This window comes from Xiphias gladius, chromosome 9 (genome assembly GCF_016859285.1).
Source record: "Xiphias gladius isolate SHS-SW01 ecotype Sanya breed wild chromosome 9, ASM1685928v1, whole genome shotgun sequence".
Classification (NCBI taxonomy): Eukaryota; Metazoa; Chordata; class Actinopteri; order Istiophoriformes; family Xiphiidae; genus Xiphias; species Xiphias gladius.
In genome coordinates this window covers 8,910,494-8,971,866 of record NC_053408.1, presented here as the reverse complement: position 1 = coordinate 8,971,866, position 61,373 = coordinate 8,910,494, and the positions used below count along the sequence as shown (strand labels likewise).

General features: G+C 40.3%; 4 protein-coding genes across 4 annotated transcripts; 1 reads left to right on the top strand and 3 right to left on the bottom strand.

Annotated features, from left to right (window-relative positions):
* Positions 1-2,290: 2,290 nt before the first annotated feature.
* Positions 2,291-20,139, bottom strand: sec31b (SEC31 homolog B, COPII coat complex component). Its single transcript, XM_040135135.1, has 26 exons — positions 20,009-20,139; positions 18,612-18,862; positions 17,529-17,724; positions 17,316-17,411; positions 16,798-16,938; positions 15,619-15,761; positions 15,423-15,522; positions 15,154-15,315; positions 11,887-12,039; positions 11,560-11,790; positions 11,384-11,458; positions 11,177-11,269; positions 10,959-11,076; positions 10,631-10,809; positions 10,379-10,505; positions 10,058-10,203; positions 9,564-9,737; positions 9,304-9,456; positions 8,953-9,145; positions 6,618-7,016; positions 6,387-6,425; positions 5,651-5,709; positions 4,233-4,358; positions 4,017-4,136; positions 3,823-3,894; positions 2,291-3,009 (listed from the first exon to the last, which is right to left on the bottom strand). The coding sequence occupies exons 2-26, from the start codon at positions 18,812-18,814 to the stop codon at positions 2,830-2,832; spliced, it is 3,678 nt and encodes a 1,225-aa protein (XP_039991069.1). The 5' UTR covers positions 18,815-18,862; positions 20,009-20,139; the 3' UTR covers positions 2,291-2,829.
* Positions 20,140-20,310: 171 nt separating this feature from the next.
* Positions 20,311-23,595, bottom strand: ndufb8 (NADH:ubiquinone oxidoreductase subunit B8). The gene is made up of 5 exons (XM_040134461.1): positions 23,435-23,595; positions 23,070-23,196; positions 22,768-22,867; positions 21,317-21,472; positions 20,311-20,463 (listed from the first exon to the last, which is right to left on the bottom strand). The coding sequence occupies exons 1-5, from the start codon at positions 23,568-23,570 to the stop codon at positions 20,371-20,373; spliced, it is 612 nt and encodes a 203-aa protein (XP_039990395.1). The 5' UTR covers positions 23,571-23,595; the 3' UTR covers positions 20,311-20,370.
* A 1,235-nt stretch (positions 23,596-24,830) lies between these two features.
* gpx9 (glutathione peroxidase 9) lies at positions 24,831-26,711 on the bottom strand. Its single transcript, XM_040135929.1, has 5 exons — positions 26,580-26,711; positions 26,372-26,465; positions 25,238-25,368; positions 24,997-25,127; positions 24,831-24,888 (listed from the first exon to the last, which is right to left on the bottom strand). Exons 1-5 carry the CDS (start codon positions 26,709-26,711, stop codon positions 24,831-24,833), a joined length of 546 nt encoding a protein of 181 aa, XP_039991863.1.
* Positions 26,712-28,193: 1,482 nt separating this feature from the next.
* On the top strand, positions 28,194-31,028 carry fbxl15 (F-box and leucine-rich repeat protein 15). The gene is made up of 5 exons (XM_040134474.1): positions 28,194-28,351; positions 28,683-28,842; positions 29,574-30,076; positions 30,184-30,402; positions 30,597-31,028. Exons 1-4 carry the CDS (start codon positions 28,326-28,328, stop codon positions 30,371-30,373), a joined length of 879 nt encoding a protein of 292 aa, XP_039990408.1. The 5' UTR covers positions 28,194-28,325; the 3' UTR covers positions 30,374-30,402; positions 30,597-31,028.
* The last annotated feature ends 30,345 nt before the right edge of the window (positions 31,029-61,373 follow it).

The following is a 61,373-nucleotide window of genomic DNA, read 5'->3' as shown; positions in this document are numbered from 1 at the left end:
AGAGCGAAAGTGCAGCATGACTCAGGACGCCGCCGTGGTGTGATGCGTGGCGAAGTTACATTATACCACCATCACCCCAGGCTGACATGACCGGGGTTACTGCAGTTCAAAGGCCCCCGAAAACATTCACGCCACGCAGCTCACAGCGTCTGACTCCGGCCGGCCAATCGGCGGCCTGCTCCTGACTTATGATCCTCCTCGACCAATGGGGGGAGGGCTGGCGAACCACCTGTGCCAGCTTGCAAAAATTTACTGACATCTCACAGCGTCGGGATGTGGCGGTGAATGAAACCAGTGAGTTATGAAACGCCCCCCCCCCCGTCTAAGTCTCCAGTCTATGACGGTTAAAAAAGGGGGGGAAAAAAAAAAAAAAAAGAAAATGTCTAAACGCAGACTTCGGTGCGTTCACGTGATTTCGGTGAGAGTCGGAAAAACGGAGCGGCAGTGTCGGTCGTCCCACCGCTGGCGGGGAGATGAACGGAGAGCCACCTGCCGGTCGACGTGGAAACCGCGTATCGGAAGTGCCTGACGAACAACAAGGGGAACGAGGCCGTGACGTGAAGATAACTGAAAAGCGCGTTCAAAATGTTGCTGAAGTAACCGAGGAAAGATCTGCCAGAAATAAAAGCATTGACTGCCCCCTTTTCAGAGTACTACGGTATATGTTATTCTACTGGATTATACCTTTGGATGCAATCGTGTGTAAGCACCATTTTAAAGTCACTTCATGATTTTTAACTTCTTTATCCAGTCTAATCCGCAATGCTTCGTTTTGTAATTGTTCATCGCATGTTTTGTATGTAAAACGTGCAGCTTTAAAACAGCCACAGCTTTGACATTAAGAGTATACATATTGCTCGTGACACGTGCTTTACATACTCCAGGCGTGAACATGTTAATTTATCAAGATGATGGCCGTTTGAAACTTATCAGTAAAGCTTTGTAGTCCCCGCAGTACACGAAGAAATGCAGAGGAGAACTGAATGGGACATCTGGGCTCCAGTTTCTAATGAGGCACCCTTTATAAAGCTGCGACCCAGGGCTTGCAAATGAATCATTTGCCGATGCTTTATGGAGCTAAAGGCTATTAATTAGAACAAAAATTAAGAGTCCAAACTGTGAAAAAGCAGTTTGACTGGTGTTCAGCCGTATTAGCTAGATTGCCACTTCATCAGGAGTAACCCCTTCGAGTTATGAGTAAAGGATGATCTTCTCACTTCTGAGTCACTGATTTTGCACTCACATTCATAAAATCCATTAATAAAGTGCTCTTTTTCTAATAAGCCAACACCAAAGGTTAGTGATGATGGCAATCCCAAAGTTGTCCCTAACAGTTACTAATAAATCCTCTATAAACCATTAACAAATCCATTAGTTTCAACTTATTAAAACTTTTCTGAACGGTGTCTTATTAGAGGATGGTACCAAAATGTGATCACTTGACAAGCTCATTAAAACGTCTGAAGAAATTAATCGAAGCTCAAACCCGTTGAAGAGGAATTTTATTTGAAAAAGATACCGAAATGAGTAAAATAAGCAACATGGATTGTATAAATATCTGTGCAACCAAAATGAGCACACTGAGGCACTTTACTGCCTTCTGCTGCCATGATACACCAACCATACTATCCAGCTTTATGTCCAGCTACAAACCTCAGAATATCATGTTTTGTGTGTTTTTTTTTTTTTTTTTCATTTGACAGTTCATTTAGGTTGTATGATCTAATCTAAAATAAGTATGATTTAAAAAAAACAACAAACCATTATTCAGTTACAAAAAGATAAGATGAAACCTGGGTAGAAAGATGAGTAAGAGCATCTTTAACAGAGGGAGCGGCGAGAATGTTCATTTGTTTTCAGTTCCAACATAAATGAATGTAATTTTTGTTTAGCAGTCAGTGAAGGAGTTAACATGGTAAACATGCACGCTGATGCAAGTCTCAGGGTGAAAGGAAGAAAAGTCATTTACATTCAGTCATTCACACAAGCTATCAGGATACAGCAGTGCTATTAGGGCTAAGTTAACACAAGATGAGAGAAAAGACAGCAACTTGACAATCACTGTATGACATCCTTCCCTAGCGCTTTGGCCCAACACCCCTAATGGCACAATGAACTGGACACAATCTGTTACAGCAAGTGAAGAGAACGATGAGTACTTATGTTACATTCAAAAACAAAAACAAAAAAAAATGCTTTTGATGCTTGTTGTACAATGGTAGTCACTCAGTAAAAAGAACATGAGTACCAGTCTGTTTCTCTCTCATACAAAAGTACACTGACAGATGGATAATAGATGCAACTCAAATTTTATTCTCCCGATTCTCTCCCCTACCACGGACGTAGGAGTTGCTAGCCCCAGATGTTTTGTTTCTGCAGTTGGAGCACTGCATGCATTCAATCAAAGATGTTTTGATTGAATTGAAGATACTGCTGAAGTGAGAGGAAAAATATGCACTGGTGTAGAGTTTGATGACGACTGTGAAAATGCACCCACTTGTACAAACACCGCCTCCGTTCAAACGTTGCAACACTTGCTTCGTATATTACATCAACCGTTGAATTTACACAGAATCACAACTTTCAGAATACATTCATCTTATTGTAAAATTACCACAGCAACATTGACAAATCTCTACAAAAATCCACCTCACTGCCCAAATCAGCCGAGTTCCCCGGGAAGGAACATGTATGGAGTGATGACGATCACAATCTGCAATATTATCGGTAATTATTCTCATTATCAAAGCACATCATTAGGTCAAAAAGAAATAAATACATATATAACAATATGATAACACTGAAGTCTGGTTGGTGGCGTTCCCGGGGTTAGACGCTCAGCTTGTTGGCGATGGTCATGACCACTTTGAGGATGGGCATGAAGGCGGAGATCTCGCTGAAGTTGCTGCTGCTGACCACCTGTGTGTGGACCTCCAGGCCGCGCTGGTAGTTCTGGCTCGCCACACAGCGGCTGATCTCGTGGAGCCCGTTCAGGATGCTGTGAGAGAGCTACGAGATTGGCGGGGACATAATATTATATGTTTATAAGGGGCACCTGGTGTTTAAATGCCTACCGCAGGTTCCCTAGAAACTGGTTGGCAGAGGTGAGTATAGTAGACCTTTTGAAACGGCAGACATTTGGCTTGTCATAGCAGGAGAAGCGCAGGTGTGATTAATTACATTAATAAGGGCAGCCTTCTGCTTAGGTGAGGCAGTTCCAGGACCCACATGTTCTGCACACTCGCCCGAGCGGCTCCCTGAGACACTAAATGGAACGGGGCCATCTTTAGTGTGATTAGTTACAACTGTGCTTTTCCAGCTATGACAAGTCAAAATGTCCGCTGGTATTTATCAATCTAACCTCAGCGTGATGTCTGACCTACAGTGCAGATTCTTTTTTTGTTCGTTTTGCTCGTCTTTACTTTTCCCAACTTGTAAACCTTATGCTTCCCCTTATGCTTAAGACTTTTCTGAAATATAATCATTTCTTCTGACATTAGCAGAGCTTCTCTTTACTTCACAAAAGCTTTAAATCCTCACTGCATGTGGGCACTGAGCAGAGGAGACTCTCTCAGGGGTCCTACTCAACACCAGAATTTCAACTAAATCAAAGGGGGCAAATCAACGGAGACTCAATCAGAAAAAAACAGAAGACTTTTCACTTTCTAATCTAGGAGAGTAGGAGTACTTTCACATCAACACTCAGCCTACTGCCGTTTTAACTTCAGGACATGGCTGAAAAACAGCTTTTCTTCAGTTTTTGTTTAGATAATTTATTTTTGCAGCACAATGACAACCTTGTTCGCATGAATAATTCCTTACCGACTGGTCCCTCAGCTTGTCATACAGGTATCCCAAACGTTTGGCTGCATCATCAAGTTTCCTTTTTGTTTGCTGAAATGGAAATATTTTTGGTCTTTTAATATTTCATCAAACCTTTTCCTTAAAATCAATACCAGCTTTATTACAAACACAGAAAAATCTGAATGATGCCACAGACAGGCCGTGGGACTTACAGGGTCCCCTGCTGCTAGCTGGCAGCGCTGCACCAGGCTGTCAAAGGTGGATTTGAGGACCATGTGTTCAGCGGGGATTTCTTTCTGCTCCACCCTCTCTGCTGGCAACTGCTGGAGAAGCTGAGCAAAACAAGGAAACAAATACAAGGTGCTGACGTGTTTGGCGTGTGTGTTATTCTTGAGAATTCAGATAACGGCCCCTTGTCACACACCAACCTGCACGCTGGGCTCCTGCGGGGCTCCAGGTGGGACTTGGGCATGGTCGTGAGGCTGAGGAGCCTCCACCGGGAATCCCATCACAGGGGCTGTGATGGGGGCTGGTGGAGTGTAGTTATCAGGGACCTGCGACAACAGTAACACATAACCAGTCAGTGAGAGGGAGGTTTAAAACACTGAGACTGTGTTTCCAGCAGTTTAGATTTGACATGTTATTAAAGCTACATTAGCTGACTTTTTGGAACACTTGGCCAGAGGACCTCCACAACTTTCTGACTGGATGTTCAACTTTAGTTAACTCAGTTAGGTAGTTACTTTAGTAGTAACATTTCATCGGTCTGTCATTTAGTGCAGAGCAGGTAGTTCACAGCGGGTTTTTTAGAGTTTGTTCGTTGAAAACATCTGCATTCTGCTGCTGGAAAGAAGGTTAATGAGAGAATGATATTTCTCTATTTTTCCCTACACAAAACCCCTTTTAAATTATATGTATTAATTTGATACATTATTGAAAATCATTTATTAGTGGAGCTTTAAGAATGAATGATGACTTGAATTATTGAACTCAGCTCCTGATGGGTTAAATTATTTAACTTTTCCCAGTATTACTACACAGCACTCTTACATTTATCTTACAGCAACGATTGTAATCCAGGGATACTTGTAAAGATAATCTGGCAATTACCAGGGCGTAAATGGAAAGACTGGAATAACTAAGACGCCAAGGGATAAGTGGAAACTCTTGCTGATTTTGTCTTTTTATATTTATTGTCACAATAAGCAGTAACAAGAAAACTTGTCAGCAAACAAGCAGAGAAGTCGACATAAACAATTAAAACTAATATATAAGTGGTTGAAATGTCCGGATTTTGTCACTCAAAATGGTAACTAATCTACTGAAAAAAGGGACCAAGACTAAATGTCGACAGTTGCGGGACCACTGTGTTTTGTGTGAATTTCCATGTTCCAGGAATCCCCCACAGACAGGGGGTTTACTCTGCAGTGAAAAACTGTGAAAAAGTTCCTTAAAGCTACAGTATCCAAGAGCCCGAGTCCCCCTAAGTATGTCAAACAAAAAAGTTTGAGAACCGCTATCTCGGAGGACATTTAAGCATGTCATTAAATGCGTCAATGTTTAAGTTCCTACAGAAGTATGTAACGGAAATGTACACATAACTATTTGCTCTAACTCCTTACTTCAGTTCTTCTCAGGGGGAGGAGATCCCTGGACATTTTGCATTTGCATCGAAGCTGGTTTAGTAAAGTTGTGGACTGGAAAACTAAATGATGGAAAGTTTGCTCACACGTTTGCAAGCATATTATTCTAATTTTTAAACATACTTTAAAAGGAAATATTGCAGGGACTGAAAAAAATTGCAAGACCTAAAACCCTATTTTAATAGCGATAAATGCAGGAATACCTTCTTCTTCCTGGGTCCACCCCGTACTGCTGGTGGGTCATTCCAGCCCTCTTGAGGTCCTAAATCAGAAGACAAGTGAGAATCAGAAAGAAACGAAAAGCATTTTCTCCTGTGGTCACACTCAAGCAGTCAAAGATCGTCTACATGAGACAATCTCTTTGAGCCTAGGTTAGTCTAGATGGCAAAAAGCTTAAAGTGAGAACGTGACATTAGTCTGTAGACTCCAGCAGTTTATGTAAAAAACAAAACAGCAAATACTGCAAAATGTTCATGCAGCATTCTCCTAATCTGTCAACAGCAACAGCTCAAACATATGTAATAACTGGAAATGTTGTAAAATGTTTCAATTAAGTCTTAATTTGCACTATGAACGTATGACTGTGTATGTTATCTTTAAGCGACTGACACTGTATGATCCAATATAAAACCTACAGTCTCTTTATTCAGGCCTAGAAACTTTTTGTTTTGTTTATCATGTTTGGTTCTCTTAAGTCACTAAGTTTCCCTGAAACATACGGAAGCACAAGCAAGCACTACCAAACACACGCTGAGTGACCAGAAAAATATTGAAGCCTGTGCAATGAAATGCAATCCAACACAAAGGTGCAACTTAATGCAGGAATATTGTATTGCATTGTACTATACTTTAAAGGTGTTTGTATTTTTTTTTTTTATATTGTCGCTCAGTGTATGTTTCAATGCACTCTGATTCCATATCCAAACCTAACCCTGTCACCTTGATGGTCACACTGGGAATTCAGCCAGGGAAAATATCCTGCAAGTCAAATAAGGAATGACAGCTGAACAGAAGTTAATCACCATAAGTAACAGAATCCTGTTAATATCTGTAACACTGTGTAGGTCTGTTGCCATCTAGAAATATTTGGCCAAACACGTGTGAAAAAGCAAATGGAATGAACGTAACTGTGTTCTCTTGACTATAAAAGGTGAACAACAGGGTGTGTACCTGTAGGAGGAGGAGCAACGGCAGGGGTTGGGAAGGGCTTTACAGCAGGAGCTCCGGGGCCTCCCTGTGGATACCCTGATCCGAGAGGAGCATAGGGACCAGATGCCATGGGGGGTGCAGGCCCCTGGTTGTGGAGTCCCCCTGGGTACATGGGAACTGGGGCTCCAGGCTGAGAGCTGGGTGGCATGAGGCCTGAGGGTAAAGAGGTAGATGGCATGAAGCCTGATGGTGGCACCCCAGGGCTGGGCATCGGGGGCAGACCTCCAGGGGTTGATGATGAAGGTGGTAGTGGAGGTCCTGATAAGTTTGCAGCTGGCATAGAAGGACCTGGAGGGGGGAAGGCTGAGGATCCACCCATAGTCATAGGCTGAGGCTGGAATGGCTGATGAGGCAGGAAACCTGGGAAAGCACACGTATAAGTGTCATTACATCAAATAAAATCTGCCTGCAATCATTTTAAGTATGGTACAAATAGTCAAACCTGGAGCCGGAGCAGGATGTTGCGGGTATGAAGGCCTCATGGCAGGGCGGGTCGCACTGGGCGGCAGTACATGAGAAGAGGGTGGCAGACCAGGCCCAGTGTTGGTTGGAGCAGCTTGTGGGGTAAAAGCTGATGGCATGGGAGGCTGCGGTTGTGCAGCCGCCTGGGGAGGGGCAGAGGGCTGGTACTGGCTCTAAGGTTGCAAAAAAAAAAAAAAAAAAAAAAAAAAAATCAATATCACCCTAATGGTCATGACGTTTAAAGAAAAGTTCAACCATCCATAATTAAATATAGTAGGAAAGAATCTTGCAAAATACATGAATGATTTAATGGTTTGGATTGCTCATAACTTTATACCATTATTTGTGCTTTTGGTGCAGGAGTCTGAGCAGCAGGAGCGGTCTTGGCTGTTGACACGCTGACTCTATTGAAGGAGTTTGGAGCCTGCTGTCCAACGGCAGCCTCTCCCTGAGCATGGAACAGCCTGTCTCTCAGCATCATGATCCCAGGCTGGGGATACAAAATGGTGCAAATACACAAAGGTGCTTATTACAATCCAAGTAAATCAAAATTATGAATTTGGGGTTTTGAAATCAGGTTGCTGCTATGCCTCTCACTTGGTCTGAGTTCTCGGGCAGGTAGGTCATGGCAGTGGACAGACTGCCCTCTGCAGCAAGTATTCCAGCGTAGCAGGTTAGCTTCTCGGCCAGGATGGGGCTCTGGACTGCCACCTCGCTGTTGCGGAGGCGTTCGATTGACTTACGCAGCATCATTACTTTCTCAACCAGATCCTGTAAAATACACGGCACATGACACTGTCACTGTTGCGTTCCTCATTTCTCTCACCTTTGGGCTACAATGGGATGTTGCATGTGCACCCCATAAAAATTCTCTTGCAGGTTCTTCCCAAGCTGCTACACCAGTTTTGGACATGTCAGGACATTTCTTTATGATGGAAAAAGCAGCCATTCTTTATTCATTTTACGGGGGCGGAATCCTTCTGTCTGACATGTACTTTAAGATGTCTTTGTAAAGTAAAAGGACATAAATAAGATAACAACATTTTATTTTTTTTTTTTATATTGTCGCTCAGTGTATGTTTCAATGCACTCTGATTCCATATCCAAACCTAACCCTGTCACCTTGATGGTCACACTGGGAATTCAGCCAGGGAAAATATCCTGCAAGTCAAATAAGGAATGACAGCTGAACAGAAGTTAATCACCATAAGTAACAGAATCCTGTTAATATCTGTAACACTGTGTAGGTCTGTTGCCATCTAGAAATATTTGGCCAAACACGTGTGAAAAAGCAAATGGAATGAACGTAACTGTGTTCTCTTGACTATAAAAGGTGAACAACAGGGTGTGTACCTGTAGGAGGAGGAGCAACGGCAGGGGTTGGGAAGGGCTTTACAGCAGGAGCTCCGGGGCCTCCCTGTGGATACCCTGATCCGAGAGGAGCATAGGGACCAGATGCCATGGGGGGTGCAGGCCCCTGGTTGTGGAGTCCCCCTTGGTACATGGGAACTGGGGCTCCAGGCTGAGAGCTGGGTGGCATGAGGCCTGAGGGTAAAGAGGTAGATGGCATGAAGCCTGATGGTGGCACCCCAGGGCTGGGCATCGGGGGCAGACCTCCAGGGGTTGATGATGAAGGTGGTAGTGGAGGTCCTGATAAGTTTGCAGCTGGCATAGAAGGACCTGGAGGGGGGAAGGCTGAGGATCCGCCCATAGTCATAGGCTGAGGCTGGAATGGCTGATGAGGCAGGAAACCTGGGAAAGCACACATATAAGTGTCATTACATCAAATAAAATCAGGCTGCAATCATTTTAAGTATGGTACAAATAGTCAAACCTGGAGCCGGAGCAGGATGTTGCGGGTATGAAGGCCTCATGGCAGGGCGGGTCGCACTGGGCGGCAGTACATGAGAAGAGGGTGGCAGACCAGGCCCAGTGTTGGTTGGAGCAGCTTGTGGGGTAAAAGCTGATGGCATGGGAGGCTGCGGTTGTGCAGCCGCCTGGGGAGGGGCAGAGGGCTGGTACTGGCTCTAAGGTTGCAAAAAAAAAAAAAAAAAAAAAATCAATATCACCCTAATGGTCATGACGTTTAAAGAAAAGTTCAACCATCCATAATTAAATATAGTAGGAAAGAATCTTGCAAAATACATGAATGATTTAATGGTTTGGATTGCTCATAACTTTATACCATAATTTGTGCTTTTGGTGCAGGAGTCTGAGCAGCAGGAGCGGTCTTGGCTGTTGACACGCTGACTCTATTGAAGGAGTTTGGAGCCTGCTGTCCAACGGCAGCCTCTCCCTGAGCATGGAACAGCCTGTCTCTCAGCATCATGATCCCAGGCTGGGGATACAAAATGGTGCAAATACACAAAGGTGCTTATTACAATCCAAGTAAATCAAAATTATGAATTTGGGGTTTTGAAATCAGGTTGCTGCTATGCCTCTCACTTGGTCTGAGTTCTCGGGCAGGTAGGTCATGGCAGTGGACAGACTGCCCTCTGCAGCAAGTATTCCAGCGTAGCAGGTTAGCTTCTCGGCCAGGATGGGGCTCTGGACTGCCACCTCGCTGTTGCGGAGGCGTTCGATTGACTTACGCAGCATCATTACTTTCTCAACCAGATCCTGTAAAAATACACGGCACATGACACTGTCACTGTTGCGTTCCTCATTTCTCTCACCTTTGGGCTACAATGGGATGTTGCATGTGCACCCCATAAAAATTCTCTTGCAGATTCTTCCCAAGCTGCTACACCAGTTTTGGACATGTCAGGACATTTCTTTATGATGGAAAAAGCAGCCATTCTTTATTCATTTTACGGGGGCGGAATCCTTCTGTCTGACATGTACTTTAAGATGTCTTTGTAAAGTAAAAGGACATAAATAAGATAACAACATTTTTTTTTTTTCCTAGGGTAATATAATAAAGATTAAAAAGATTATACCTCTAGACCAAGAGGGGAGGAGCAGTCTCTATGCAAGGCCCAGCACTCAACCAGCTTCTCGACGTTGCCAGAGCAGATGTAACACAGACAGGCCTGTAGGCATCGCTTCTCTGTCCCCTCACACTCCAACCGACCTCCCAGCGTATCTACCAAGAATTACAGAATGAACCTATGTTAAAGAAAGCGGGGTGGCTGACATGAGAGCAGACAGAGTAAGTGCGGAGAGAAATGTTATTCAGCAAGTAAAACAAGTACTGCTGAAACAGTGCAGTTCTCCCTGAAGTGAGACAAGTCGCAGCATGATGAGTGTGAACAAATTACCGCAAAGACGGGCAAAGTCTTCAGGGTGAGCATAGGTCAGAAGAGCAGCGAGAGCCTCCTTCCAGTTGTCCAATTCACAGCTTTGCACTATGTCTCTCCAGTTCTGCGTCACCACTGATGATATAAGCTAGAGTCAAGGACATACTAAATTAACTTAACATACAGATACGTTTTTTTCTTGTAATTGTACCAACTGAACCACAATCAATGAAACAAATGTAACAACATCAACTTTAACATTAACGCTCTCACCATTGAAATGCTGTTCTTTTGCATGCTTAGGTATTTCTGCTGAGTTTTCTTGAGCAGCTCCTCTCCCCCGCTGATAGACAGGAGGATGGCCTCAGCGTACCGACCATCATTCAGACACAGATCCACAGCTCCCTCAAAGTTACCAACCAACAGCGCCTGGCTTATCAGCCCGTCAGTATCTTCAAAAGAACAACAAGGTAGTTAGCCATCCACCCAGTTAGGCTTGCAATCGTGCAAGCATAACAACCACAAGGTGTCAGATGTCTTCACAGAGCTACTGCTTGTGATAATAACATAACAAACAGTATTTGCAGGTGAGGGATTTTACCACATGATACAGGGATCTGGAAGTTGGAGTTTTCCTTTGGAGTGTGACTGAAGAAGTCTGCTGGTGAAACAGAACCCGATGTTCTTGCATCACCTAGTGCAGTTGCTTCATCAGTTCTCTGGAAATACAAAAAAGAGTATTTCACAGTAATCAGGCGCTGCAAATAACAATGGTCAAAAAGACTTGAAAATAAACTGTGTGTGCGCAGATTTGCTGACCTCGGTGGAAAGCCGCTGCATCTTTTCTGCCAGATCTCTGGCATCTACTCCATGTCCGTTGGGTTGAAAATTCTTCCCCAGGCATTTTGAAATCTGAATACACATGACATTTTTACAGCTAAGACACAGGATGATGATGAGTAAGGTAAATGCTTATATATGATAGATATTAGCTGATGTCTGCAGTTTCATTCATAGGCAGAATACCTTTCTCTCCAGTTCATCTTTGCTGAAACCCAAAAGTCTGAGGAATTTAATGCGGGCTTCATCCTCAAAATTGACCTGTAAACAGAAAAAAGTGAATTAATTTAGAATACAGTAGCACAACACTGACTGACAGACTTAATGTTATGTCTCAATATCAAGAGTACTTAAGGGCCCACCAGAAGGAACTTCCATATGTCCTGCTCAGCGTCTGACTTGGCGTTCTGAATCTTGGCCTGGCAGTAGTTGTTAAAAGAACCTGTCTGCAGTGCCGCCTGCAGTTCCCTGGAGCGCTGGAGGAACTCTGTCTCCGTGGTAACCTGGCTCACAAACACTTGCCTGGGGACGGGCTGGGGGCTCTGCACTGGAGGCAGCTTGGGATTCTCAAAGGTTATAAGCTTTCCACCAAACTGAGAAATAAAAAACAAACAACAAGTGAGTCATAAAGGAGAGGATTTTGCCTTTTCCATTAACACACTTATAGAATACTCTAATGCTGCACTTACAGCAAAAGAAGCCCCCACTGGCCTGCGCACCCACTTAGGTGGCTTCTTCAGAGGGGGAACTATGGTGTCCTGCACTGTAGGCTGAGGAACTTGCAGGGGAGGCAGCACCTGTCCTGTACCAAAGGGATCCATTGAATCAAATGACGAGGATATCTGTTAAATAAAGTGTAAAATGTTAAAAACTAGCAAAACTCTTTAGTTTAACAGCTGAAATAATTAGTTAATTAGTAACTCAACAGAAAATGAACCAACAACTATTGCGATAAGCCATTAAGCAATGTCAAAAATTGATTTTTTTTGTTTTAGCTTCTCAAACGTGAATATCTGTCTTGGTTTCGGGTTTTGGATTTTCGGTCAGATAAAACAAGACATTTAAGTATGTCAGCTTTGGCTTTGTGAAACTGACATTTGTAACATTTTAGAGACCACATGATTATTCACTTAACTGAGAGAATAATCAGCTGATTAGTAAATAATGAAATGCAGCCCTACCTCAGACGAGTACCTCTAAAATTCTAGGCAGTCATGTTCCAATTTAATGTTACTAGAAAATGCGCTTAGTAGAGCGCAGACCTCCACCAAGGCCGATGTCAAACAACATACACCAGACTTCAGACGGAAAATTTCAGATTCATAGTAAATGATCCGGATCTGCTCCAAAAGTCAATGAACTGATTCTTCCCTGGCCCATGTCTCATGGGCAGACTTTGCAAATCAGTTCAGTAGTTTTTGCGTAATCCTGCTGAAAACCAAACAAACCAACATGGGTGATGACATAACTTCCTTGGTGGAGGTAACAAATCTTTGACACTGAGTCCTGAAGCTGAACTGAAAACACTGAAGGAAGAAGAAGCTGTACACAGTGTAGTTCACCTCACTAGAACCTGAATGCTCTGTTTTTAGCTCACTTCTGTGGTATGTTTCCATCATGTCTGAACATCCATCTGACCCATCAGACCTACAGTATTTCAGAGATGTCACCATACTCTCAAATCTATTCAATTCAAGTCAATTTTTTAATATAGCACCAAATCATAACAGAGGTTGTCTCAGGGCACTTTTCATGTAGATTTTGTGCTATTAACTTGGGGACTTCAATGACAGAACTGATAGATGGTTATAGCTATAAATACAACAAGTAGTAGGAATGTCCTAATCAAGATTTTTTTGGCCCTCGACTCCAGTCTGAATCCTTAAATACTGAACGTTTGCCGAGCCCAATGGGATACTTATATTTACCTAAATGACAGTGCACAGTCATGCTACAACCTGAAAATGAGATAAGACAGAACTAAATTCATCCTCAATTGTACTATGCTCATCATTGGGGCTGCAACTAAAAAATACTCTCACTATATATTAATTTGTTGATTATTTTGTTGAAATGGTGAAAACAACCAACGCGAGGTCTTAAAATGTAATTTTGTCTGACTAACAGCCCAAAAACACAAATATATTAAGTTTAGTATTACAATACAAGATCAACCTGTTTTGAGTGTGGAGAAATGATGCTGGTCTAGCGAACCTATGAAAACATTAACTCTGCACATAAAGGGAGAAAAAGAAAATCATAACTAAAACTTTGGTTATAATTAAAGGGCAGTTTCCCTAAATATAGCCAGTTTTTTACTTAGACTTAGCAGTGTGATTAAATATAAAAAAAAATGTTTTTCATGTGAAGGAAAACAAGTGAATCCTCCCCAAAACAGCCCTGTGATCTTTTTCTGCTCTGTTTCGAATGAAGAAGGTTTCTTTTGTAACTCCACTGTCTTTATATCAAATTTACTCAACCTCTGATTCTTGTTCATTTAAAGGCTAATGTAGTAAAAATTAAGGTACCAATGTATCACCTTGCATAGCAAGTGTGATTTATTGTCATCAGTGGCTACATTCGTGAAATGAGGCTTTGTTTACGATACGGTTATTGTATTTCCATGAAATAAAAAATGCGTGACAGAAAAAATGAAGTTGTATTTATGGTATCTGTTTTCAGTGGGTTCCACCTTTAAGTGCAGTATTAAAGTTGTCAACAGACGTGTCTCTTCAGGTTTTTCTGGCCATTTCCTCTTATACAGAATATAGATAACTTATATATAGATTAGCTGGATACGTTTGTTGACTAACTTGCACTTGCACACAGGGTCATAGCTACCATTGAGGACACCAGGGACATGTCCTTGGTAATATTTCTGGGAGTTCTGGGGGGGTTCAATGGCATTAGGAAAATTTATGAGGAGTTTAAATTCTTTGATTCCAAATATGTTATGCACGTTTCTTTTCAAAGTGTACTTTGGTATTTTTTAAACCAAATATCTTAAAAATAAACAATAATTAAATAAAATAAATCAATCAATAAAATTACAATAAAAAAGGATTTAGTATTCTTCACAAGAGTTGCATACTTGACAATGTAGAGAAAGTTTTTTTAATAAAATATAACATTTTGTTTTCTGATTCTTCTTAAATACCTCAAAAACGTTGCAGGGTTTGGTTGGTGGCTAGTTATATTTCTTAGGTTAGTCAGGTCTGTTAGGGAAAATTTAGACTCACGGCTTCTATACTGCTAAAATCCTTATTACTAAAATGGTAATGTTTGTAATGTTTATACTAATGTTAACATGTCCACAAATAAGAACAGCATTAAAAAAATATATAACCAAACAACTGAATGATTTATTACAGCTTCCTATCCCATTGTTTTTATGCATTACAACACAGGTAGATAGATAATAGATAACTGATGGATAGATAGTAGAAATATTACAACTAATGTATAATACTGCCTATAATAAAACATAACTTTATTGTGTGTAATTTAAATTTACAAACAATCAATTATTTACTTGTTTAGAAGTGAGCTTTGAGTGAAAATTTGAGAAGACTTGCCTCCTTACAGTATTTCTGTATATCACAAAGTATATGTGCAAGGGAAAAAAGATCGGAACGACCAAACCGGAACCTGGAACGACCAAACCAACAAACTTGGTTTCGTTTGAAAGGCCTCATTTAAAAATGGGTGTCATGAAATGTGCCAACCTTTGTGCCCCCTGGGTGCTTCCTAGATGGAGCAGTTACATGGACAGACACAGAGCAAGACAGACAGGCAGACAGGCAGGCAGGCAGACAGACAGACAGACAGACAACCTGTTCTCCAGTTAGTAGTAGGATAATCTGTCATTAGTCCCTGTCAATCCCTTCACACCAGCACCACCTTGTGGACAAACAATGCAACTCAAAGCAGATGGCTTTTGGAATTAAACACATCACCTTGTCAGCTGTGCTTCGCTGCTGAGCCTTCAAGCTCCCTCCCATCACAGAGTAGACAGTGATTCTCCCATCGAACGATGCAGCTGAAAGCAGGGCTGGATTCCTGGGGCACCACTGGACATCAAAACACCACTGGTTTGTTGTTGGAAGCTCATAAATGACCTAAAATGAAGAAAAAGACACAACAATCCATGGCATTGTCATCAAGCCACAATGATGAGGTGAGGTAATTCAGGGGGGGCACAGAAATAGGAATTACTGTCAAATACCTCTCCAGTGTTTGGATTCCAGCAGAGGATCCGGTTGTCTTTAGCACTACTCAGCAAGAGCTCGGAGTCGGCTTGGCTCCAGGATATGGACAGAATTCCCCTGTAAGAAAATACCAACAGAGGGTACATACAGTATATTCTGCAAGATGAACAGACAGCAGACATGAGCATGATACACTAACTGTTAAAGCTTCACCTTGTGTGGTTCTCAAGGACTTTAAGGGGGGATGTGGCAAAACGGAGGTCCCACATCTGGATGACTGGCAGTCGGTCATCTTCAGAGGCCAACACCAACTGAGTGGCCACATCTGGGTGCCAGAGCATTCCTGAACAGTGCATCTAAAAATCACATAATAGATGAGACTTAGAATATAAAATGGTGCTACATAAACATTTTAAATTTTGTCTAACCGTAAAGGGCTGGGAAGCTTAAAAATATTCTCAAAATTAATACTGCCTCCTTAAAGTGGATGATTAAGAATCCTCAGTAGAGAAGCTCCTCTGCCAAATCTCATTTTCTCAGCTGAATCACTGTGTCAGAGACGTCCCAGGGTGCGCTAGGATGTTATTACTGATGACAAAGCGTGTCTCTGACCAAGACATGCACTTTTTAATTCTTTCACTGTGTGGAAATCCAATGTTTTCACGGGACAGACGGCGATGAACGACACTAAAACTTAAGTCTCACAGTTAAAATCCGAGATTTGACATGAAAGCTGTTACAGGAGTCAGAGAGGAATGGTTGCTCTGCAGGTTTACTGGACTGTACTGAAACTGGGGAGCAGGCATGAATAATATATTTCTTATGATCGCAGGTAAAAGTGTATTGAAGAAACAACATCAATAATAACGTTTAATATTTATCAAAATAAATACAAAGTATAGGTAAGAGAAGAAGAGTTGACAATTCAAATTGTTTAAACCAAGATTCATAAATAATGTGATTTTTAGAAAAATACAAATTGTTCATTTTCAGGGGTATATTATGAGTACCCATGATGCTGTACACGATGATTATTCATTTTTATGTATTTGTCTTAGTATATCTAAGTAAGAGCTAAGAAACAGAAGTGAAAGGGTATAGCTTAGTGATGAGAAATCTAAAAAGCCAATTAGCCTGCCTGATACTCAGCTATTGTTTTATAATTTGACTGGCCAGTGGTCAGGCTTTGCATTGACTGTTGTACAGTGGCCAGTGTGTAAGAACAGAAAAGAAATCTTTGAATAACTGCTAAAAACATTTTTAGTCATCTGAAAACGTTGCTCAAGTGTGGCCAATGAGCTTTCCGATCAATCCACGTCAGACAAATTTGCAGTCATTTGGCAGAAGGTAACTTCGCACTTGTTTACTGTTTCAAGTTTTCAAGCCACCAACCCTGTTGCTGTGGTCACTGATCTTGATGATGGGCTCATTCTTTCTCAGGTCCCACACAACTGCTTTCCCACTGGGGTTGGCAGAGGCCAAGATGTGCTGAACCTGCCTGTTCCAGGACACGACACTGATGTCTTCAGCAGGCTGAAAGAAGAGACAGAAGCTATTACTGTCAAAAACAAGGCTGATTCCTGAGACAGCCTGAGTCTGAGACAAAAAAAAAACCCAATATTAAAATTATGATACATGGTCTGCGCTATGCAAACACTGTTGATACTTATTTAAATGAATTTTTAGAGCAAGCTGCTGACAGTGATATAGAATCAAGATATTCAGTAAATGTTAAATTGTTCTTATAAAATTGACAAAAGGCTTCTGTGGAACGTTTCATAAAGAAAATGACCACGTGATAAAGCATCACTAACTGCATTATCTAAGGGCAGTTACGTACACAACCCATGAGAGGGAAGTCAGCTCATTCCTCATCACAGACACCTCTGATCTCCCAATCATGCACCCACCTGTGTCTTTGCTCCTGGTGTCATTGGACTGCTTAAGTTATTTAGATCCCAGATGTATATCTCTGAATCATTTGCTCCTGATGCGAGCAGATTACTCTGAGAGAGGAAGCAATTGAGAAAGATTAATAATGTGTAACACAGTGCCAGGAAAGAGAAGTCCCTCTGTATAAATCATCTCTAGGGACACAGAAGATTTGGGCTGGAGACAATTACCTGAAAAGGATTGAAATCGAGAGCTCGAACGGGTCCTGTGTGTTTGTCAGACTGTCCCACGACTGCCTCTGCTCCAGAGCTCATTATGTTCTCTGGGTTATAAACAGTCAATGTGCCATTTTCACTGCCACCAACCAGTCTCCCTCCAGTACCATCTGCTCCCATTCCAAAGTTCACCCATACAATACTGTGCAACCTATGGAATATGAATGTTATAGTGAGTTCTTTGCACCAAATCACAGACTCATAGCTAAAACTGAAGTGCACTAGGTGTGTAAAACATGCTGTATCATTTCTACTTCAGGACCGATTACTGCAATAAAACCTATATGTTCAGCTCTCTAACTCTTTGCCCTTTAGCCAAAATAAACCACAATTTGAAAAAAGGTAGAAATCAAATGGTCAGATGCAGGCAATGTGAAAGAAGTTCACAATTTAATGTGGGACCAGCAACACTTATTTTCAAATTTTGCCTAAACACTCTAAAGTAAACAGTAGATAGATACTAGACTAGATATGATTGTTCAAACTACAGGGAAATTGAGAGTAAGGATGAAGATTTGTGACTTATGTGTCAAGATTAGAGCTGCAACAATTAGCCAATTGATTGATTAGTCAAACAAAAGAGAAGTAATTGGCAACTGTTTAGGAAATCGATTAATCCTTTCAGCCTTTTTTTTTTTAAGCAAAATTGCCAAACATTTAGTTCCGGCCTTTCAAATGTGATGATTTAATGCATTTATGAGTTGTACATGACAGTAAATTGAATACTTTGAGGGTTTTGGACTGTTTGTCAGACAAAACAAGACATCTGAAGAATTCACCTTGGTATGTGGGAAATTATAACAGGTATTTTTCACTAACCGAAACAGTTGCCATTTAATTTTCTTTCATTCGATTAATATACTAATTATTGCAGTTCCACTGTCCCATACCAAAATAAGGAAATGAGCAAAGAACTGCATCAAAGGACTAAGACATGTCACCTCTCTACATGGCTGATATGGAGAGTGGTAGAAGAATTGTATCTTATTATCTTGCCAACAAAATGTATCTTATTATTGTATCACGTCTATAGATTACCTGTTTGATGTGGGTAATGACCCTTTTAGCTGCATGTCCAGAGAGGGGTCAGAAAAATCAACCTCAAATATCTCCAGGGCAGCTGTAGTGTTGAAAGATGCATCAAGCTGTTGTGCCGATGTTCCTAAGGCCAGGTAGATGGGATGGTGTCCTGCGGGACTCCACGCCTGGTGGGCAGTCCTCTGGATCTCTTTCAGCCTCATCTTCCTCGGATTACAAGTGTCAAGTCCTGGACAGACGATCGGACCCCACTGAAATCAAAGGTAAAACATTTCTTTGCATAATATTTGTGGCGGACTCACAATAACATCCTCAAGTTTCTTTTAGTCAAGGAAGACAAATTGTGAAGAGAAGACAAAAAAGCTTTAATACTGTTTGTAACCCACTTTCAGATTTGTAAAACCTTTATTTTATTTATGAAAGCAAAAAAAATTTTTCTCCATCGCGTTTTCACCATTCAGGCAACAATCCAGACAACCAGGTCTATTTTAAAAAGCACCCACATTTACACCACATGCATCAAACCTGGAGAAGAATAAAGAATAGAATAAAAATGTCACAATTATGAAACTACTGCTATTATTTTTTTACTTTCACAAGGGTTCACAAATCAGAAAGTGGGTTTCAAACAGCGTTAATGTTTAACTACAATGTCTAACGCCCTTTCACAAGAGTAGGTGGATCAAAAAATGGAGAATCGGTCGCTCACTATAGTCATTTAAATTTCCCTTATTTTCCCCTTGACTGCAGAATCGGAGGCTAACTTCAGCTACACAAACCTGTACTCACATCTCAGATTTCTCCTACTTATTACTTCCTTGGCTCCAACAGGGTGGCACCCTTACTGACAGATTACCCCCGACTATTTCCTGAAATTGTGGCTAACGGTAACATACCAAATCGTTTGCCCATATAGCTAACGGTAGCCACCACGAAATGTTTGCTGTACCAGTATTTTATGTTACATCCATCGTTGTGGATTGAATCTATTAACTGCTGACATTATCTGTATTAAACTGTCGCCAAGCCACTTAGAAATGAATGTAACGTAAGATAACCGTTTCGGATCCAAAGACACAGTTATCGTTAGCTTAATTTAACATTGCATACAATCTGTCTCTAGCCATTACCTATCATTCTAATAGTTTTAGACGATCAGTTAATTGCGCATGCATGCGACTTAATCAGGAAAAAGACATTTAATTTTGCTAGCTGGTTAGCGTTGCTTCCTGCCCAGTCGTTTAATGCCAGTGTATAACCGGAGCCGATGTTGCTGCGAGCTAGCAAGCTAGTTGACAGCCACCACCCTTAACATATCTTGATATAAACATTGTGTATCGGGCCTAGTAAACCTGGCCGAAAAACAAAAGATAAATATGGGTTTGAGAGTAACTCACGTCAACTGTCTATTACAGCCTGACTGTCCTCATCCACAACAGGCTGGAAATCTTATGAGCTAACGGCTTAGCCACAGGCGGAGTCCGACCAAAGTGCTTCGCCGTGTTGTCACTGCGCTACGGTGGCCGAAACGGACCCTTTCTCATTTGTTGTGGCCTGAGGTAACCCCAGCATCACAGCTGACCCAACAAAAAACTTAACCTGAATAGATCTTATCTAAGAGATGTCAAACATTATTCTGCCAAGGTTGATATTATTTCCACACACACAAAAAAAGGCCCCACTTACAATTTTAACTGTTTACATACGTATTTATTCTTGACAGAAATATATATACACAAGCAGAATCAGATTTTAATTATTAGATTTCATAATGCTTGACTTCCTCCGGTTGTTTTTCAGGATCTCCTCCTTTCTCCAAATACAGGTCATTGTAGGGATACTGTTTAGCTGCCTGGAACAGAGACAAATGCTTTAATGAAAACATGCAAGTTGTTAAATAAAGGGCACAATCAAAGGCATTTTCTCTATGTGATAGTAAAATGCTCAAACTGTTTAACGTATACAAATATGTTTTCACTGAACAGCTTTTTATTTTAAAAGTTGAGCTGGCATTTTGATTGCATGACTAAAAGTATCAAAACAGAATGACTGAAAAAAAAAAATAGCAAAGTTACTGGTTGGAAATAATCACTTATTGTACATTACACGACTGGCTGCCTCTTTGTAAAGCTGAGTAACACTTTATAGAAACTATCTTGTAAGGAGTCACAAAAATCACACCATCGCTCGCATACGTGTGTTCGTGCAATAAACACCTGATTACAAGAAAAAAGATTTTAAAAAAGATTTTATCAGCTATGTGGACAATTTGTTGTCCGACAGACAGCTGACCTAAGGACATGTTTCAAAATAAGCCCTGAAAGTTTATCATGAAAATTCCTCAACTTGTATGAAATAAACATTTTCCCAAAAGATGAAAAGACTAATTTCTTGGTCGGGAGTAACTCTGACAACTATGTATCTAAGGCACAATTCAGAATGTTAATGATCCACAGAGGAGGTAAAAAAAAAGAGACATTCAAACCTAGATTTTAAAAAAAGCAGAAGAGTAAGATATATAAATACTATCCATCGTGACAGTTTTGTACTATATCTGGCCCAGAGCCTGTAGTAAGGACAGGAATTACTAGATAAAATAAACATACAATCAGTAAACAAACAATTATTAAGATCAGGTCACTTCACACCCTTTGAAAACTAACTTGCAATACACACAGTAATTTCAGGCTTTGATCTGTACTTACAACAGGTTGGTAGGATGGGAATTTCTCCCCAACGTAGAACATAAACAACATGAACCCGATGAAACCAAACAGTTGTTTGCACATTGTGGACCAGGACACAGGGCTGGGCGATGTATCCACACGGTTCCTGATGTACATGTCAAAATTCCAGTGCATCTTAAAATAGACAGAAAACAATCGCTGATTAACGATCATAGGCAATATCATACTGTAATTACTATTTATTTTGTTATTTAAGTGAAATACCAATTGCACTGTGGCACTGGCTTGTGTGAGGAAAGCGGTGCCTCTGTGCAATCAAGCACTATCAGCATTAGTATAGCATAGTACTTTACACACAACTAATAACAATGCACTTCAGTTTTATCTTTATATAGTATGTTATTATCTATGGAAATAATATCACAATATAAATAAAAAAATGGTGGTTCCAGACAGTTAGGACACAATTATGCATGTACAAAATCTTCATCAGAAATTATCCAATGTTATGTATGAGCAATGAGTTTTCATTGCACAGTAAAAGACTATGAATTGTGTCGTAATTAATGTGCAATTGATATCTGAATCCCATAAGGGAAGATAAAAAACAAAACCTAAAGCCTGGCTGATACTGGATTTTCAAGGCACATACCAATATTGATGATATTTGAGAGTTAAAATACATCATAACAACATAATAAGCCAATACCATCACGTTTCACTAAAGACTGTTGCTGACAAACTGCAGATAAATTTGTGATTCTTCCATGGCTCTTCATGCTCACTCGTGGGTCTCAACTCTGATGCTTTTAAAGTAACTCACATTGGCACACAGATGACCAGAGCCTGAAAGTCAACTCTTAGGGGAGAGTGTAGGATCCCTAAAAGACAATGCTTTTGCAATTTTTTTCCCTTTCATTTAAGGCTATTAAGGAATGGAACAATCTCCCTGATACTTGAAAACGTGTAGATTTTAGTATTTTTTCTTGAGATGCAAAATAAATAAATAAATAAATAAAACAATTTTTAGAGACCAAATCTGTCAACATTAATTTGACACAAACGCAGTATTCACATGTCATGTTGTCTTGACTGTCATATCCATTCTGTGTCTGACTGTCTACATAAAAGAAAAAAAAAAAAAAGGTGATGGTTAGGGAGGGAGAAGGGGCATGTGTATGTGGTGGGGGGAACAGTAAAGGTTGCAATGAATTAATTTTGCATTACTAAATGTATGACTTAGTATTTAGTGTTTTGTTTGAATTTGTATTTGTCTTTCTCTACTCGTTGTATTGTGTCTACCTGCCCAGCGGACTGGAGATGGAAGTTAGCTATTAGCTAAATCAGTTACAATGCATCTCTTCCCTTTGTATGACATCAGTGTTTTCGTACATGGTCCCCGACATATAAGCTTAATAGACTAAACTAAATAGCTCCAGTAGCAGGAAATAAAGTCATCAGGACATTACCGGCTCTCCCCAGTTCCTCCTCAGGTCAGGGTGGTCCCATTGGTACCAGGGGTCTCTCTCGTGCTGAGATCTATCAGCTAGCTTTGGGTAGTCACCATACCTAAAACAAACATAATGATGGCTTTTGATTAATCTATGCAATAACTTTTTTGTTGCTGATGCCTCGTAATGTTTTTTTTTTTCTTCTGAGTAAATACTGTGTGTGTGGTAAACACAACCAAGAATGAGCTGCACGCACCCGTTCAGCACCTACAGAGAAAACTACTATGAATGGCAGACTTTAAAAAAAAAAAAAAGCTCACCCCTCTCCGTTGTCAGGATATGGTTCATAGTCTTCGACCCTCATGTTGTACTTTTTTGCTGCAGCAGCTCGCTCCTCTGGGGTCTTCGGGTACGGACCAGGTAGACTATCCTTTGTCACACCAGAGGCTGAAACACCAATAAATGCATATGTGAATAAGCCAAGTCGAAGTCATAAAGCTCCAAAGCGAAACAACAATGTTATTCTGTCCGCTGTCACTCTCATTAAGAATAGCCGCTCAGCTAGCATAAGCTAACGGTAGCATGTCAAGGTTACGTCCATTCGAGGATTTAAACTTCATATTTTGACACATATCCTCATAGAAATTCATTACACCGCACGATAAAAAGCTTACACGCTACTGACCCGCTCTGCATCCTGACAGAAGGGCTGAAATGCCAGATCCTTTGCCTTTACTGAGAGCTTGGGCCCACCGTCGGAAACCAACACCAGCCATGTTTACTGGCTGCTGCTGATGTCTGACAGAATAAGAAGCACGCATGCGCAAGGTTGGAAGTATAGGTCGACACACGGACCAATTTCATACTGAACATCTAATCATATGCGTGTATATTTAATGTAAATGACTAAAAAGCAAACTTAAAAAAAAACCAAAAAAAACGTGTAAATATGTACTTTGGTAAATTAAAAGTCATCTTCATTTACAAAATGTTTTAGTACAGTAACATAGTAGTAGTAGTACTAACTAAGCACATTTACTAAAGTAGCAATAGTTTTAAGGTATTTCCATTTTTCATGATTTAATACCTCCTTCCCTACATTTCACAGTGAAATAACGTAATTTTAACTACACTATATTTACCTGACAGCTGGACTTGCTGGTTGCTTTACAGATTAAGATTAATTATATAAAAACACATATCCTAATCTTATCCAACACAATGTTAAAAATTAGACCAGGTGTTTTTCAACCTGTTTGACTTGAAAAGTGTTATAGAAAAGCAGCGTGTAGTTGTGTCTCCTTGTCACATTTCAAATGTCTATGAGTTATTAGCAGTCCCAACACAGAGACATTTCCGCTCTACAACTCTCGCTTGGTTTCATTTCAATAACTGATCAAAGTATCCAATTTTACATTAAAAAAAAAAAATCAAAGATGAGCAAAAAGTCCAAAAACTGGCAACAGATTTGTGAATCAGAACTTTGTTTTTTCTTCTTTTTTCTCCCATTAATCATCTCACAACCCCTCAGATTTATCGTGTGTCCTTTAGGAGGAGGCCGACCCCTGGGTTGGGAACTACTGCAATAAACTATCTAATCTTTTAAAACTGGCTCCACTAGCTCTAATAAAGTCACTTATAATAATAAACTGGTCACAGGGAAAAATACAGATACTTTTACTTTGATACTTTAAGTACATTTTGTTGATAACACTTTTACTTATTTAGGATTTGGAATGAAGAACTTTTACTTCTAATGGAGTATTTTTACATTGTTATATTGGTAATTTTACTCAAGTAAAGGCTGTAAAATATCTGGAGTGACAACAAAATGAACTATAACTACTTGAAGATTTGTTGTGTAGGGTTTTATTTATTTTGAGTAGCAGACCCCATCAGATCAGAGAAAAGTGTGACGGTGTCATGAAGACTCCTCCAGTGGCTGAAGGGAACTTTTCTCAGAGTGAATGCACCGAAGCTCTGAGTTCTGTTCCCCTTCTCATCAGATCCAGCTCAGGTGCACGCGTGCATTTTCTGGGGGATCGTCACTCCGCCACCAGTGTTGAACTGAAGAAAGTCAATCAGAGAAGTTCTGCTATGTCCTTCTCCACTTTCTCAATGGGGCAGTGAAGTTCATACCTGCAGTAAAGGGAAAACATTGGAGCTACTGTAATAATTAAACCCACGTTACACCTAAGGGAGGGCTTCTCGGGTTTCTAACTTGAGGTCTTGGGTCTATAACTCTACCTTCTGAAGGGTATGCCGTCTGCAGTAATGAGAAACTTCTCAAAATTCCACCGAATGTCACTGACTTTGATTGGCGACCAGTAGAATTTCTTTGTATCTCCAATAACAGGGTTCACATACAGCAAGGATTCCTGTGGTGAACAAGAAATGACAGTTACAACAGCTGCGGCTCTGACAGCAAAAATATGCAGTGTGACTAGAAATGTCATCCATTAATCTAATCCTATGTAAAACACATTACCTTTAGATAGGTGAAAAGAGGCTCTTCGTTTAACCCATTCACCTCAACCTTACCAAAGACCGGAAACTTTGGCACAAACCCCCCACCAGGTCTCACATACTTCAGAATATTGAGGGTTTCATGATTCACCTCTGTAAAAATAAACGTGAAAAAAGAGTCATTACTAATTTGTTTTAAACATATGCCTCATGAAAACCACAATGTGTGCATTAACAACTCGTCAAATGTAGGTGTGAGCATCTAAACAAAGTGTGTATGTAGGTCAGTGGTGGAGAAGTGGTCAGATCCTTTAATCAAGTAAAACCGTCAATACATTAATGTAAAGACACTCAATTACAGATAAAAGTCCTGTATTTAAAAGCCTACTTGAGCAAAGCACAAAAGCGTCAGAAGCAAATGCACTTACAATATCAAATGTAAAAGTGCTCATTATGCAGAAAAGTGGCCGCGTGACTCGATACACTGCTGATGCTTCATTGCATTTTACTGTTGTAGTTGGCCGAGGTCGAGCTAGTTTTAACTACTTGATATACTGTGGTTCAGCCCAGTGGTTTTCCTACAAAGGGTCACAAGTAAGAAGAAAATATAAGCTCTGCAACACAATTTGTATCCATTTTTTTGGACTTCAGACAGAATCTTTGTTTTGTTTTTTTCTGAAATATTAGGCCTTGAAGTTTAGAGGAGAAATAACTTTTTGGTAAAACCGCTAAAAACTCAGAGACATCTGAAATGTGACAAAGGCCCACAACCAGACGTTTCTTTTTTGTAAAGGGGGCAAAAGCCAAAAAAGGTTGGGAGCCACTGGTTTAATTCTTTAATAAGGTATTGGATTTTATAAGATAATCACATGTAAAATCTCAATCTGAAAAGTAACTAGTAACTATGGCTGTCAAATAAATGTCGTGGACTTAAAAAGTACAACACTTCCCTCTGAAATGTAGTGGAGTAAAGTAGCAGAAAATTGAAACAGTCAAGTAAAGTACAAGTTAAGTTCCTCAAAATTGCTCCTGAGTACAGTACTTGAGTAAATGCCCTTTCCACCACTGATGTAGGCATACAGTACAGTATTTCTCTTGGTACAGTATACCACCAGGTTAATAAACTGTCACATATCAAAAGCTTCATTGTACGTACCAGGTGACTGGAGACCAAATTGGTTGCAGGAGAATCCTAAGACAGTGAAGCTGAGGTCACCAAACATTTCCATCAGTGCATTCAGTTGGTGGTACTGAGGGAAGAGGACACAAACTCAAATGCCTCTAATAAAAATGACAGCACAGGTTATGTGTTATGAGATTATGGGATCTGGCTGTAATCAATCAGTGCTCTTGCAGATCATTACCTCCTCTATTGTTGACCCTCAGAAGGTGGCAACGTTGACAATGAGAAGCACCTTACCCATGTAGTTACTGAGCGGAACGGGCTGTCCATCCAGGGTCTCAGCAGAGAAATCATACACTGATTTATTTGCCATGCTTGTACGTTAGCTTGTATAGGGGGCTGTAGTCAGTCAAGAGTGAGTATTCACTCTGCTATCCTGTTGGCTCATCTCATTCACTGAAACATAACTCATGGGTCAGCAATTGTTCAGCATGGCTGACTTCATTGTTCTTCTTGGCAGAGGTGAGCCGGCACGGTGGTCAATTGTTCAAAACATGTACTGTATACCCGGAAGAGTAGCTGTTAAAATGGTGGCAGCTAATTGGGGTTGGGAATAAATAAACATATAGGCTTCTGCAGCAGATCCCACTCATTATGGCTGCATAATTTCCACTTTACAACTGGGAGTTAGAGAAAGACGTCTGAGATGAAGAGTAAAACTCAGTTCTTATATTGATCCATTTTTTTTGTCTTTGAAAACAGATGTGTAATTATGAGACTGTTATAGACTGTTAATTTTGTTCCATAAAAAAAATCATGGCCTAAAGTTACTGCATTGTTCTGTAACACAACAGCACTTACCTATTTTTTATATCTTCATGATAAGATCTCTGTACAGGTTACTTTGTTAATCAGTTATGTTGACGTTTTTATTGGTGACATTAGTTTGTCAATAAAGGAATTATAAAAAAAAAAAAAAAAAAAATCATGGAACCTAAATGTTTGTAAATCCACTGTTATAGTAATATATGAAGTCTCTATGAGACAAAAAAGAAGAGTTACTTTATTATCCTTACAGCAAACCAATGTGTAAATCACCTTTAACATGACCATTGACGTACACCCGGAGAAATTGCAACGGTTGCGTTCACATGTTCCTCGTCAACGCGTGCTTCCGTGATTATATTACACCTAAATCACTTCAAATACGGATTCTGTGGCGTTTAAATCGCACTTTTGGTGGCAAATTAGCACAGATTTACTTCTTAATATGATGGTGGGATTTATTGTTTTGTCGAGTCAAGTGGTTCGCAATTTGGCTACTTTGCCAACAGAATGAATGGGAGAAAATAGCCGGCTAAGCAGAGATAACAGTCATTTATTAAAACAATGTATACGTGTATCATTTTTACCATCAGTTCTTGGCTTTGGTTTTCCCTAAACGGCAAATTTTGTCATCGTCGTCTGCATGTTACAGCTTTTGGGCAATAACATGGGCACAGCAGTCCTTATTGTAATAATGACTTGGGGCAGACCCGGATCCCGGTGGAAATAAGTTAGTTTAACTTTTTAGTGTTTTTGTCCTTTCACACTTCAGTTTTATACATAACATTTTGTTTGCTTTGAATGCTGCTTGTGGCTTGTTTTGCATCCACTCTTTTGTACTTCTTACACTTTTGTTCTATGTTGTATTGAAACCCTGTTTTTTTCTCTCCCTTTCTTTTTATATGGATATTTGAAAACGTGTGTTATGTGTGGGTTGTCTTATAAAACCAAACCTTGTAAACCTTACAACGTTGTGGTATTATTCATGTGCTTTTCCCTTTTTTTTTTAAAATGTAAATTATTCCGACAGTACCTGAAGGCAGCATTGGGTTTGGGCAACACCTCAAACGCCTGCAAGATGCTAAAGGAAAATACGTTGTTTTGGCATTTTTCTGAAGAACATCACGTCCTGAAAATATCTATATAATATATCCGTCTCAAAATGGGTGAAGAAGCTAAGATGCGAACGTAAGTGCCCTTAAAAAAATTGAGTTTTTTTAATTTAAAAAGCAGCTGGGTTGATGGCCCCGGCAGGCTAGCTTCTCAGCTAACAGCGATAGCAACAGCCAAGTCACTGAGAAATGTAGCTGTCCCGTTCAGTTATAGCAGGTGGCTTGCGTTTAATATCACCTTAAAAAATCCGATAAAATAAAATCCCTACTGTCAATGTAATACAACTGTCGTTTTTTGATTTTGAAAGCATCTGTTAAAATCTAATTGTGTTCCATGTAACCGCTTTATCGCCGCACGCTGTATCAAAGTTCGGCTGTAAACGCAAAGGTTTCCACTCCTTCGGCAGATGTCATCTTTTGGACCTGCCCTGGGAAGACGTGCTTGTTCCACATATATTGTGCCATTTGCCGCTGCAACACCTGGTCAGCCTGCAGAGGGTGAGCAAGCAGTTCCACAGCCTCATCCAGGTCTATCTGGCCAACTGCAGGACATTCGATCTGTCCCCGGTAAGTGTTTTTACCTGGTTTTCCTCTTAAACCAGTGCAGAATGAAACCAAATACCCCTTTTCACGGTCGTACCGGTCAAAGAGTGACATAAAACTAGCAGGGACAATAAGGCCTACAAGTGTCTGTCATTTACCTGAATTTATTGACATTGACATTGACATTTACATCAAATTTGGTCCGCACCTCCCAGCTGTATATAACAAAAAATCTTAATGAATATGTAATGTAATTAATGAATTAATGTCACCTGGACTTAAATAAATGACGAAAAATGGAAAAGTAGATTAACCAATTAAAAAATAATTAAATCTTTTGCTAAAATGAGCTCCTAACTACTATTCTTATCAGTAATAATAATGATGATGATGATGATAATAATGATAATAATGATGATAATAATAATACATAGTAATAATAGAGAATAGCTCCACAAAAAGCCTTCTGCATGCACAGTCCACTCTGGCACCTGTCTCACTTGTTTATAAATGTGTGAGGTCCTCCGACAGCCAGCAACCACATACAAAAAAAGTTATAACTAATGTTACTGTCTACAGCAAATATCCACGAAGGTTGTAATGTAAGAATTTTTTTCATATCTTCCAAGGCCTTTTATTGAGGGAACTGAATTTAGGGCTTTTTTGAGACCTGCAGATACCCTGCTGTACATACTGAGAGGCATGACATTTTCAGTACTTGAGGAAAGTCTGCTATCTGCTCTGTGATATTACAGATTGGACCATGCATTCCCAAGGAAGCATTTTGCTCCATGTTAAAGGACAACAAAGTTCTCCAGAGCCTGTCACTTCAGAACTGTTCGGACTGGGTGACCGACAAGGAGCTGCTGCCAGTTATCGGCCAGAACCAGCATTTGCAGAGAGTGGACATGAGCGGGTGTGTTTGGCTCACCCGCCACTCCCTGGTGGCTGTGTCCTTGAGCTGCATGCACCTCCAGCACCTCGGCCTGGCGCACTGCGAGTGGGTGGACAGCCTGTCCCTGCGCAGCCTGGCTGACCACTGCGGGGGGCTGCAGTCGATTGACCTCACCGCCTGCCGCCAGCTCAAGGACGACGCCATCTGCTACCTGGCCAAAAAGTGTTTGAAGTTGAGGTCTCTATCTTTGGCAGTCAATGCCAACGTCACTGACGAGTCGGTGGAGGAGGTGGCCAAGAACTGCAGGGGCCTGGAGCAGCTGGACCTGACAGGTTGCCTGAGGGTTAGAAACCAATCCATCAGGTATGTTATTTTCAAGTATAATCCAACTAACTTTGTGTCCACACTTTGACATGCATCACCTCACTTGTGCGTCCATCCATAATATCCTTTGCATGCTGTGCTCACAGGACTCTTGCAGAGTACTGCCCAAAGCTGCAGTCCCTGAAGGTGAATCACTGCCACAATGTGACAGAGTCAAGCCTCGATCCTCTACGGAAGCGCAATGTTGTGATAGATGTTGAGCCGCCCTTACAGAGGGCTCTGGTACTTCTTCAGGATGTGCTGGGGTTCGCTCCCTTTATCAATCTCCAGATATAGCAAAAGGGCCATCTAGTTGCCCAACACAGGTAGGTAATATCAACAGTACATCTACTGTGCGTGCTTATGACATGTTTATCTCCAGAACTGGCTGTCAGATATCCAAACAGGGCCAGAACTCAACATCAGCGAAGTGAATACTACTACATTTTGCCGGAGTGCAGCAGATAATGTCGGTAACAGTCGGTCGGTTGTAATCCACATTTGCCTTTCTTTGTTACAGGCGTCTTTGTAACAACAGTCACTCTCAGCTGCATCACATGGGCACATGAGTTGCCCTAAATATGTCAAGACAATCCAAGAAGACCTGGATCGGCTGCACTGCAGTTTGTGCAGCTAAATAGCGTGGACAAAAAATAACTTCACTGGAATGCGTTCAAAGATGCATATTTAAGATGGAACTGAAAATTATGCCACATTTGTAAATGACTGAAGAAAGTCATGTACTTTTAAGAATTGCTGCCTCATATCCAAATGATGTCACTGCACTTTTTCTTAATCAAATTGGTGTTGTAATAATGTGGGTTTATAGAAAAGCAATTACAACCAAAGTACAGTGTATTGTTTTGCTGGTACTGTGTGTATATGATAATGTAAAAAAGCAGTTATCTTATGTTTCATTTAGAAACATTAAACACGTTTGAGTTTAATTAAACATTTTGTTTTGCATGTACAGTTTGTTTCAAGTTAAAGGACCAGTTCAGCCAATGCCCCATCAGACATTTTCTCACTTACCACTAGGTTTGTCTAGCCAATGGTTTTGTTTGTCCAGGTTTTGTTATCTCCACTACTGCGACTTCTGCCTGCCATCACTGCTGACCACGTGTCTTCCAGAAACAATATCCTGGCTCCACAGGATAATCCACAGACCTCATAGTCAACAGTTTTAAACGGTTTTCTGATTGAAAATTGTTGCTTACAACAGGTGTTACACAAACTATCTTTAGGGCTAGATGCTACTGGGGTAACTGGGAATTTCTATTTTTTGGTATGGGTGAAGCAACCCTTTTATCTATATTGTTAATAAATACATAGTTGTATAGCCTAGTACTCACTTGAAATAGTTATAGGAATTTATTGTGACTGTTTTCCTTTAAGCCTTTGAAATTTATTTTTTAAAAAGTACCTGTGTTGAAATGCTGTTTCCCTGTAACACAGTATATGAATTATATAAGAAACATTAAACTGTAAAACACAACACCATCAGAAATGACTGTTGTCAGTTTTTCTCTGCATAAAGAGTCATAAAAATGCTGTGATATAATCGAGTGTTTGTGGATTTGATTTACTTGTATTGCAGTTGAATGGCGCTTTGATCCGCCTAGTGTTGAATACAGTATTCTAAGGCAATAAAAATGATTCTTCAATTATATTAACATGATTTAGTTGAGCGACAATGTTGAGCTTTCCCACTGTTTTTAAAGGGTTTTACCTGCAATCTTTCACAATACTTTCGCAGGCACTAACAAAATACTCTTCTGTCAGTGAAAAGGATGTTGGCCTGTATCTGTCTGTAAACTGCTGTGAACAAGAAAACAATATCCCTGTCATCTGCTTTATTGTCAAGCAGGAGAGGCCTATGTCAAAGCATTGCACTGGTGTAAAGTTACCTCAGTTCACTGTGGGCTTATGGCTTAAACTGACACAAGGTGGCAGCAATAAGTCGGGATATTCCTCTGTTTTCATTCTGTTGTTTGAGCGGCTGCATTATATCTGAAATACAGTGCGTTCGGGAAACCACAGGGACAGTCTACCACTGTACATTAAATATGTCATGAACCAGTGTCAGGAGTATATGAAGAGACCAATAATCTCTTTCTCTAAGATTTAGAGGGAAAGTCCAATGTTTGACTTGTTACGCAGGCTGTGAAAAGCAACCTCAGCTTTATGAGCTTGTTAACACCTGATGCAGTGAATGCACAATAAGAATTAATGTGTCCCATTGTTGCTAGGGCCACGTGTTAAAAATCCCTCCTACAGTTTCCTCCGGTGGTCCGATGGGCAGACTATACTGTAACTTGTCTCTGTGACAACACAACGGATCTATTTTCCACTTGATGGCATGGCTTACCTCCTGTGCTGCGTGCTGTCCACAGGCTGAATTTGCACCAACAGAGAGTTGCGTTTGGATGGCTCCGGGGATCCTTCTGTTAGCTGTGCTGATGATCATATTGTACCAGCGTGCCTCCTAGGAAACAGCACAGTATCATTAGTTCTGAAGTTTCAAATCATGAAGCAACTCACGCTGCACACCATGTAGTAGATGCTCATATTTAACCAAACTAAGCAAGATTCCCCTGACAAGTGGGAACAAGCAAGAATCAAAGAGTAAAGGGTCTGGTTGGCATCATGACTTTTTCTCCTTAAAATAACAAGTGATGCAACATAGGTAATACTCTTATGTCCCTACAGCAATAATGCCTGCAGAGGGAATTATAACAGTGAACTATTCTCAGTCTCGCCTTCAGCTACAATAATAAACATCTGAAATGTTCAGTGGCTCGTCCTTGTTGCTGTTCAGCAGTCAGTGGGTTAAAAACGTTTCAGACTACATTCATCATGTTGGACTTCAATTAGCATTGATCTGCAGTGTGGGAGCAGGGTGGGGTGGGGTGGTGGGGGGTGGAGAAAACATTGCTGCGTTGTTATATACCATGGAGCAATTTCTGTTCCAGTGATTGAGTGTATGGGGGGATTTCTCAAACACAGAAGCCTAACATATTTTGTCTCCCTGTCAATAATCTGCCACTTGTCTAAATTATTGATCAATAGCAGCTGATCATTTTTTACCAAGGCACAACAATGTGGTTGCTTCGTTATATCCAGAATGCAGTTTTAGTCCCCGATAGGTGATGCAGGCTTTTTTCCACATTCTGGCTTGTTACAGTAGGAAAAGCGCAGGTGTTACTCATAACCCTAATGATGGCTCTGCTCTGTTCAAGTGTCCCAGGCATGAACAAGAGCTACATAGTATTCTGTGATCTGAATAGGAATTTCAGCTGTGTTACCGCTGTTTTTTTTATGACATACTTTATTTCGATAGGTAGGCCTGTTGGCAAAGATGATGCCTCGGTAGTACTCACACAATTTGATAGCTGTTTAACCAAAAATGGTGACCTATATATTCGGATTATGGATATGAAAACATGTCACCCGACAATATTTTTTCATACATAGTTGATCCCCTAGTCTCACAGGATCTGACAGGTCACAAAGTTCAGTACACCAGCATCACAGCTATCAAAATTTCTGACCCTATCTAAATACAATAGTACCACTATGTTTGGTGACAGATTTCAAAATAAAGCGGGTAACACCCTATGATTAAAAATAAAAAATAAACAACAAATTGCAGGGGCAAGGTACATGGAATACCTAATCAGGCTACAGAATCTGATGGGTCACAGAATACAGTGTAACACCTGCATGCACAACACCAGGAACCTGAAACCTAATTTTAGGCTTAATTTTATTATTTACACCTGTTTTTTGTTTTGTTTTCTTGTTCTTTGCTGCTGGGACATGTCAACTGTGTGACAAAAATGCGGCCCCCTTTTCTTTTAAATTTGGCTTTAATTTCAAATGAGACCATTTTTTTCTTTGATAGAAATGACAGAAAACATTCTACATTTACAACAGACTTGTAAATTGCTAGTAGTGATCTCCCAATAATAACGGATAAAAGTCTGATTGATCCTGTTGTTTTTGAGGTGGATAAAAATGAAAAAGACAGTTTCACAATTTCCTCGAAACTCAGCACAACAGCTTCTTTCTTTTTCGATATTTCTGTATTCCACTGAGTGTTGTCGGCATTAGGTATATCAGGTAATGCATCCACAGCACGAACATTTTCTCGGTATGGAAAGACAACACTCTTCAACAAAACAAACACAAAACTACACACACACACACACACACACACACACACACACACACACACACACACACACACATAGCCACATTCACACACATCCACCCTGTATCCAAATTGTATTTCCTTAAAGGAGAGGTGGGAAAAAGAAAAATATCTCAGCGAATTACTAAATACATCAATACACCATAGGTTGTTGACTGAACACAAGTAAATAAGTATACTTATATACTTATGAGTATTATAAATATTACTGAAACTAATATGTTATCTGGTTTTACAAGAAACAGGTCAGAATGTAAATGTCAATATAACTGTAACTTGCCTTTGAATCTCATTAACCATTGCAAAACACTTGTATTCTATAAATAAAATAAAGGAATGTTGGTAAATTACATTTATTGTGCTTGTAGAAAATATATATTGGGCTATTTTTCCCATCAGCTTTATGACAATATAATGTTTCTAAAGTATAATTTCTACTCTTACATAGTTGTCGACCCTATATCTACAGGTCAAGTACTATTTGTCTTGTTTCACAAAAAGTCAAACAAGATTTTACTAAAGGCAACCTGCAAATAAGATCCTATTTCATTTTGGAAGACCAAGAGAAATAAGTTGGGAACAATTTTACTGTAACATTAACCAAATTAATAATATAATAATAATTATCAAAATACTTCTAGTCATTTATGTGAATTCAAAATATTATTTTCACCTTCAGTATGTGTAAAAAACATATCCTGCTCAGGAAAATAATCAGAAATTGGTTTGGGCTACTTTTAAGCTTCCTGTTAATTAAATGAAGTTTCTTATATGGTGGAGAGAGAATTACTGTAGCTGTTCAGATGGGCCCGAAACTGTGTCAGAGATTTTGTTCATTTTCATATTTTTAATTAACAGACTTTTTCTCCCCTGTCTTCCATCAGTGAATGAGTCTTTCGTTCATTTATTTGATGTAGTTTATCTCCTCCAACCATTCATATACAGCCCTATTGGATCCTGGGACTTAAGGATCCATCTTTTGGCCACCAGAGAAGCATAACTAATGACAACATTAAAGTGGCTTTGTGAGCGTGGCCATCAAAATGTCGATCAACCAAGCAAGAAATAATGTTGGATTTTAAATACAGCATGAATAAACATGTATGTTTAGAATCTGGTGAGCACAGTTTAGAGAGAATTGAAGGTGTTAATGTACTTGTGGGAGATAGGGATGAAAAACTACGTCTTTAGGATTCATATGTGAGTCATGGATGTGAGGCTTTAATAAAAAATAAAAAATAAAAACTCTATTATATTGAGATTCAGGCCAAGCACAGTTGTGTTTTCAACTTCTGAGTGGAATGAATGACGATGCCATACAAGACGTCTTCAGGGTGCCGTCTAATTGAAGCGACGTTTCAAGCTTTCCAAGGACTCAGAACTGTCAGACCCATTAGCATCTTCCTAATTACTGTGCTCATAACCCCAGATTGGACAGGAAACACATGGTCAGCCTGCTCCGGCCCCGCTACCGCTAGTTAGCCCACGCTTAGTTTATCTCTTCATTAATACATTTTTTTGTCGTTTGCTCTGAATGAATAGAGCTTCGCAGCCAGTGCGACTCAACTATTCACTGGGTGAAGAATGTGTTGGCCCAGTTCTTTCGGGAGAACCCTGTATTTTACTTGCAGCACCATCCCTTTGTGGTGTTTTTATTAATAAATGAAGGGTTATGGCAGAAGTTATACTTTTGAGGGTAAATCTTGTCAATTTGTTCTCATGGCATCAACATTTGAGACAGAGATATGACAGATTTTTCACTAAAAATATAAGAATGACAATATTAATTAAAATAACTTCCTTTACTTTTTATGGCGTAATTGTCAGGTGGCAGTTTCTCTGTGCTATAGTGCTGAAATAATAGGTCAATTAATTGATTATTCAGGCAATATAAATATAAATGACAACAATTTAGTTATCATACCATATAATTTTGTTCTTATAAGTAATGATTTAACTTATTTGTCAAGCAAAGATAGCAAATGGCAGTAGCTTCTCATGTGTGATAATCTGTTATTCTTCTTACTTTTCTTCGTTAAAATTCATTGTATATTGAATATATTCTGGCTTTTGACTGTTGGTCAGACAAAACAAGCAATCTGAAGATGTCACCTTCAGCTCTGGGAACTTGTGATGTGCTATTTTATTGATTAGATAATAAACTAATTAATTACAAAATGCAAATAACAACAATAATCATTATTGCGAACCAATACTATTGTAAATATCAGCTTAAAATTAGCTAAATGGCTTCTACAGTGACTCTAAATATTAAAAGAGTGCTCCACTGACTTAGCGCTACATTCCTATGATATTGTCGGCCTCATGATGGACAGTTGTTAGAACCTGGTGCCTATATTACCCACGCTGCAACTCGCCTGCAGCCAGTCTGGTTGGAGATTTGGGTGCGTTATGCTAATGTAGCTAAGATTGCTAATGTAGCCTGGAGCCACTGGCCTCAGGCAGAGATGAGGAGCTGGCTACAGAGGTCTGGTGAGCTCACTCCTTCACATCCTCAGAGTTTTTGCCATTTCAAACTTGTAGTTTTCAGCCCCAACTGATGAAAGTGATCAGACTTTGTGCAGCTCCCTCTGCAGCCAGAAAATTCTTTATAGAACTTGTCCCTCATGTACAGTTGCCTCACTTCTCCCCAAGACCTGTAAAAGGACTGTGTAAGATTGGTGAAGTTCCCCTTTAAGAGCTGCTTGTGCACAGACACATTCCCCAGATAAATAGAATTTGATTTAATAAAGTCTCTGTCACACGACTGGGACTTAATTTGAACTGGTTTTACAAGACACAGGGATCCTGGAATTGTCGGTAATTAGGTTTGGTCTCCTTTTTTTGTTGTTGTCAGTAGGTTTGGTCAAGTTTCCATTCGTACTACTACTGCCTGAAGTGGCAGAAGAAGCTGGCGTTTCAGCCCTTCAGCTATTTTTATTTTTAATTTATTTTCTTGCTGGCTATTTCGACATCTCTGCTCGGTTGCTAACTAGTTTTCATGCTCTCTCTCAGTTGCAGCATGTGGTTTTATACAAAAAGTTACAGATCACAGCAATTTGTAATCCTATTATTTTTCATCAAATTCAAAATCAAATTCAATTTTTTCTAATTAGCTAAGCCACTCCACCATCTTTCCATGTGTCCCCTGGCAACTGCAGAAGTACCCCCTGGGAAGCCCTGCAGTACAGTGTTATCTACAGGGGAAGCATAGCTGCAGCTGTGTGTGTTAAAGTCCCTGTTCCGTGGCACATTTTAGTAGTTAAATATGTGCAAGCACTTCAGTTGCATTCTGGCACTTCCTGGTCAGTTAACCCCCGCAAAAAATCAGATGATCTACTTCATGGGCTCTACAAGTCATGGTTCTGCTAGTCCTTTAAAAGCAGGTGCATTCCTCCACTTAGTCCTGCTATTATGAAGAGGACACCCTCCCCCTGCCAGACCCCCGCTCTGACCTCAAGTCTTCTGCCACCCAGGCTTGAGTCCTTGCCCAGTTCTGAGCACCCAGAGGCCAAGTTTTGGTAGCTACGCTCAATTTGCCTGCAATATAAACACACTGGTTTACCTAATGGAGAATATGTATACAACAAGCATGATGAGGATTTGTCCTGGCAGGAGCACTTTGCCCTCTGACTAATCTGGGCCGCTAAATTGTAAGTAACTGCGTTGAACTTGTGTCCTCCAGCCAGCAGAGATCAGAGTTCAGCGTAGTGCCGTGATCACAGATCACAACTTGTTATGCTTAGTGGACAATGAGAGATGCTACAGGCTGCCTCGTCATTTACTTCGTAGGGAGACGAACATCTAAAGACAGAGGAAGACAGCTCTGCATTCAGTGCACAGTCGTTAGAGGCTTAGATTGGGCTCCTTACTGTACAATTTAAATTACAGACCATCAGTGTCTGTGTTTGGGATTTCTATGGTATGTAGTGAATATGATCATCTGTAGAGGGATACAGTCTTCATGTCTGAAGCCCCAAAATGATTAATATCACCTTAAGAATTCAATAAATCCAAACCAAAATATCACACAAGCCTCCTCTGTCTCATTTTTGCTGTGTTGCTTCACTGTTTAGAAACTCCCACACAAAGGAAACTTGCAGTATTATTTGAGCACAAACAGCAAAATATGTGTTTAGTACATGTCTCGGCCCATAGATTAATGACATTAACGAAGTTTCCATTAGCACAGCGATCGAGGGAGACAGAGGCATTCATGCGTAAATCCACATGACTGAATCACTGATAAGAGAAAATGAAACACATCTCCACGGGCCAAGAGGGGCCAGGAAACGCCACTCCAAATTAGCCCGCGGCCCAATTTTTTGTTACTTCATTAACCGACCAGCATCTTTAGAGAAGGGGAGGGAAGTTGTGACCAATCTGTTGCCTAAAACTTCCCACTCTGCTATTACTAGGCTTCTGAAAAAAACAACTGGGGCAGGGATCAAGAGCTTTATCTGGTCTTGAATCCCCATCCTAAAAAAGGAGCATGACAGTTCGCTGGCAAGGACAGTTGGGTTTGTTCATTCAACTAAAGGCCTGAAATGTGAAAACAAAATTTGTTTCATAATCTCAATGCGGATATTTTCTTTGGGTAATCTATTGTTTCATTGCTTATTCACATGATCTTTCATATCTCTCTCCTTTTCAGAGTATTTTAGCGTCAGAGTCCTTGGAATACAGAGTTTCAGATCACAGAAGGTTAAGGAGTGTGTCGCTGCATTTTAAAATTGTTCTTGGAAAAGATTAAAGAAAACTGCTGTAGTAGTAGTTGAAATAGCAGTTACGGTTGAGGTGCAGAAAAGATGTGTCAGTCAGAGTGTACGAATTGCAAGGAGGAAAATGTCAGTTAAGAGAAAGAGATGGACATTCGTCAAAGTGTCAGTTGACGGGTAAAGCTTGGGACAAACCTGAAAACACACGAGGACTGGACGAGCCATACTTTGACTGAGTGGTTTCCACCAGCTTTGACAGTCAGGAGTCTTTGACAGACAGGAAGCAGCATAAACCTTAAACCTGAGTAAATACTCTAGACAACACACTGAACGGCTGGTCAGTAACGACTAGGGTCCTGGTGGCAGACGACTAAGCAAATCCTGCAAGTCCGCCCGCTGTTGCACGTCCTTGTACCAAAACAAACGTGAATTGCAGCTTGCACCGTTTATATGCAGTAACATTTGTGCTAAAAGGCCCAAAAAGGGAGGAAAAAAGTTATTGAGTCATTAAGTCATTTTAGTCATTTGAAGAGTAAGAGATGAAAGCAGTTGAAATGTCAGTTAACATGCAATGTATGATAACGGCTGAAGTGTTGATGAAATTCTAAGTAATGAACTGCGATTATTAGCTGAACTAATATGATGAAGTGAGGATCGAGACTCATTTAACCTTTTACAATACACCGTCCCCAGTCGTCACACAACCAAAGTCTCCTGATTCTGTATGTGCAAAATAATCACATATCACTGCAGCAGCTGTTGACACAGACTTGGTTTAGACTTGTGGCTATAGCTCCAAAGTGTTTTCTACACAAAAGGTGCTACTAGAGGCCTTATATCCCCGTTTTTTATGCCAAGAAAAATAATCATGGCAAGAAAGCTTTCTTTTCTACCATGTTTGTGCCTCTGTAACTTTGGTCCATGATCTCTTACACTCATTCTGTGTTTTTGTTTGTTAAATCTAAAGAGTTACCTTTCAAACGAGACCAGGGTTATGACTGTAATCAAAAGGGTTAGAGAACTGTAACATTTTTATTTTGGGTATATTATTTTCAGGCTAGTGCACAAAAAACGGGGGTGTCTGTAAACAGGTTAAAGTTTAAATTAAGTTTTTAAGTGAAGGTATGACTGATTATGAAAAGGTTTAAGAGAAGCTGAGAAGATCCAAAGAATTATTTTAATATTAAAAAAAAAATGTTGAATATTAAAAAAATTATGAATGATATGTGAATTTTGAATGAAGTTTCAACCTCAAATTATGTTGAAGCTGCACGCTGATTAGGTATTGACTTGTGCTCATTTCTGCTCTAAAATAAACTTCGGTTTTTGCTGACATTGAGTTTTCCGAGCTGCGTGCACACACACTAACACTAGCACTGTAGACACAAGGATCATTTTCTTGTTATTTGTGAACATTCACTAAAGGGAAAGCATATACCGACACCAAAAACAATGCATTATACACAAGGCAATAAATCGCTTACAATGGACCACAATCTCCCCAGTGTCCCTCAAAGTGTCAAATTATATTACTGTTATATCCTGTTTTACCTCTAAACTGTTTCAGCGTAACTCTAGACAGTATTTCAACTTTTGAATTCAAGCCTGAATTCAAAAGCCAAGTCATAACAGAGGTTATCTCGGGGCACTTCTCATATAGAGCAGGTCTAGACCGTGCTCTTTATAGTTATACTTGCAGAGACCCAGCATTGCCCCGCGAGCAAGCACTTGGCAACAGCGGCGAGGAAAAACTCCACTTTAACAGGTAGAAAACCTCGAACAGAACCCGGCTCGTGGTGGACGGCCGTCTGCCTCGACCGGCTGGGTTGAGAGAGAAAGAGAGCGACAGAGAGGAAGAGAGAGAGGGGGGTGGGGGACACAGCACAGTGCAGGTACCACATAAAGATGTGTAATAATAATAATGAGACTAATAATAAAACTAATAATAATATGGTGAATAATAATACTAATAACACTAAATATAGAAATAGTAATGATAGTGATAACAATTGAAGCAGTGGGTGTTGAGCAAGATCATGGGGGCAGTAGGTGGTTGGCAGTTATAAGTGAGGATACAGTGTAAGATGGGAAAACCTCTAGATATGAGACAAACCAAAATATACTTTGGCTTTGGAATAAATATGTAAATTAACCTGAAATGAAGCTCATGGTAAAGTTATGTATTTATTACATAGTCGAGAGGTGAATTGTTTATTTAATAAACAATTGAGTGATCATTTCTATTTCGAAATATATAAATAAAACAAAGTATTCAATATATTGAGACTTACTGCTTATCTATACAGAATGACAGTTTGTTGAGGTACGGTAGAACAAGCTAAAACTGCAATGATGTTGTCTTTTTGAAAAGAGCTGCAATGCAGTTAAACAGGTTTTAACTAAAAAAAGTGCTTTAGTGCCCCGTAGATGGTAGAACTTTATGCGTTGCATGTTTTACTGTTCATTAAATGATGATTTAAGGAATGTACTCTTTAGCAAAATGCGCCACATCTCTGATTAATTGTTTTTGGATGGATGACTATTGTAAAAAGACATCATATGCGTCGCATCTGCAATCGTACATTTGATGTGTTTTTTCACGTGGCCTGTGCATGACATGTAAAATAAAGAAATCGATTAGTCAGGATCCTGTAGAACTCTTATGAAAAACGACAACAGAAATACTAATATAAACCTTATTATTGTTACATTAATTATCGATAATGTACTTATGCAGTAACAACATCATCAATGAAGCAATTAACACTAAAAACAAAAATTCTGGTATTGGATGAGCGCTGCAAAGTTGCAGCACATCCTGCCTGTAGTGGATCAGCGGAGGTTCAGTTGGAGCTGAGGGGCCTCTTCAGCTCTTATCTGCTGATGGAACTGGATGTCTGGGATGGCTAGTTTCTTATCTCCCATGGCCCACTAATATCCACAGGGGACCAACGCTGTTTGGCACCCTGAAATCCTTTTTTTCTGGACCGGATGGGAAATCAGCCTGGGTGGATCACGGGGGCTTGAGACGTGGATGCCATATGGCCCCTTTTTATTCTCTGTGGAGTTCAGGCCTTTTAGATGCCCAGCATCTAAATGTACACAAGAGATTTTGACAATATGTGATGTGACGGAGGAATTTTGGGCAGTTTATATTGTTGTTTGTTGTTACGGAAGCATCACTGAGATTCATTAGCATTTTTCAGCACTGACGTGGTGACTATCCGTGGACACGGTTGCATAAAACAGGGCTTATTAAGATTCTAATGGAATGGTAAATAAATATTATTTAATGTTTTGAATGGTTCTCGCACTTGGTAACTTTTTAGTCTAATTGAGATCAAGATTTCCTTTACAAGAGACATCTCAGAACAAAAAAAAACAAAAAACATTTGCGGTAAGACCTTCCAACCACATAACCTGCCTACATTAAATGATGACCACAGTCAAACAAATAGTAAGTCAGACAACCAACAATTAATACAAACTTGAATGGCATGCATTTATGTACCTGCCAAGATTATTACAGTACATGCATGTGGGATACTCAATTTTAATTATTTATTGTATTCTGTACTAGTGAGGTGGAAATGAGAGGAGAGATGTCAGTTATTTTTAATTTAACTTTTATTTAACCAGGAAAGTGTAACTGAGATTAAACAAATACCTTTTCAAGAGTGCCCTGGCCAAGACAGGTAACAATAGCAGGGAGTTACTGGCAAACAGCATAAAAGAGATAACAACAACAACAACAAAAATTCCACACATCAAATGTGACCCTAAAATCATGAATAATAGATAAAGACCAAGACCAATCTAAAACAAGGGAACAAGCGAGCAACCAAATTTTACAATTTTAAATCTTTGGAAGTTTGGAAGATGTTCAGGCTGTTGTCCAATAACAACTTACTTCCCTACATTTTCTAGGAAAAATACCTTTTAATTTTATTGGAGATGAAAATTTGGGGCTTAAATGTATAAACAGGTGTAGTATGGTTGCATCTTTGAGGCTTGATTGACAGGTCTGTTAAAAAAAAAACAAAAAACAGAACAAAAGCAAAGGGTGCACTTCTGTATCTGGCCAGCGGAGGACATGCTTTCCTCAGACTGGGAAAGGGGAACATATAGCTTTATGTAGCCTCATCTACCCACTGTACTAGCCAGGCAGAGCCCACAGTAGCCAATGTGCATATTTATATCAGGAAAACCAGATATACAGACTGAACAATACACAGATGGGGCAGTTACAGTCGTAAAAATGTACAGTATAAATTAACACAGCCATGTTAGTAATGCAACTATAATACGTCCGGTGTGGACACGGTTCAGTATATACAGAAGAATGAGTCTGGTTATGTTTTAAACACAAAACAGGCAGAAAGTGGGTATTAAAAGGTCAGAGTTAAATACAATCAGTTGAATATCGAGTAATACAAAGTGTATTGTTAGATGTGGGTGTCTCACTTGACAATCAAGAACAGTCACTTCCAAATTACAGTTCTGTAGACTAATAGATGTTGCTTTTTGACATTCTTCAAAGAGTTTTTACGATAATAATAATTGCCACCGAGCCCATCAGCGGGCGTAGTTTCCCACGCAGGTGTAACCCACAGAGAGATGAACCCCGCCACCGCACATTATGTTCATGACGCAGACCGAGAGACCTCCATCAAACTTCTTTATGAAGTAGATTGAGGACAATTTTCTTGCTGAAAGGTGGTCTACCTGGAAGGCCGGGGCTCCGTGCCAGCTGCATGTCATTTCTATCAAATGTGGCCGGGGTCTGTCAATTAAGAAAACACAGGGCAATCTGTGGCTGCTGAAAGAGATCCCCTTGGCCTGCTCCCAGGCTGAGAGGCGGCCTTTTGTTCCCAGGCATGTCTCACATACTTTCAGAGCCCAGATAAGCTCGGGCTTCATGAAGCCCTGCTTTATATTTGCCCACTGTAATGTCTCTGCGGGGTCAGGGAATATGGGGAAGCACTGTCGGCGAAAAGGTAATATCCCCCCTCCCACACACACATTATGGGGTCAGGAATAGAAGCCACAGGTTAGGTGGTCCTGGGGCCTGGCCAGGGGACTTTTTCACTGAATGATCCCCTCCTCCCGTGTGCCCACCCTCGATCCTTTTCTACCTCTTACATACCGAGGACATAAACTGCAAAACAAGTGGTCAGCTTTAGCCATTTCCTGAAATCGGATAAACTGGTACTCTGCGCTTGGATCTGCCAGCGTGGGGGGAAGGGAATTTGTTTTAGTACCAGCCGGACCACCCACAGACACGTAAACAGGTACATCAAGGTGGGCTGAAATATAAGTAGAGGAGAAAGGGGAGGTTTGAGGCCGTCAGGTAGGGGGGTCAAAAGGGACTGGGACCTCTCAATGACTTGGCGTCATTGTGGTTTATCATAAAATATGTCTCGTAAAAGAACTGAGGAAAATACCAGGCATTCTTTTTACGAGATACTCTTGCCTGAATCCGATTTACTTCAAACTTAGACTGCATAGAACAAACGTATGTTAGGTATTTACGTTTTTATAATTGGATTGCTTCATATCTCCGCAGTACAGTATGTTTCATGTGTTAAATGTTATATATTTCGTACCATCACGCCGAAAACAAATTCCTGTTCTAGACTTTTTCCTTTTTTTTTTAGTTTCCAGACTTTAGCTTCAGTTATTTCATGCGGAAGTGAGGTATTACTATTTACCGTCTTTTCTGGGTTTGGTTCCATTCGGATATACTGTATATAGGATAATGTTCACTATATGGCCAAAGGTATGTGGAAAGATACTTCAGTGCATTTTTAATATGGGGCTTCGTTTGTGGTCAGTTGAGGAAAATCTTAATACTATAACAGTGCTTCCCGACCTGGGGATTGGCAGTGGTGAAAGGAGTATTCAGATCCTTTACTAAAGTAAAAGAATGACGTTATTATATATCACAGTATTGGGTTCTTATTGCTGATCCATAAATGTTTAAGCAGCATTTTAATGTGGCTGGCTGAGGTGGAGCTAATCTTACCAACTTAATATACTGTTAGGTATATTAATCTATAACAATAAATATTGTAATAGACAATATAAAACAACAATCTGTTTTGCCTGTAAAATCTTAATCTATAGAAACTATTTCTTTCACTTAAATCTAGTGAAGTAAAAAGTATAATATTTGCCTCTGGAATGTAGTGGAGCAGAAGTGTAAGGCAGCAAATATTGGAGCACTCAAGTAATGTACAAGTATCAAGTACAAGTATATATTTCTGCTAAATAACAATGTCTTTAATTTTCTGACATTTTTGTTTCATATACAAGACATTTTCACAACTTCAAGTCTCAACTCATCACCGAAATCAGGCCATAACCTGACGTTGAGACGTAGTGTTTGTCCAATTTTGAGGCCGCAGTTTGGGAAAGGCCATTCCCTGTTCCTGCTTGTTTTTTTTCAGTTTGATGTGACAGAGCACAAACGTTTCGTTGATTCGTCAATTAATCAATCAAAAGAAAATGAACTGATAGCTCTTTTGTTAGCTATCAGTTAGTTGTTTCACTGCTTTTGAATGCAAAATGCCAAATATTTGTTGGTTTTAGCTTCTAGTATTTGCTGCTTCTCTTTATCATATAAGATAGTAAATGCACCTTTTTTATGTTACACCTGATATAACAAACAATTAATCAATTAACTGAGAAAAAATTTATCGATTGGTTGATAATGAAAATAAACATGACTCGCATCCCTAGTGTGGAAGAACTTGACTGACCTTAACTCCAGCCATCACCTCTGGTATGAACTTGAACGCCATGTCTGCGAACCATGCCTTATCGCCCAACGTCAGTGCCCCATCTCACTGATGCTCTTCTGGCTGCAGCCAGACTCCAACATGCAGTGGAAAGCCCTCACAGAAGAGTGGAAGCTGTAGAAACATATTGATGCCCGTAGCTTGGGAATTATGTGTTCAACAATCAGATCTCAGTGTAATGTTGAGGCATCCACATACTTTTGCCCATTATGTCCATAGTTAGGTACAGTATGTGCATTTTTATAATTGCTCCTGTTGGTTGTCGAATGTATCTCTGGGATACATGTGTTCATACGTTTCAGGAAGGCATTTTGTTATGGTCACACCGAAACGCCATTTTTTAGCAGCTCACATGTTGACAGGGCAGTAAAGCGTTGTATCTTTGATAGCAGCTGTTACAAAATACACTGTTTACTTTTGCATCATTTCTTATTTTTTCTCTTAAATTTAAACAGGGTTATGGTAGCCTTTGTAATCATTTCCTCTGTCATTGTCAGCAAATTGCCCATGCAGGAGTGAGGTATTTAACGTCCAGTCTGGGTGTGGTTCCGTTAGATAGCTTTAAGACCATGCCGAGTGCTCTTGAAAATTAGTTTTTTGGCAACTTCCTAGGATGCACAGTCTCCCAGCAAGCCACCAAGGCTTTGTCAAGAATGTGCTGGTTTAAGCTTGCAGCTTTTCAAGCCTCCCATTATGCCTGACTCAGTCGGGCAGAAAGCAAAAGAGCCTTTTCTGCAGTCATGTGGGCATACTGGCATTATACACAGTTCAGTATTAGATATTTGTGAGTCATATAAACAGAAGGGAGGGCACTGAGGCTTCTTGAAGGAAAAAAAAACTTTATAATTGGGGAGTTATATAAGTGTCTAAATCCTCCTCCAAGGATTTAATTTTTCCCCCATTGTGTGTTTTGAAAGCAGAAAAAACCTCACAGCAGAGGTGACAAATCCTCTGACATGGAAATCACTATGGTACAGTTTAAGGATTGTAAATGAAGTCTTTGAGTCTTCAGGTGACGGGTAGTTACCTGCCTTCTACCACATATGCTACTTGCTTTCTTCTTCATTATGTTTTCCAGTAAACATGTATTTGGATGTTTTAGGTGAAAGCAGAAATGACTTCCTTATGAAAATCTTCACCAAATCGAAAAAAAAAAAAAAAAAACAGCTACTTGAGAATTAACGCAACAAACATGCAAACAAAAACTTACTGGAGCACTGGATAGCACAGCTCCAGATGTATTTATCGTATCGCCTCTCCTGAAATCATCCCGCTTTTTGAATCTCCTTTTAGACATTCAGGTCTGTTTAGCCTCATGTACCCTTGTGTAGATTTGTTATGGTTCTCTTCTTCCTTCTGTAGCCTCCCCCAATTATAAACTGTATAGATTTCCCCATGGTGACTCCTTGTCCTCTCTTCACATCTACAGCTTGGATGTGTGTGTATCTGTGAGCATGTGTGTGTGTGTGTGCGTGTGTGTGTGTATGCGTGCATGTGTAGCTCCCTGTTGGCCCAGATGCTGGGGCGTGTACAGTGTGTAAATCTGGGGCTGGTCGGGTCACTCAGGCATGACCTGGACTATGTCGGGCCTTGTCTTCTGAGTGCCTCCAGCGGTGTTCTCCTGCTCTGCTCTGACCAAGCAGCCTCACAAACAAGGATTTAGGTCATTTTGACCACCCTGCATCAACCGCGAGTTTGTTGATGCGGCCGGGAGTCGCTGCCTCTGCTGACGTGTGGTTGCAGAATTTAAATGTTTACAAGAGCTGTTGGCATACGCAGATTTTTTTTTTTTTTTAGCCTTGCGGCTTCATATTTAATTCTACACCAGTTATTTTAGCCTTGTTCATGGAGCAGTGCTTGAGCAGGATTTCATACCTGTGGCTTCAAAATATGCGAACACGCACAGTAACAACTAACTTTAATCAGTGAGACTAACTGATTTTGTTGTAGCACCACCAAATCCACAAAATGATAAAGTGCCCCAAAAATGTGCTACTTAATTTGATCCCAAAATCTTTTGTTTTGCCCCAAACTCCCAAAAACGAATTGTGCCACTGTGCTTAGGGATGCTGTGCTGTAGCAAACTTGTTAGGAAATAGTTGCCTATTACCATGTCCAGCAGATACGGAGCAACATTAGCATTTATTTGGAGTTGTGTTTCTGGCCACCTCATGAATATACTGTAAGTCCAATATTTACTCTCCGTTTTAGCTCTGTTTCAGTTTAAACCAAACTCTGAGAGAAATATCTGGCTCTTCAGCAGACAAATGCTTTGCTGTGCTCTCCATCTAGTCGCTAACTAGTCACCATTTGGCTGAAAACAAGGTTGGTGAGAGCGAAGAGAGTGAAGCAAAACAGTAAAGGTGCGGGATGTATAACTAAAACAACAGGCTTAAAGCTACTACAAAACTCGAGTTTTGTAGTATTGTTGTCGAGTTGAGAGAAATTTAAACATTTTGCAAACAAAGTAATATTAAGGATTCGGTCATAACGTAACCACAATCTTTGCTTAACCTTAACCAATCCATAATTGTCAGGCATTGCAGAAAGCCAGAACTATACGAACAGTGAACATATTCCAGGTTTTGGCAGAATAATTGCATATTAGCGTTTAGAGATAGGGCTGCTTGGACGTATGCCGTAGACTTTCATGAGCGGCTGACATCAGCGTCAGAGTCAGTCTGGTTTAGCAGAATTTTCAAGAAAAAACACTGAGCAGTGGGTTAATATCATCACAAATGATGAAGATAAGACATAACAACAACCTGTTATATATGCTGCTTCTGATCCACCTGTAGTGCTGTTAGCAGCACAGTCACAGAATCTGTCCTCCATCCTCAGTGACGGGCAACAGAATAAAAAGGAAGCATCAAGTTCAGCTGTTTTCCTTGTGAAGTTGAAAATAATTGTTTGAAGGTTAGGGTTGTAAAACAGTTTTAAAACTAAAGATGAAGGAATTATGGTAGGCCTAACAGCACGTGCGGTACTAACCGATTTTTACGTGTTATTTATTTGTTTTGCCTCTTTATTGGGTTGGGGGGGGGGGGGGGGGGGTGCTTACAATCCCTACCTCACTTCTACAAATACCACCACACTGCTGCACTTAAGGGAGTGCAAAGGCCTGTCCTAGAACGGGCGTACCAGTACAACATTTACATGGTGCCTCTGAAATCAGATTATGTATGGGTTCAATTGACTTAATGGATTTGAAAAGACTAGATCCTATTAATGAATACGCTGCCCTACGGCGCTGCCCCAACCAATAGCAAGCTAATCTGGCATGCAAATTAAATCCTGCCTCAATATGCCTGCCTGTTTAATGCGATCCATTACACAGTTTCACTTATTTATATATACTATTATAAAAGAATAGGCTTATAAACAAACTGCAGGAGGGGTTTGTTCTATAAATGGGACTGTGCTGGCCCCGGGGGCCGGCGGAGGGAGCCGTGATATTCACACTCGTTCACTGCCAGTCACTGACAATGGGGCTGCCTGTGCTGTGGAAAATATGGAATTACACTCAAAGATGTCTTAAACTGTGAATGATCAGTCCACCTTGAACCCGGAATTTATCTTACATTAAGTTTTCCCCAACAGTGTATTTTATTGTTACAGAATTTTCTGTTTTACATTGCAGGACGGTTATATAATGTTTAGGGTGAGATTTTATCTGTTTCTGATTTCATTATGTTTGAAACATTTAATCTCCTGTGCCTCTTTTTCACTCCAGATTCCCCACTTTAAGCCCACTGTGCTGCAGGGGGATAAGTGATTTGTTGGCTGCGGTGTGGATTCGAAGTCATAATCTGGCACATGATCATGCTGAAGGCTGAGCAGGACGTCTGCTGAGGAGCTCCGGCGCTTCCAGCCTCTTTGGTTCTGCCAGGCTCTTCATGCCTGGTTACCTTAGAGCCTGCTTTGTTAGTGTCGTCGGGAATGGGGGTGGGGGGGTGGGGTGTGTGTGTACAGATTTCAACTGACCCCTGCTGGAATATTACAGCCGGGTTTACCTACCGGCCGGGGAAAGAGCCTCCAAAACTGGAAAGCAGTATGAGGGAAAAAGGGGGGGCTAGTAAGAATATTGCCAGTATCTGATGAGGCTTTCTTCACTGATGAGGTTAAATCTCCGCCACAATAGTATAATTTCAGTCAATCCCCTGCATTGTATTCATGTAGCACTGGCCTTACTTAGGATCAAAGTCTGATTCAATCTGGTTCAGCCACTTCCAGAGCATACTTCAGCACAACTGGCTTTTTGAGCAAAATTGAATAAGACATGAATTGAATATTTTCAGTTTATCTGACATGGGTTCCCTGACAAATATAAATAAATAAAGCCTTCCCAATGTAGGTATGCTTGAGTGTGTGCACCTCATTTCAAGCACAATTAACTTGAAATGGAGTGCTGCAGGATCAATAGTCCCCATTTGATCCAGGGGGGTCTGTCACTCCATGGAAATGGCACACATATGGTAATACAGCCAGCTTAACACCAACTTCGAGGATTTACTGTTGCCGTTTTCAGCCCAACATGAATAATCAACAGTGGGCGAGCACTCTTAGGAGCCATCTTCTTTTACCCCAGCTTCAATTAATATTAAGGAAAGATACAATTAAAAGCTAATGAACAGGAGGTAAAACTAATGCATGTTGATACCAAGAGGTGACAGCATCAGAATAAGATTGTCTGTAATATTCAGAGCCATAGGAAGAGACTCGTGTTTGCAGAATGCACTGCTATAGGCAGCCTGGCTATAGTGGCTTGCCTCAGAACACAACATAAAAAGATAAATGAACACTGAATGACCCTGACGTAGCCGTGTTCCTTCATCATATAAATAACAAAAAGCAGAGCAAATAAAGCAGACTGTGCTGGGGCCAATTCCCCAACGGGTGCTTATATGAAATGCAACTTTCAGGCGTTCTCCCCTCTAAGAATGTGGCATTTATTTGCAGGACTCTGTTTCAATTTAAAGGGAATGGCAGCTGAAGGAGGCACAGGGGACAGTGTCTCATCACCGCCACTTACCACCCTTATAGGCCTGCTGCCGGGGAGGAAAACCTCAGCAGGCAGCTCCACTTAAACAGTGAAGACCTCCACTAGTCAATGTAATGTGCAAGGCTCTGATAGCCTCATATTCTCAATCCTGTTTGAGTGTGTGGGTGTTTGTTGCACATTCAAGTGCACACTGAAAGGTTCGCAGTGTTTTTGAGAAACAACACATGTTCTTGTAACGCTTCATATGTTTTTCATATTTGAAAAAGAAAAGAAAAATTAGACACCAGCAAAGGTTTCATCTTGTTATAGCGAACTTACCAGTTCAATTGCCGACTTCAGAAGGTAGGATCATGGAGTAACGTTTCCATTAAATAAAAAATAAATTACTTTGTTAAACTCTAGTAAAAAATAATACATAAATAAAAATCACAAATATACGCTTATTATTGTGGCAAAATCATTTTACATTTATATCTGAGAACAGTTTCTGCATTTGGCCAAGCCTTGCCAACTCTTAAAGGACTAGTTCAGCATTTTGGGAAATATGCTTATTAGAAAAGTGCTTATATGCTTATTAAATATAAGGCTATAGCTAAAAGCCAGTTGGCTTAGTTTAGCACAAAGATTGGAAACAGCCTGGCTCTGTCCAACAGTAACAAAATCTTCCTCTCAGGACCTTTACAGGAACACATTATATATCTTGATGCTACCTTTGGGCAGAGCCAAGCTAGCGGTTTCCCCCTCTTTCCAGTCTTTGTGCTAAGCTAAGCTAACCAGCTGCTGGTTCTAGCTTCATATTTACCACATAGATATGAGAGTGGTATCAATTTTGTCATCTCACTCACCACCGAAAGTTAAATAAGTGTCATTTTCCCGTAAAGATTTCCCTAAAACCTGCTGCTTCAAAGAGCCCATGAAATTGGCACTTGAAACTCCAGGAAAACTGCTACATCCTGGAAAACAGTGCATCTTCTGTGGTGACCTCATGGTGCAATAATAGGTGTAAATAATCCAAAAAAAATCTTGAAAGCAATCATGTATTTCGGCACTTCAAACTGCCTCTTCCTCCATAACTAACTTCTAATTTACACGCAAAGTCAGGTTGTATTGCTTAACGTACACTTTTTGTTGGTATGATGTCTGCGTTGTGCTTCTTTGCGTATTTTTACATTATGTGTCCTATTTCTTTATTTTTGTCACATCATTGTGAACTGTGACATGCCAAAGGACTGTAGATGCTGTAAAACATAGGTTAGGTCGATAATTATTTGGACAGTGACACATTTTTGTAATTTTGCCTCTGAACACCAGAACAATGAATTTGAAAGGAAGCCATAAAGATTTGATTGAAGTGTAGACTTTAAGACTTCATTCAAAGGGATTTGACAAAATCACAGTTTAGGAATTACAGCCATTTTTATACACACTCCCTCATTTTCAGAGGCTCAAAAGTAATTGGACAATTGACAATTGATGAGTTTCATGGCAAAGTGTGGCCTGTTCCCTCATTATTTCTTGACAAATTAAATAGATAAAAGGTCTGGAGTTGATTCCAAGTGTTGAATTTGCATTTGGTAGCTGTTCATGGGAACTCTCAATATGCGGTCAAAGAGGTGTCAAATGAAGAAGGCCATCATTAGGCTGAAAAAAGAAAACAAATCTATCAGACTGACAGCATTCTTAATAAAAGTAATGCACCGGTGAGCTCAGCAACACCAAAAGACCTGGAAGACCATGGAAGACAACTATAGTGGATTTTCTTCTTTGGATGATGATTCTTTCCTTGGTGAAGAAAAACCCTTCACAACTTCTAGCCAGGTCAAGAACAGTCTCAAGGAGGTAGGCACATCATTGTCAAAGTCTACAATCAAGAGATGCCTTCATGAATGTAAATGCAGAGGGTTTACCACATGGTGCAAACCACTGGTAACACTCAAGAACAGAAAGTCCAGATTAGATTTAGCCAGAAAACATCTAAAAAAGCCTGCCCTGGTCTGGAACAAGATTCTTTGGACGGATGAAACCAAGATCAACTTGTACCAGAATGATGGGGGGAGAAGAGTATGGAGAAGGAAAGGAACGGCTCATGATCCACAGCATACTACATCATCTGTCAAACATGGTGGAGGCAGTGTTATGGCATGGGCATGTATGGCTGCCAATGGGACTGGGTCACTGGTGTTTATTGATGATGTTACTGCTAATAGAAGTAGTAAGATGATTTCTGACGTGTATACTGTACTGCGAAAGCAACCCAAGAGCTTCCCAAGGCAAAGAAATGGAATATTCTTCAATGGCCAACTCAGTCACCTGACCTCAACCCAATTGAGCATGCTTTTCACTTACTGAAGACAAAACTTAGGGGAGAAAGACCCACAAACAAGCAGCAACTGAAGGCGGCTGCAGTAAAGGCCTGGCAAACTCAGCATTTGGTGATGTCCATGGGTTCCTGAGTTCAGGCTGTCACTGACTGCAAACAATTTTCATCCAAGAACCAAAAAAAATCCTTATATTTATAATTATGTTGTCCAATTACTTTTGAGTCTCTGAAACGCAGGGACTATGTATAAAAAACATCTGTAATTCCTAAACCATGAATGCGATATTTTTGTTAAACCCACTGAATTAAAGCTGAAAGTCTACAATTCAATCACAAAGTATTTGGCAAGACCAATGCAAGAAATAGATAATGGTAACCAGGCAAAAACGTCACATTTTGTCCTCTTAGTTGACTGGACATAATGTTAATCACCACATATGATAATGTACAAATATTATGAGAGAAATAATGAAGTTAAATAAGCATATACAGTATATCTTTGCCATTACCCTATTAAATAGCTGTACGTTGAATGCTAATTTAATATGTCCCGATTCTTGCATCAAAACTTGGGGATCAGTTTACAACTGGCATTAGTGATATTGCCCAGTAGGATAAATCAACATTTCAAACAATAATTATCATTACAAATCCTTTTCCCCAAAAGAGTACAGAGTAGGGATATCTGGCACAACTTCATCAGGCTCATCACACAACACATTATCAAATCAATATCTCATTATTTTACTCCTGTGATGGCAAAGTATGATGACCTGAAAATGCTGTCTAACGGAAAGGAGATTTTCACACAGAGCTATAAGGCAAGTGCTTCGAGAGACCATCCTATAGGATGAATGTTCCGATGGTGAAAACAAAATTAATTATCTTGTATTTTCACCCCGGGAGTCACTGAGTAACCAGACCAACTAAAACAGTGTGACTTCCTGCCCAAGGACGTTCCTGGGACCTCTCTTGAAGAGACGGCATACGGACGTTCATCGCCCAAAGGGTTAATGTTAATGAAAAACAAACAAACATGTCCATAAATAGGTGCTTTCCCTGGAAGAAAGACTTTATATGCTACAAGCTCATTTGAAATTCAGCTGAATGTCTCACAGAGTGGTCGAACATACAGGGCTGACGATGGGGGGTAAATTAGAGCTTGGAGATGAATTATCAAACAATTAAAAAAAAAGCTAGGCTGAGCCAAAGGGAAACAGAGCACATATGATATTGGCAATGGTTTTGAAATGCTCTTGTCTTTCTGGGTTAAGTCAGTTTTGTCTTCTGATTTGTTTTTATTCTCTTTTTTTTGTGCTTTTGTCATGAGGTGTTTAAAAAAAAAAAAATCGAAAGATTAATTTAATTTATTTCTCATCAAAACAATCAAATGTGAAGTCACTTGAGCTGACAGTGAGACCAGTGAAATGGCAGAGGATGTGTCCATCCCAAACCCCCAACTCTCACTCCACTATGCTCTCTGTGTTCCAGCAATATTCATTTTGATTTCAATTAAAGATCTTGAGTGTGACTTCCAGAGAGAAATCGACTGCCTTTAATTAGATAGTCTAAGTTCATGGAAGCAATTGTTGTTTCCCCAGAAACCCCCAGCCAAAGACTCCTATTTTATAGCTATGAATGAATATGGTTTCATACACCTCAGGTTCCCTGTCCTGCTAAATATCTTGCAACCAAACCGAGAATATTACCTGTGTGTTTGTCATTAGTCGCCAGGGTTATACTGCTGTGGGAGTCTATGCACAGTTTGTGTGTATGTATCCTCCAGCCCCACTGTAGACTGCAGGTGGGCTCCTCCATCTGTGATTAAGAGGTCAGTAGCTGGCCAGGACCACATGGTGCGGTGCAGGCCGCTGCCCGCTAGTCAATAATCTATTACGGGACATCCCTCCTCCACCTCTATGTGACTAATGCACTGCACAGAGACGCTTTCCAGAGGTTAATACTGCTCGGCTGACCCCGGTCCCCTCTGACAAACACTGTCAATGCCTGATTGGGAAAAGCTCTTCCTCAGCCAAATATCAGGTCAGGCTGTTCTGAAAGTGGCTCGAGGGGTTCATATCTGACTTTAAAAGTCCAGCAATACTGTATGTCGCTTCATTGTTAATTGTCAAGCACAGCATGATCCATTAATTTCCTTTCTATGCATAAAGTGCATCTTGAGAACTTATTCTTTCTGCTCTCTAAGTTCGGAGTTTGAGCGAGCAGCGTATTTCTGAGCTCACCTGAAGAGGCTGGAGAGTTAAAGAAGAACTCGGAATAAATCAGGTGTGCAGAGAAATCTGTTATGGAGGAAGTCTTTTCAGTGCAGAAGTAAATTCAGTCTTTACACATGCAGTGGGCACATGGGACAGTGGTAAATCTTTCATTGTGTTGGCTCCGTACTCCAACAAATACAATATGATGCTAAATGAAATGATGACTATGAGTGTAAAGTGCTCACTCTAAACTTAAATGAATAATCACAGTTTATTTCAATATGGCTCTAATTTTTGTAGTTTTGGCCATCATTCCCATCGGTAAAAGTATCATTGAGGCCTAGGACCATGACAACATCACTAAAACAAATACTAACGGGGCAAGGAACACAAGAAATCAGATAGTCAGAAAGATTTTAAGGGGGTCCCCGAAACATATACTCACAAAACCAGTAATGTGGTCTGGATTATCTGGCTGATCTGTTGGCTCGTTTACAACCTGTCTGATTATCTGACCTTTTCTTCTCTCATTATACTTCATTGTAGCGATGCAACTGTGTTTCCAGATCTCGGCATTTGGTAAATACAACGTTATCATCAGATTAACAGAAATTAGTAAATGAATTATTATTTCATTTTAAGCCATTTGCATCCACATTGGATGAAACTTGTAGCCCTTTTTAGACATTCAGTAGTCCCCCAGTTTAAAGGCACAAAAAATAACATGACAAATTAAAGTGAACTTAAATAAAGTCATCATATTTAATACTTGTTATCAAATTCTTGGTGTCAATTACTGTCCGAAGATTGTGATCCACAGACATCAGCAATTGTATCTTCCCAGTGGTGCTCAGCCTGGCTTGTACTGCAGCCATTATCACTTTCTGCTTGTTTTGTGGGTTTTTTGCCTTCAGTCTGGTCTTCAGAAATTGAAACAATTGATTAAATGTACTGAGGTCACATTTGCCACTGTCCATAAATACTCCTTGGTTGACTGTTGTTGTTTCCATCTGAATTTCCTTCATCTTCGGGGACTTAAAAAGGGCTAAGAGTTTTATACAGTTGTGAACAGCCGCTAATTACAGCTGAAAGTTTGCACTTAAACCTGATGGTCATTGTTTTCTTTTCAAATCCAGAATGCTGAAGCACACAACCAACGCAATGAAAATCACATCACCGTCCTGACTGCACTGGAACTGTCAGGTATTCTGTCACTGCACTCTGCCGTGATTGTATCTGTATTTGGAGCTGCAAAGCTGAAGGAGCCTCTGTGGTGCTGTGATAATCAGATCTATTTATAGGACCCTGATTGGTAGAACATCATGTTATTCTGACAATGCTCACTTCCAGTTTATGCCACAAATTCGAACTTGCATTCACTCAAGTATTGCCTGTGGCCTTGTTCCTTCACTTCATTTTTCCCTTGTCGGCTTCTCCAGCCTCTCTCTCTGTCAGTCAGCAGCACCAAATATTTATCATTGCAGCTCTGTCCACATCCCACCGCTATTCAACCCAAATTTGGCTTCTTTTAAACATGTGAGCAAAAAATGCCACAGTTTGCTTTTCCACCTAATTTGCATTCGGTGATATTTGCACTGTAGTTATGAGTCTCATGAATGAACTGTGAACACTGCACAGCCACACTGTATTCATTGTGAATATAATCCACAACATTAAGGCAATGTCTCTTTGTTTCACTGCTCTGTTTTAATAAATCACCTGCTGCCTCCGCAAGAAGCCGTCATTTGAAATTCTAGCAGCGGGTCTCGTCTGAGTGCGACGAGGACCATGGGCAGGCCTCATGTCTGCATGTGGAGCAGAAGGAAATTAGCCGCACCTGAATGACAAGGCAAAGGCTCCCACCCCCAGAGGGACTGTGATCTACACACAAACTCCCTTTTAATAGACTTACACCTCATTTGGCCTCTAAAGCTTGTTGAAGGGTCCCAGAGGACGGGGAGGGGGAGGCGGGCCCCTCAGAGGTCAGCCCCGCTGCTCGCTGTAAACCAGCTGCACTGAAAGGCAGAGCTTGATTAGATGGCCATTCACACCCAGAAGGGGACTGCCGTGGAGGGACAATGCCACATTTTCCCTTGCAAAACAACAGGGACATTTTGTCTGGCCTGTCACGAGCAATATCTGTTATGTTGCCGGTTTCTGTTTGAAAAGCTCAGAGGAGACAGAGTGATCCTGCGATTTACTGCTCAATCAGCAGTTGCTGCTGCTAAAACCAGGATCCTGTTTTGTGGCGGGTCTGGAAGATGCAATTTGAAGTAATTCCCTGTTTAGTTAAATAATGTTTAATCTCATATTAAATATTGATTGATATCAGCAGGTGCCATAGATAACATAAAAAAAACCCCATCCTGATGGTACAGTCTGCTACTAAATGGATTGTGGGTTGCGGTAATCCTAATTATAATGCCGAAGTAAAATATGTTTTAGCAGACGCGCTTGTTCACTTTAAATGAGAAGATTGATATCACTCTCATTTCTGTAAGCTAAGCGCGATGCTACCACTAGCAGCAGGCTAACTTATCTTAGCATAAAGACTACATACAGGGGGAAAGAGCTGGCTTGGCTCTGCCCAAAAGTAACAAAACAAGTCGACCTGCACCACTGAAGATCACTGCTTAACACGTTATACCTTGCTTTCACCATTTTAACTACTTTTCAAGATGAAGAAATAGTTTGGTGCATAAACCCATGTAAAACAGCAAATTGTTGCTTCTATAGTTTGCTCTGGGTACGGATTAAACAAATGATATGTCAAGTGATAATTAATGAACTTTAGAGGTGCTGGTAGTGGGATTTTGTTCGTTGTTCTCATTTAACTCTCAGGAAACAAGCGAATAAGTCTGTTTCCCAAAATTTTGAACCGTTACTTTAAAGTAAAATCGCTACCACTACAGACTGCTTTAGTACCATGACAACTTACATGAACATGTATTTATTTGTACAGATAGATTAAACCCTCATCTTTTGGTCATGCACAATGCACGGTAGAGTATACAACTGAACCCGTAAGAAACATGGCGTTTCCCTGCCTTCAAAGCAGTCTGGCAAAACTTTATCTGCAAACCCAGTATAAAAGGTCTAGCAATAAAAAATTTTTCCTTTTTTTTTAATTTATGCCTTGCACCCCCAAAGGGAGAGAGGATTGTAAAAGGGTTAAAAGCCACTTGAGTAGTGTTTTCTTACAAGAAACAAAATATCTTTTTTGGACTATGTTGGATCTGAATCACAGAAGTTATTTAAAACCCATTAAACAGCCCTTATATCTGAACACCAGACTGTGTGCATTCACGCTCAATGTTGAATTTATAAGATGCACATTTAATGTGCGAAACATTCGAAATGAGTTAACTTACTGACTGAGAAAGTCAAAGCAAATGTCCTCTCAGCGGTCGCTGTTTATTGAAAAAAATTAGTCAAAGTTTGCTCATTTTAAACTCTCTCTACGTTTCACCTCCCTTCTCACTGCTTCTTGTGCCCTGCGCTTACATTCGTCTGAGGTGTATTTCAACAACCAAAGAGCCCCACTTTAAACTGTAATAATACCATGTTCCCTGTCTGACCAAAGGCTTGTACCTGACATAATATGAATTCATTTTGCTCATTTGAGCATCAAGAGCTATCTGCTGGTCGAGATTGGAGAGATAAACCCTATGACCTGGACAAAGGCACAGAATAAGAAATAACTAGAGTTTCATTTTTTACAAAGAATGGTGCATGTAGTAAACAGCAATATAAGCTAATTGTCAAGGCTTTTATTTTGATGTTCCAGATCAATCAACAGGAGCTGTTCCACTGCTGCGTCATATTATGGTGTTCATGTGAAAGCTGCCAAAAGAAAGTGGATTAAAGTGGATTTCATCCACTCATAGAAAATATACTTTTGATGTCGCACAGCTGTGAAAAACTCTACTCGTGGTGTTACTTCTAACAGTGTCTTCTTGGGCTACCAAACAATAGACCCCACTTCCTATAATTGTCGACCAACCAATGTGTTTCAAGAGACTCATGATGATAAATTGGGAGTTCATTGTGTTTGTTTGCCAGGCTCCATGCTCTCACTGTCTTTTTTTTTTCTTTACATTTCATTCAATGACATCCAAAAACATTGATGGTTAATTATTTCTGAGGAGGCTTTTTGCATAGTTCCTCTAACCCCCGGGTTAATTCAGAAGCATTCCCATATCTTCCCAGGGGTATAGAGTTTGCATTTTAAGTGAGGCACAGCACAGACACTCAGCAGCATCTTAACTTCCTAAGCTGAAGTGTGGCTGGGGTTAAGTGGTCCCTATGCTCACAGCGCCTATCTCAGCCCAAACATGACAGCTGGGGACTTGACTGTTGCTATGGAAATCAAAACCCCCTCCTCCTTCCTGCATGTCCACCCCCCCCCCCCCCCCCCCACCCCAGCCCCCACTCCCCCCCCCGGGGTGCATGAAAATGCCCCAGACTGCTCATTTGAGACCATACATGTCCTCCTCCTTCTCCCTGTGTTAACAAGTCAACTTTTCTGTTGTTCTGCCCTGTTTCAAACGGGGTTTATTGCAAATGGAAAATGGCTCGGGGTGCACTCGGGTGCTTAACAGGGCTCAGCTCGGCTTTGCAGCTGGAAAATTTCCTAGAATGGGCTTCTGTAAGCTGGCTTGAGATGAAGACCGAGAAACTGTTTGCTTCAATGTCTACCTCATTTTTAAATAACCACCCATTACAGAAATATAATGCAAACATATACTGGATATCAATAAACAAGATGAATTCTTTAGATCATGAATGTGATGAATATCTACCACTACTTATACTTCAAGGAATAATTCTTAAGATTTCCGCTTTATTCTTCCATACTTTTGCTGCTATTTGGGTTCAGCAAAAGCCATTCAATGTATTTGCATTCTGTAATTGCCTCTCCATATAGTAGTTTGCATGGTCGCCGGCAGAGTCCCCCTGCTTGGCATGTGGGATTGTGTGTAACCACGCAAAAAGGATTCGCAGGAAACAAAGCATGCACGTACTGGAGGTAATGTGGAAGACAAGCATTATTGTGTCTGGCAGCACTGTGATGGTCTTCTTTAGCCCTCTTCAATAACAATGTGAAGAGGCTGAAACCTCTCAGTCCACAGTTTATCTGCATGCACTGTAAACACATACACGAGTTGCTTTTTTTCTGTTGCATTACTGACAGTGGAGCACCTCGAGGTATGTTTGCTGCTTACTGTTGTTGATACTAACCCTGACTCTTTTATTTTATTTTATTTTTTATATTTTTTGGAGTCTAATAAGCCAAAAAAGTATATTGTTTGTACATAACTTAATATGTTTTAACATTTTCAACCCAACTCCAACAGGGTCTCAACGTGTTAGATCAATATATAAGTTATACATCCCTATATACAGGCATCCATATTTGGTATATATATATATGCGTCCATATAGGCACAAATATACGTGAATATACTGATCCATATACGATCATAACATCCGACCAAACATTCAGTATTAAAAAGTCCTCTATTATGCTTTCTAATCTTGTGTGCATCCACCTTATCTAAATAGATTTTACCCAGCTGCCATGTTCTGTGAACCAGGGATGCCTTGGCCCATTCGAAAGTGCGTTGCCCCATTTGAAAGTGCGTTGCCCCGTGCGCTGCACTCTATTGCAATTCCGATGGGGCCGAGAGAAATTAAACCGTGTGCCAGTGACAATCACACTGATTTTAGCTCCAGAGTATCAGATATCTTATTTGAACTATCATAAGGTATTTGGTGAGTATTCAGTTACTCCCGTCACATCATGTGTCTGGTTCTGTAAATGTGAACCGCTATGAACTTTTTCCTTAGACGTCATAAACATGGCAAAAAATCTAATTAAAATCTAATAAAACAAAATCAGTTACATGAAATTGTTGAGGAGAAGGATGTTTGTTAATTTGTGAGGGAGAGGGATGATAGGGATGAAATACAAAAAGGCCCATTAAGTCATTATGTGAAGGCTTTAAATTTAAACAAGTTTCAACTT

Bases quoted from the DNA above. Each gene is read 5' to 3' on its own strand.
- ndufb8 (XM_040134461.1), bottom strand. From the start codon at position 23,570: ATGCGTGCTTCTTATTCTGTCAGACATCAGCAGCAGCCAGTAAACATG. The intron at 23,197-23,434 runs GTCAGTAGCGTG...TTGGTGTTTCAG, and splicing joins TCTGTCAGGATGCAGAGCGG to CCTCTGGTGTGACAAAGGAT. The intron at 20,464-21,316 runs GTAAGTACAGAT...TCTCTGTTCCAG, and splicing joins TCCCATCCTACCAACCTGTT to GCAGCTAAACAGTATCCCTA.
- fbxl15 (XM_040134474.1), top strand. From the start codon at position 28,326: ATGGGTGAAGAAGCTAAGATGCGAAC. The intron at 28,843-29,573 runs GTAAGTGTTTTT...GTGATATTACAG, and splicing joins GGACATTCGATCTGTCCCCG to ATTGGACCATGCATTCCCAA. The intron at 30,077-30,183 runs GTATGTTATTTT...CTGTGCTCACAG, and splicing joins GTTAGAAACCAATCCATCAG to GACTCTTGCAGAGTACTGCC.
- sec31b (XM_040135135.1), bottom strand. From the start codon at position 18,814: ATGAGGCTGAAAGAGATCCAGAGGACTGCCCACCAGGCGTGGAGTCCC. The intron at 15,316-15,422 runs GTATTTGACAGT...TCTTCATTTTAG, and splicing joins GGAATCCAAACACTGGAGAG to GTCATTTATGAGCTTCCAAC. The intron at 9,738-10,057 runs GTATAATCTTTT...GTATTTTTACAG, and splicing joins CCTCCCCTCTTGGTCTAGAG to GATCTGGTTGAGAAAGTAAT.